Source organism: Tinamus guttatus, unplaced genomic scaffold (assembly GCF_059628265.1).
Source record: "Tinamus guttatus ecotype Peru unplaced genomic scaffold, ASM5962826v1 Tinamus_guttatus_pri_ptg000029l, whole genome shotgun sequence".
NCBI classification, from domain to species: domain Eukaryota; kingdom Metazoa; phylum Chordata; class Aves; order Tinamiformes; family Tinamidae; genus Tinamus; species Tinamus guttatus.
The window spans coordinates 175,324-245,607 of NW_028288563.1; the positions used below are offsets into that span (position 1 = coordinate 175,324).

General features: G+C 50.0%; 2 protein-coding genes and 3 pseudogenes across 2 annotated transcripts; all 5 read left to right on the top strand.

Moving 5' to 3' along the window:
- The first annotated feature begins 1,672 nt into the window (after window positions 1-1,672).
- LOC148596145 (uncharacterized) lies at window positions 1,673-2,744 on the top strand (annotated as a pseudogene).
- Window positions 2,745-9,528: 6,784 nt separating this feature from the next.
- On the top strand, window positions 9,529-13,943 carry LOC148596146 (sperm-associated antigen 4 protein-like). The gene is made up of 9 exons (XM_088529837.1): window positions 9,529-9,594; window positions 10,756-10,782; window positions 11,257-11,297; window positions 11,515-11,674; window positions 12,060-12,144; window positions 12,300-12,415; window positions 13,063-13,230; window positions 13,517-13,606; window positions 13,791-13,943. The coding sequence occupies exons 1-9, from the start codon at window positions 9,529-9,531 to the stop codon at window positions 13,941-13,943; spliced, it is 906 nt and encodes a 301-aa protein (XP_088385963.1).
- A 2,044-nt stretch (window positions 13,944-15,987) lies between these two features.
- Window positions 15,988-17,059, top strand: LOC148596147 (uncharacterized; annotated as a pseudogene).
- Window positions 17,060-23,833: 6,774 nt separating this feature from the next.
- Window positions 23,834-28,255, top strand: LOC148596148 (SUN domain-containing protein 3-like). The gene is made up of 9 exons (XM_088529856.1): window positions 23,834-23,935; window positions 25,061-25,087; window positions 25,562-25,602; window positions 25,820-25,979; window positions 26,365-26,449; window positions 26,605-26,720; window positions 27,369-27,536; window positions 27,829-27,918; window positions 28,103-28,255. Exons 1-9 carry the CDS (start codon window positions 23,834-23,836, stop codon window positions 28,253-28,255), a joined length of 942 nt encoding a protein of 313 aa, XP_088385982.1.
- A 1,999-nt stretch (window positions 28,256-30,254) lies between these two features.
- On the top strand, window positions 30,255-46,399 carry LOC148596149 (uncharacterized; annotated as a pseudogene).
- Window positions 46,400-70,284: the final 23,885 nt, after the last annotated feature.

Genomic DNA, 70,284 nt, shown 5'->3' on the forward strand with positions numbered 1-70,284 from the left:
TGCTAAGAGCCAGTTGTGCTTGCACCACTCCTGATCAAAGGAGCTGTCTGCCGGAGGGGAAGGACGGCTCTTGTCTTTGGTGCAGGCAACAGGGCAGGGCCCCTGGGCTCCAAGGGCAGCCCCAGGTGCTGCAGCTGCAGCTTTCGCAGCACAGGGCACTGCCTCAAAGTTCCCGATTGCATGGCACAAGAGCATGCCAAGGCAGGGAAAGCTTTCCGGCTGTGCCAGGAGAGGGGCTGAAAACAGGTCACTCCACAAGGTTCTGCCTGCTTTCTCCCCTGCTAAATACCAAAGCCTCTGGGAAGCTGCAACGTGGCATTTACTGGAGGACTTGGCGGGCTCTTGCATTGCTCCCCTGGTGCAAGAGCAGTTCAAGAGCAGGCGCCAGGGGCTCAGCAGGAGCAGAGTGCTCTGCACTCCATGTTGGGCTCAGCGGCTGTGTGCCTCCTTCTGCAGCAGAAGACAGCTCTGCAGAACAAGGAGGACTGCACTCCCTGTGTTCCCATCAAGAGAGATGGACCAGGTGCCATCTCTAACAGGGTGGCAGGCAGTTCCCTCGCGGAACTGAAAGATCCAGGTCCTCTTGGCGTGCTCTGAGGACAGCAACCCTATCACGGGCGCTCTCAGCACCCGCAACACACCCTGAACTACCTCCTCATCCTGAGCAGATGCACCACAGCTTGGTGCTCTCAAAGAATGGGAGAAGGAGCACCAAAGGGGTCCTGCGGTCCTGCAAAGCAGCAGCCTCCTACCAACAGGAGGCACTTTCTTCTTGTGCATATTCCGCCCTCTCTGCTGATATATATTACACAATAAAGATCTCAAGACCACAGACACAAACAGCACAGACACAGTTTCTATCCAGTGGCACAACCTCACATAGCTGTGCACTCCCCTAGTGAGTTCCACTGTTTCAATTGCCGAATGCCATCCTCGTCGCCAATTAGGTTGCGAATGGGCTTGGGGTTCGGCAATAATCACACACAAAAAGGTGGCTATGGCGAGTCTTTTTTCAGGTGAAACCACATTAAAGAAGCAAAGTATGAATAATTACTCTTGAGGTAATACTTGCCTGCAGGATCCTGAGACTGAACATTCTCTCGAGTTGGCGGCTTACAGGGTTGCTGACAGGCTCCTAACTCAGCGGGTGTCCCTGCGGAGACAACGTAGACTTCGATGTTAGGATCCTCGCCCCCGCTCTCTCCAGCCCATCTTCTCTCCAGTAGCAACTGAGGCTTTTACAATTTGTAAGGACCGTTGCTGCTCCTTCCATGCCAGTCGCACTGGAGCTTGGCCATCGCTTCATTCTTGTTTCCTATGCCAAAGTATTTCTCTCGTCTCTTTCCAAGGGTACTAGTCAGAGTAGGGCTCCCAGTCCTCCACTGGTGGGGCGGGTGGGCGCCGCAGTCTGAGTTATTCCTGGCTTTCCCGCTTTCAAATTCTGCACTTTCTTGTTGTGCTTATTCAGATGCGGTGGAAGAGAGAAAGCAGAAGTTTTGTCAAGATGATACGGTGATCCACTCCCTGCAAGGGGCAGTAAACACTCTGCAGGAACAGCTAAAGGAGAACAAACAATTGTTGGAGGAGGAAAGAAACCAAAAGATGATATTAAAGAAAGAGTTGAGGAAACAACTCTTTTTTGAGGGAAGTAGATACTTTGTCAGAAATAGAAATGACACGTGCAGAGAAGGGGGCACAGCAAATTTATCCCCAGGGAGATTTACAGAAGGCCAAAGAAGCTGTAAAAAGCCCACCCCATACGTGCCCACTGATTAAAACAAGAGTATGTGTATGAGGACTATGGCGATGAACATCCTCAGGTTACCACCAAAGAAGTCCCATTCACTGCAACTGAATTAGCAAAGCTGAGAAAAGATTTTGCAAAAACTGCGCAGGAATCAGAGACAGAGTATGTGTGGAGAGTGTCTTTGTCAGGAGGGGATGGAATCTTGTTGTCAGAAAAAGAAAGAAAAGGGTATCAGGGTCCGGTTGTGTTTCTGACTGCTGGCGATCGCTGAGCCCCATGGTCATTGACTCAGAGAGCTGCGTATTGGGCTGGAGGGCTGACCCCTTTGGAAAGAGGAGATCCGCTTGCCCTAACGGGGACGGTGGATCAGTTAGTGGAAACTGTGCAAAAGGCGGCCTGTCTCCAGATGATGTGTGATCAGGAGCTGAAGCCTAACCAGCGTTCCCTAATGATGCTGCCTGTGGACCCAGAGAGAATGACTCCCCTGATACGAGGACTTCCTGACTCCCTGAAACCCATTGGGATTCCATTACCCGTGATGGAGAAAGCCGCTCTGGAGGGGATGGTGACCCCTGACTGTCAGTGGCCAGGGAGGAAAGTATGGAAATGGGGAGAGATCGCCCAGGAGTTGATTAATCTGGGGAGAAAATACGGCCCTGTTGCCGAATTGTCCCAAAGAAGTGAAACCAGGGTTATATGGGCTGCAGAACGGGTTAGTGGGCGGTGATCATCCCCCGTGAAGGGCCGAGATTTGGGGTCAATCCAAAATCACAGTTCTGGGAGAGAGAATCTTCCAACCTGAAACGAGCTGTTGCGGCTAGGGCTTCAGAAAGGTATTCCCCGGGATTCGATGGACGGACTCCCAACCAAGGAATTAGAACGACTAGTGCAGGAATGGTCAGGGCAAACGGCCTCTTTCAGATCAACCCCCAGTGCCACGCCCTTAATAGACCTTGAGGAGGAGCTGGCTGAGAAGAAGGCAAGGGCGGGAAACTAATTCCTCCTCTCCCAGAGGGTGAGGGGGGAGGCGGAGGATGGATGTTTGCAAGACAAGTCACCTGCAATACGAAAGGGGATTTATTGATTACTGTTGCTGTAGGACCAAGGAGAAGACCGGTAGCCTTTTTAATTTATACAGGAGCACAAATTACCGCACTAATGTGGACTGAAGCAGAGTGATGTGGAATCTCGATTCCATCCAGGAAGCTAATTGTTTTAAATGCCTTGGGAAAAACACAGTCGGTGCCTGTGAGTCCAGTGACACTATGGTTACCAGAAGAACAAGAGCCTGTCAAGACCACTGTGGCCGTAGGCTCTTTTCAGATGAATCTTCTAGGCATAGATGTTTTGAAGGGTAGGCAGTGGCGTGATACCCAGGGAAATTCGTGGTCTTTTGGTATTTCCCAGATCATAGAATCATAGAATCATAGAATCATAGAATGCTTAGGGTTGGAAGGGACCTCTAGAGATCATCTAGTCCAACCTCCCTGCATACGCAGGGTCACCTAGAGCACGTGGCACAGGACTGCATCCAAGCAGGTTTGGAAGATCTCCAGAGAAGGAGACTCCACAACCTCTCTGGGCAGCCTGTTCCAGTGCTCTGTCACCCTCACTGTTAAGAAATTTTTCCTTAAGTTCCTATGGAATTTTTGGTGCTTCAGTTTCCGGCCATTTCCTCTAGTCCTATCAGTGGCCACCACTGAAAAGAGACCAGCACTGTCCTCTGCGCTCCCTCCCTTGAGGTATTTATATACGCTGATCAGATCCCCTCTCAGCCTTCTCTTCTCCAGGCTGAACAGGCCCAGCTCCCTCTGCCTCTCCTCATAGGGCAGATGTTCCAGGCCCCTGATCATCCTTGTGGCCCTGCGCTGGACTCTCTCCAGCAGCTCCACATCCCTCTTGTACTGTGGAGCCCAGAACTGGACACAATACTCCAGATGAGGCCTCGCTAGGACTGAGTAGAGGGGCAGGATCACCTCCCTCGGCCTGCTGGAGACGCTCTTCTTAATGCACCCCAGGATCTCATTGGCCTTCTTGGCCACGAGGGCACACTGCTGCCTCATGGTCAACTTGTCATGCACCACAACACCCAGGTCTTTCTCCGCAGAGCTGCTCTCCAGAAGGTCAGTCCCCAGCCTGCATTGGTGTCTGGGGTTATTCCTCCCCAGGTGCAGGACCTTGCACTTGGCCTTGTTGAATTGCATGAGGTTTTTCACCGCCCAGTTGTCCAGCCTGTATAGATCAGGCAATTGACCGGAATATCCGCTGCAAGTGGCGCCTACCCTCCCCGCTTCCAAACTGACAGATCTGAAACCCTATCCACTGCCATTAGGAGCCACAGAGGGGATCACACCAGTTCTGGGGGATTTAGAGAAACAAGTGGTTGCAGTTTCCACTCACTCCCCCCTTAACTCCCCAGCGTGGCCTTTCAGAAAGGCAGACGGTAAATGGAGATTGACTATAGATTACCGGAGACTGAATGCCAACACAGGTCCACTAACATTGCTGAATTCAGAGCGACCATTCAGGAACAATCTCATCCTGTTATGGCAATGATCGATGTCAAGGATATATTTTTCATGGTCCCTTTACAACCTGAGGACCAGGATTGTTTTGCCTTCACCTAGGAGGGACACCAGTACACCTTTACACGACTCCCACGAGGATACAAGCACTCCTTGACGCTGGCCCACCATGCTCTAGCGCAAGAGTTACAAAAAATCCTCCTAAGGGCGGAAGTAAAGATCTATCAATATATAGATGATGTGCTGATAGGAGGGAGTCAGGTGGAAGAAGTTAGAGAAACCCAGAAGGACATCATCAACCACTTAGAAAGTACAGGCTTGACAATTCCACCTGAGAAAATACAAGCTCCTTCAAGTAAGGTAACATTTTTAGGGGTTGGGTGGGAGGAATGACATGTATCCCACCGGATACCCTTTCCTCTCTTGACCGGATCAAGATGCCAGAATCCAAGAGAGACTTACAGCATGCACTAGGGTTGCTTGTGTTCTGGAGGAAGCATATTGCTCACTTTTCAATTACTGCCAGACCCCTGTACGACTTACTGCGAAAAAGAGTTCAGTGGGAATGGACTCAGGTTCATGATGAGGCTTTACAGCTGTTGGTGTTTGAAGCGACTGCCTATCAGGCCCTTGGTCCCACTCACCCATCCGATCCAGTTCAAACTGAATGGGGATTTGCCAAGACTGGACTGTGAATCCGTTTGCGGCAAAAGGGTCCAGAGGGACCTAGTGGGCCCATTGGTTTTTATTCTCACAGCTTTAAAGACGCTGAAAAAGGATATACAGCTTGGCAGAAAGGTTTATTTGTAGTTAGTTAAGCTCTAAGGGAAGCTGAACGGACTATCTGGCAACAACCTATAGTGCTCAGAGGCCCATTTAAAGTGATTAAAGCAGTATTGGCAGGAACCCCACCCCCTGATGGGGTGGCTCTGAGAGACTCTGTGCGAAAATGGTACGCACAAATAGAACACTATCGTGATTTTTTTTCTGTATCTGAAGGAACCACAAAGGCGTTCAGTATACAAGATGAGGTGGACTTGGATAGAGAAACACCCGGGTTATGATCTGTAATACAGGTAGCTCTTCTGTTTTCTGAACAATTGCAGAATGTCTGGTTTACGGATGCCTCGTCAAAGCGAGAGGGAAAAACTTGGAAATATCCAGCAGTGGCACTTTGGATAGGTACTGAGGAACAGATCATTACTGAAGGAGAAGGTAGTGTACAAGTAGGAGAACTAACCGCTGTGTGGAGCGTTTTCCCACATGAGGCTCAAGCTGCTTCTCCTGTCTATATCTGTACTGAGTCTTATGCCGTGTTTAAAGGCTGCACTGAGTGGCTTCCATTCTGGGAATAAAACTGATGGGAGGTCAATACAATATCTCTATGGCAAAAGGAAAAATGGCAGGATATTCTTACCATTGCCAAACAAGGGGCATTTGCAGTAGCTTGGATAGCATCTCATCAACGAGATGACACCGCGGTGAACCGATGGAATGCCAAAGTGGATGAACTAGCACGGGCTGGCTCCCCTACAAAACACCCAGATAGCGGAGAATTGGGAACATCTCTTGGAATGGCTACATGTAAAACGGAAACCTTCAGGAGCGAAGGAGCTGTTTTGTGAGGCACAAGCCCGAGGGTGGCCGGTTACAAGGGAGGAGTGTAAAACCTGTGTATCTTCTTGCAAATAATGCTGAGTCCATCTGGACAGACACCCTCTGGGAGCTGCCCCTCTGCACTTGAGAGAGGGAAAAGGCCTGTGGGAGGCCTGGCACATTGATTACATCGGCCCCTTTCGAAGGTCAGAGGGAAAGCACTATGTACTGGCAGGCGCAGACAGAGTATCTGGATTAGTGCAAGCTAAAGCATGTGCTAAGGCAATAGGAGAAAACACCATAAAGGCTCTGAAAGAATGGTTTGGAATCTTCCCCAAACCGCAGTCAATTCAATCAGATAACGGCTCACATTATACAGCTAAAGTGGTCCAGGAGTGGGCAGCCCAGGAGGAAATTTCGTGGGTGTTTCATACTCCATATTACCCTCAAGCGAATGGAATCGTGGAAAGAACGGTCTTATGAAAACAATTCCTCAAACCACATGAGCCAGGATGGGCTGAGCAGGTGTGGGATGTGGTGATCAGTGTTAACAGTCACTGGGGAATAAATGGATGTCCAAAGATCACAACATTTTACCCAAGCGCTCCAAAGATCATACCAACCCCACATGATCCTGATCACCCTAGAGATCCATCTTATTCCCCAGGACAGCCTGTCTTGGTTGAAATCCCCGCCGTGAGGGCGGTACCACTGGTATTGGACACTCCAATAAACAAATACACCTGGAAGGCAAAAAACACCCATGGGAAAATCCATAAGATTGTTGGATTGTTCCCTCTTTCTAACTGGAGAAGTCTTTTGTTTCATTTCAAGAAGAAGCAAGTGACCCAGATTCGCCCACAGAAGATGTGAACCAGATGCTGATTGTAATATAATTTGGTTAAAATGTCTATGTCATTTTTAATTATATTGTTCTGGAGGGTTATCTCTAAGAGTAAGGAGAAGCCAATTCCCCCAAATTCCACCAATCTATATGATCCATTTAAGGATAACGAATTTGTTTCGTTAGCAAGACCTGTAAGCCAAGCTTTTAATCGGAGTATGGTAATCTGGGAGAGAGAGAGGTTGCCTGCGACAAGCGATCTGTCGAGGTTAATATAGGTGGAAAACAAAAGTGGGGGAAGACTGAGTAGCCTCCTGAAAGAATAATCAAGCATTATGGGCCTGCTACCTGGAGTCCTGGTGAACCATAGTCAAGGGCGAGACTGGGTTGGCCTCTGTGTTCGCCACCAAGAAGAAACTTGAGCTCTGCTGTTGGCTGCCACCCATTAGGCGTTGAGCGGTGGGGACATATGCCATGCCAGACCTTGATGTAAGTGATGGTCACCTCTCTCTCTGAGGGCCTGTCGCAGTCGTGGCGACAGTCGTTCTCCACAACTCGTCACTCTTTTTGACGGGCCAGACAGGGTTATTCCAAGCTGTGGTAGTGGGTTTATAACTGCTGCATCCACTAGGTCTTTAATTGTCTGCGAAATGTCTTCATGCCCCCAGAATCTTGTACTGTGTCGTGGCTATTGATTTAGTTGCGGCATGAATCTGCACAGAGGGCATTTTTACTTTTGTGACTAAAATTGTCTGGGTACTAATGTAGTTCTTTGTTCCAAATTGCTACAAGGCGTCAGAAAGTTTAAAAGTCAGTCCCTTTAAAATATCAATTCCAATTACATATTCAGCAACAGGAATTATGATAACTGAATACAATCATTTTGGGAGATTCTCTATTTTCATTTCTATTTATGCTTGTACAACTTCAATTTGGTTTCCTCCCCAAAAATTGCTTGGGATTTCCATATATTAAGGAGGCCTTCGCTCCAGGAGCAACAGAGGCTTTTACAATTTGTAAGGACCGTTGCTGCTCCTTCCATGCCAGTCGCACTGGAGCTTGGCCATCGCTTCATTCTTGTTTCCTATGCCAAAGTATTTCCCTAGTCTCTTTCCAAGGATACAAGTCAGAGTACGGCTCCCAGTCCTACACTGGTGGGGCGGGTGGGCGCCGCAGTCTCAGTTATTCCTGGCTTTCCTGCTTTCAAACTCTGCACTTTCTTGTTGGGCTTATTCAGCCCTCTCTGCTGATATATATTACACAATACAGATCTAAAGACCACAGACACAAACAGCACTAACACAATTTCTATCCAGTGGCAGCCAAAACCACAAAGAACCGCAGTAGATGCAATGCAAACTATGCTTTATTGTTCTCTAAGTACATTATTTATACTGAGATTTTCTCGTCGTGGCTGCTACTTATTGGTGAGGACTACAAATGACAGTAGCTAGTAACAGAGTTATGACTGGACGATTCTTAGCTTGGCCAGCTTCTGCTCCGTGGCCATAACCTCCTTAAATTGATCAGAATTTTCTGCTGTCTCCGTGTGAACTCCGCCTCATAGATTCACGCTAATCTTTTCAAGGCTAACATTCTTTGCTATGGGAGCCATGGATTCCACTGACCAGCTGCAATCCCTGACAAGGGCCATCTAGGAGGCAAGTGTAGGCCAATAGGCCTGCTGTTGACACGAATGACAGTTAGTGTAAGTAACTTGTGCAGTATTCTAATTACTGGTGGCCGCTATACACTCTGCAAGATCAAGAGAAGAGGCCAAAGAATGGAAATTTAAGATGTAACATAACTTTGTAATATGCTGCTTTTTAGGAGGCAGGATAAGGCAGGCACAGAAACACCTCGTCTATGAGGAAAGTCTGACAGAGGTGCTCTTCTTAGGCCTGGAGAAGATTTTAGATGCTATTAATGTGTCTCATGAGGATGAGGCCAGCCTCTTTTCAGTGGTGCCCAGCAACACGACGCCAGGCAGTGGGCACGCACTGGACCACCATCTCCTCATGAGCAATCATTTATTTCCTAGGAGGGTGACTGTGCCGCGCAACAGATGGCGCAGAGAGCTTGTGGCCTCTCCATCCTTCGAGAGAGTCCAAAGTCCCCAGGAGGCGGTCCTGGCCAACATGCTCTAGGTGACCCTTCGGGAGCAGAGGGGCTTGGGCAGCATTGCGAGATGTCCCTTCCCACCTCAGGCATCCTGGAGGGTGGTGCTGCGGGGCAGAGAGAAGATAGCCTGAGAAGCGCTAGAGCCATGGGAGCCCTGCTCTGCCTGGAGAGCCTGCTGCTCGGAGCGGCAAGCAGCGACACTGAGGAGCAAAAGGAAGAGCTAGACAAGGAGGCGTGAGCACCTGGCAGCCTAGAAGCAAAGTGCTCACGACATGGCAAGAGCAGAAGTGGGCAGACGTGCCACAAGCCTCCATGCCTAGAGACTGCATCAAGCGCTGAGCTCCAAGGTTGCTGCTTAATTCCTCCAAGTGCAAAGAGCAGCTGCTCCCAAGTAGAGCTGCTCTGGAGCTCCCCTCACTCTCATCCTACTCAGGAGCTCTCTACACCAGAAGGGTGTGGGAATTGCCAGCACCCCCAGCAAGCGTGCCGAGAACCTAGACCTCCTTGAGCCTTAGCAATGGTCAAAGGAAAGGGCTGTCCTGCGGAGCTGCCCTGGCGCTGGCTGAGTGCAAGCAGGAAAAGCAGAACAGGCTGCGGCATCATTGGCCGGGGCAAAGGGCCCTGGGTGCCCTGGCACAGAGCAAGCAAAACAAGAGCTGGGAATATGCTCCAGCGTCAGCAAAGCCCAAACCTGCATGGGGCTGCATCAGCTCTTCCTGCGCGAGTGGATGGCAGAGTGCGAGGAAGACACTCAGCACCCGGTCGGCTCGCCTGTGTCCATGCTGGATCCTGCCAGTGCAAGGGCGGCCTTGACAGACTGCAGAGGCCGCAGCAGAGGCCACAGACTGCGGCCTCACTCCGTGCTAAGACCCCTCTGCGCAGGTCATCACAGGCGGCCCCTGACCTCACAGCACTCGGCTCTTGTGACCTCACCCTCAGCTGCCCTACATAAAAGGCCAGTGCGCAGAGGGCTGTCGCTCTGCGAGTGAACAGGTTTGCAGAGGCCAGCAAGTGCTTGGGAAGAGGCGTTGGTGTCTTTGCAGATCAGCGACCTTTTCTCTTTTGCTGGAGTCTTACCTGGAGCAGAGCAGAGATGCCAGCCGGTCTGGTCCGGTGGGTGCAATGGGGCCCAAAGAGCAGGGAGGGAGAAGAGCAGAAGCCCTGTGCGCATCCTGGCAGCTTCCTTGGTGGGGCCAGAGCGCTCCTGAGCACTGGGCTGTGGGCAGCACTGCCCTCCAGACTGGGGAGCCAGGCAGCCCAGCAGAGCCTTTCGGGGCGCAAGGCACAGCCCATTCTCCTCGGGAGAGTCCCGGGGCACCACACCGTGTCGGGCCAGAACACGATACCGGGCAGGGACTGTGTGTGCAAGCCAGAGGTCTTCACGGGCCTCAGCGCGCACAGGGAGGGCTGCTCCACCGCAGAGCTTCCTAAAGCCCGTGGGTCTTCACCGTCCTGCCGCACTGGGAAACCTGGCGGAAGTGAAGCCCCCAGGCACAGGAGCGGGACACTAAAGCTCAGCTCTAGGCTGGGAAAACACCTGCATTCCTTCTCCTGCAGGCCATGCGTCTCCTCAGCACGGGGTGGCAGAAGGCTCATCCAGATCCTTTTCTTGCTGGCCCCAGTGTTTGCTGGTGAGCAGTGCTGACCAACCATCTGGTGGGGCTGCCCAGGCATGCTGGAGGGCAGCTTTGAGGGGGAGGGAGAGGCGGCAGATCCCGAGATCTCCAAGATAGGAAGCTGGGAATGCCAGGGCGGGTCACTTAGGTGGAGCACAGCCTGCCTCCTACCTTCCATGGGTTCAGGCAGTGTGAAAGAGTGGAGTGCTTAGGAGCGTTATGGCTAGAAGTGCCTCCCTGCTTCAGAAGCTCTTGATGTTGTGACTTGCAGTTGGCGTTTACTGCTGGGTCTTGCTCCTCCCCAAGACCAAGTGTGAAGAGGAAGCGCTGCAGGTACGTGCCTCTTGTTATGGGAATGAAAAGCGTTGTGAAGGCCGTAGAGCAGAGCTCCTGCTTCCCCTACAAAAGTTCAGAATGTGGTGCAGCTTTGCAGGGCTAGTCCTCACAGAGATCAGGGCGGGAGAGGGACTTGTGTCGGTGCTTGTGCTTGTCCTTGTGTCTGCATAGCTGCTGAATGAGCTCTGAGGCCAAGATCTCCCCACTGGAGTCAGCTCTGTGGCTTTATAGGCAGCAGACGAGAGACATTGGGCAGGAGGTGCCTTTGCTCTTGCTTTAGCTCCTGGAGCCTGCAAGTGCTCCAAGAGGAAATGGGCTGCCCCAAGACACCGGCTGCTGAGAGGCCTCGTTCCTCTGCCTTGCTCCAAGTGCTGGAAAGCAGCAGGCACTCTGCCTCCTAGGGAAGGATCCTGTGGGAAGTGCCCATGCTGCTCGTGGGACTTGCTCTCACGGAGGCCCTTTGTGTTGCAGGATAAGGCCAGCGTGCCTGAAGCTGAGCTCTCAGCTCTCAGGTAAGAGCGCTTCCTTGGCCCGCACCTGCTTGAATGGAAAAATAGGCAGGGCTGCAGGCTGCCGCCTGTGCTCAGAGTGCAAGGGAAGCCTTTGTTAATGCGAGAGAGGGAAGGGGATGGGGGCAAGAAGGTGGCAAGCTGCTTGTGAGTGCATTGGGGAGCTGCCTGCAGGGGCTGCGCAGGTGCTGCACAAGACCTGCTTTCCCTTTGTCCTTAGTAACACGTTGGGGTTGCTGAAGGAGAAAAAGAGAGAGCGGGAGCTTCTAGAAAAGCAGGTGATTCGCCTGCATGAAGAGATCAGGCACGAACATGAGGCCATCCTGCGCTCAGTGGAAGACGTCTTGGAGGAGAGGGAGATGGACGCTGAGAAGAGAGAGGTAAAGAGACTGTCATCTGATGCAAGGCCTTGCTCTCGTTTGGAGGCTCCCCGCTGCTGCTTCCTCTCGGCCCTTCCAGAGTGACTCTGTCCTCTTGCTCCCCGGGGCAAAGGTGTCTCTCAGGGCTCCTTGGGGCAGCGGGGAGCTGAGCAAGGTCTACTCTGTGGCTCAGGAGACTGCTGTTCTCCCACTGTGCCCCCTTGACTCGTCACAAAGCGCTCACCAAAAAGCTGTGGTACCATTCCCCACCGGGAGATGCCCTAGGCCGATGCACCGCGCGGCTGCCCTTGCCTCGCACTTAGTGTTCATGCAGACGTGCCCATTGAGGAGCTGCTCTCATTCTCTGCGTTAATTTCCATCTCCACCTTTGCAATGTTTTCCTCAGGCCCTTCTTGAGTTGACCCGGGCAGCTCTTGAGCAGATAGGGGCCACGTATGTTGAGATGGCTGACTGGGCTCTGCAAAGCACAGGTAAGCCTTTGGGAAGTGTGCGGGCACTGGGCTGCTGTATGGTCCTCCCCAAAAGACTGCGTAGGTGGGCTTGCAGCCTCAGAGATCCGTGCTAGCTCACTGCTTCTCCTAGCTCTTGGAGGGTCCTAGGCAGCTGCTTTGCATGTGTATTTCAGGGGCCACCATCGACAGAGCCCGCACATCGGAGAGTTACAGTGGGCGACACTCTGTATCTTGCTGGCTTTGTCGAGTCTTCTTTACCCAGGCCTATCCTCCGGACACCATTTTGCAGGTAACAGCATGGAGAGCATGCAGGACGTCCGAGACAGTTCCTTGTTTCTAGCGGGGGCACCAAGGCCAAGCACTTCCCTTCACAGCCCCAGGCTCGCTGAGCCCTACTGCGCTGCCCCTCTTCCTGACCACCGCGTGCCTTTGGCCACTGCACTCCCACCAGGGCTGAAGCCAAGAACAGCAGCAAGGTGCCCGCAAGGGTGGTGGCATTTTTCTGGGGACCTTGTCCTTGGCAGCTGCATTTTGCCACCTCCACGCCGAAGGCCCCTGTTTTTGAGAGAGGGCAGTTGAGGAGGGTCTGCTGGGGTCTGTCCCCTTGGAGAAGTGTGGGGGCTCACAAGGGCCTTGCCACTGCCTCAGGCTTTGAAGGCTCTGCCGTGGCCTCCCCCAGGGAGCCCTGAGCTCTCTCGCGATGGCGTGCAAGATGAGAGCGGCTTTTGGGAAGTCACTCGCTCTGAGATGTTTCCTACTGAGGGTTTTGGTCTGCTGAGCACAGGTGCCCAGTGCCCTCCTGCCCCTTTGCGCCCCTTGTGTGCCTCTCCATGCACAACGCCAGCCCCAGGTGTACGCTTCTTGCAAAGCCCCCAGTGTGCCAGTGTGGGCTCCTGGAGTGCCTTGCCGCTGAAGGGGGCTGCTTTCTGCTTGCAGCCAAAGACCTCCCCTGGTCAGTGCTGGGCTTTCCAAGGAGCCGAGGGCCAAGTGGTCATACGGTTGCCGCAGCACATCTGGCCAGTGGCTGTCACCGTGGAGCACATCTCAAAGGCAGTGTCTCCATCCGGGGAAGCCAGCAGTGCCCCCAAAGATTTTGCCGTCTTTGTAAGTCTCTGCTTTGCACCTGCTGGGAGGGAAGGGCCAGGGGAGGCCTCATTGTCTTGGCGCCTCCTCTCCAAGAAGGGAGTTGCTGCAGAGCAGCATATCCTGCATGGGCCTGTGGGGAGCTCTGGAGTGCTTTGGCCTCTCCAGCGTTGTGCTTTCTGGGATTCAACCCACCTGTTGCTAGAGCAGTGGGACATAATGCAGGCTTCCCAATGGTGACTGAGCGGGCTCTTCTCCATTGGCTCTGCCTGAGCATTACCTGCTATCCTTGTCGGTTGCTTTTAAGGGTATGGATGAGGAAGGCCCCGAAGAAGAGCTCCTGGGGCTTTTTGCATATGATGTGGAGCAAGAGGCGGTTCAGACCTTCCACCTCAAGGTACTGTGAGTGCGTGTGGGCACAATGCAAGGAAGGAGCTGGGTTAGCCTGCAAGGGCTTGGGCAACAGAGGGTGACCCAAAGAGTCCTGTGCCTTGTGGCTCTGCCTTATGACCCGTGGCTGCCTCCTTGCTCGGGGATACTTTTTGCTTCCCAGCAGGGCTAACACTGCATTTCCTTTACAGAAGCAGCTTCCCAGAGCCTTCCAGTTCATCAAATTCAAGGTGAAGAGCAACTGGGGGAAGCACGAGTACACCTGCCTTTACCGAGTGCAGGTTCATGGCATAATGGCAGCTCAGAGGTTCCAGCTGAGCCAGGAGAGTAGAGAGGTTCTGTGAATCACAATAAAGGAGTCTGTCTTGTGTCAGTTCACCTTGGTGCTATGTGTGGCTCCTGAAGTTCCATTCCTGAGGCAGGCTGCACAAGCTACGCATGCTGAGCACATGTAGAGAGAGGCAGAAGGGCAGCTGGCTCTCTGCAAAGCAGGACTCTGCTCTTCCAGGCAGTCTGAGGGCACTTGTTCACTTGTTTCGATTAAGTTGTGAGGCATGAGGAAGCAAAGAGCCTCTTGGAAAGGTGTCCCCCACAGCTCGTGTGATCCCTCAGCACAGAGATGTGCCACCTTCACTGTGCAGGTGCAGCGAGCCTGCCTCCTGCCTCAGCGCCGCTAAGAGCCAGTTGTGCTTGCACCACTCCTGATCAAAGGAGCTGTCTGCCGGAGGGGAAGGACGGCTCTTGTCTTTGGTGCAGGCAACAGGGCAGGGCCCCTGGGCTCCAAGGGCAGCCCCAGGTGCTGCAGCTGCAGCTTTCGCAGCACAGGGCACTGCCTCAAAGTTCCCGATTGCATGGCACAAGAGCATGCCAAGGCAGAGAAAGCCTTCTGGTTGTGCCAGGAGAGGGGCTGAAAGCAGATCTCTTCACAGGGTTCTGCCCGCTTTCTTCCCCCCTGAATACCAAAGCCTCTGGGAAGCTGCAGCCATCTTGCCTTCCTGGGACGGTCACAGTGGCAGGGCTTTGCGTGGCATTTGCTGGAGGACTTGGCGGGCTCTTGCCTTGTTCCCCTGGTGCAAGAGCAGTGCAAGAGCAGGCGCCAGGGGCTCAGCCGGAGCAGAGTGCTCTGCACTCCATGCATGTTGGGCTCAGCGGCTGTGTGCCTCCTTCTGCAGCAGAAGACAGCTCTGCAGGACAAGGAGGACCGCACTCCCTGTGTTCCCATCAAGAGAGATGGACCAGCCGCCACCTCTAACAGGGTGGCAGGCAGTTCCTTCACGGAAGTGAAAGATCCAGGTCCTCTTGGCGTGCTCTGAGGACAGCAACCCTATCACGGGTGCTCTCAGCACCCGCAACACACCCTGAACTACCTCCTCATCCTGAGCAGATGCACCACAGCTTGGTGCTCTCAAAGAATGGGAGAAGGAGCACCAAAGGGGTCCTGCGGTCCTGCAAAGCAGCAGCCTCCTACCAACAGGAGGCACTTTCTTCTTGTGCATATTCCGCCCTCTCTGCTGATATATATTACACAATAACGATCTGAAGACCACAGACACAAACAGCACAGACACAGTTTCTATCCAGTGGCACAACCTCACATAGCTGTGCACTCCCCTAGTGAGTTCCACTGTTTCAATTGCCGAATGCCATCCTCGTCGCCAATTAGGTTGCGAATGGGCTTGGGGTTCGGCAATAATCACACACAAAAAGGTGGCTATGGCGAGTCTTTTTTCAGGTGAAACCACATTAAAGAAGCAAAGTATGAATAATTACTCTTGAGGTAATACTTGCCTGCAGGATCCTGAGACTGAACATTCTCTCGAGTTGGCGGCTTACAGGGTTGCTGACAGGCTCCTAACTCAGCGGGTGTCCCTGCGGAGACAACGTAGACCTCGATGTTAGGATCCTCGCCCCCGCTCTCTCCAGCCCATCTTCTCTCCAGTAGCAACTGAGGCTTTTACAATTTGTAAGGACCGTTGCTGCTCCTTCCATGCCAGTCGCACTGGAGCTTGGCCATCGCTTCATTCTTGTTTCCTATGCCAAAGTATTTCTCTCGTCTCTTTCCAAGGGTACTAGTCAGAGTAGGGCTCCCAGTCCTCCACTGGTGGGGCGGGTGGGCGCCGCAGTCTGAGTTATTCCTGGCTTTCCCGCTTTCAAATTCTGCACTTTCTTGTTGTGCTTATTCAGATGCGGTGGAAGAGAGAAAGCAGAAGTTTTGTCAAGATGATACGGTGATCCACTCCCTGCAAGGGGCAGTAAACACTCTGCAGGAACAGCTAAAGGAGAACAAACAATTGTTGGAGGAGGAAAGAAACCAAAAGATGATATTAAAGAAAGAGTTGAGGAAACAACTCTTTTTTGAGGGAAGTAGATACTTTGTCAGAAATAGAAATGACACGTGCAGAGAAGGGGGCACAGCAAACTTATCCCCAGGGAGATTTACAGAAGGCCAAAGAAGCTGTAAAAAGCCCACCCCATACGTGTCCACTGATTAAAACAAGAGTATGTGTATGAGGACTATGGCGATGAACATCCTCAGGTTACCACCAAAGAAGTCCCATTCACTGCAACTGAATTAGCAAAGCTGAGAAAAGATTTTGCAAAAACTGCGCAGGAATCAGAGACAGAGTATGTGTGGAGAGTGTCTTTGTCAGGAGGGGATGGAATCTTGTTGTCAGAAAAAGAAAGAAAAGGGTATCGGGGTCCGGTTGTGTTTCTGACTGCTGGCGATCGCTGAGCCCCATGGTCATTGACTCAGAGAGCTGCGTATTGGGCTGGAGGGCTGACCCCTTTGGAAAGAGGAGATCCGCTTGCCCTAACGGGGACGGTGGATCAGTTAGTGGAAAGTGTGCAAAAGGCGGCCTGTCTCCAGATGATGTGTGATCAGGAGCTGAAGCCTAACCAGCATTCCCTAATGATGCTGCCTGTGGACCCAGAGAGAATGACTCCCCTGATACGAGGACTTCCTGACTCCCTGAAACCCATTGGGATTCCATTACCCGTGATGGAGAAAGCCGCTCTGGAGGGGATGGTGACCCCTGACTGTCAGTGGCCAGGGAGGAAAGTATGGAAATGGGGAGAGATCGCCCAGGAGTTGATTAATTTGGGGAGAAAATACGGCCCTGTTGCCGAATTGGCCCAAAGAAGTGAAACCAGGGTTATATGGGCTGCAGAGCGGGTTAGTGGGCGGTGATCATCCCCCGTGAAGGGCCGAGATTTGGGGTCAATCCAAAATCACAGTTCTGGGAGAGAGAATCTTCCAACCTGAAACGAGCTGTTGCGGCTAGGGCTTCAGAAAGGTATTCCCCGGGATTCGATGGACGGACTCCCAACCAAGGAATTAGAACGACTAGTGCAGGAATGGTCAGGGCAAACGGCCTCTTTCAGATCAACCCCCAGTGCCACGCCCTTAATAGACCTTGAGGAGGAGCTGGCTGAGAAGAAGGCAAGGGCGGGAAACTAATTCCTCCTCTCCCAGAGGGTGAGGGGGGAGGCGGAGGATGGATGTTTGCAAGACAAGTCACCTGCAATACGACAGGGGATTTATTGATTACTGTTGCTGTAGGACCAAGGAGAAGACCGGTAGCCTTTTTAATTTATACAGGAGCACAAATTACCGCACTAATGTGGACTGAAGCAGAGTGATGTGGAATCTCGATTCCATCCAGGAAGCTAATTGTTTTAAATGCCTTGGGAAAAACACAGTCGGTGCCTGTGAGTCCAGTGACACTATGGTTACCAGAAGAACAAGAGCCTGTCAAGACCACTGTGGCCGTAGGCTCTTTTCAGATGAATCTTCTAGGCATAGATGTTTTGAAGGGTAGGCAGTGGCGTGATACCCAGGGAAATTCGTGGTCTTTTGGTATTTCCCAGATCATAGAATCATAGAATCATAGAATGCTTAGGGTTGGAAGGGACCTCTAGAGATCATCTAGTCCAACCTCCCTGCATACGCAGGGTCACCTAGAGCACGTGGCACAGGACTGCATCCAAGCAGGTTTTGAAGATCTCCAGAGAAGGAGACTCCACAACCTCTCTGGGCAGCCTGTTCCAGTGCTCTGTCACCCTCACTGTTAAGAAATTTTTCCTTAAGTTCCTATGGAATTTTTGGTGCTTCAGTTTCCGGCCATTTCCTCTAGTCCTATCAGTGGCCACCACTGAAAAGAGACCAGCACTGTCCTCTGCGCTCCCTCCCTTGAGGTATTTATATACGCTGATTAGGTCCCCTCTCAGCCTTCTCTTCTCCAGGCTGAACAGGCCCAGCTCCCTCTGCCTCTCCTCATAGGGCAGATGTTCCAGGCCCCTGATCATCCTTGTGGCCCTGCGCTGGACTCTCTCCAGCAGCTCCACATCCCTCTTGTACTGTGGGGCCCAGAACTGGACACAATACTCCAGATGAGGCCTCGCTAGGACTGAGTAGAGGGGCAGGATCACCTCCCTCGGCCTGCTGGAGACGCTCTTCTTAATGCACCCCAGGATCTCATTGGCCTTCTTGGCCACGAGGGCACACTGCTGCCTCATGGTCAACTTGTCATGCACCACAACACCCAGGTCTTTCTCCGCAGAGCTGCTCTCCAGAAGGTCAGTCCCCAGCCTGTATTGGTGTCTGGGGTTATTCCTCCCCAGGTGCAGGACCTTGCACTTGGCCTTGTTGAATTGCATGAGGTTTTTCACCGCCCAGTTGTCCAGCCTGTATAGATCAGGCAATTGACCGGAATATCCGCTGCAAGTGGCGCCTACCCTCCCCGCTTCCAAACTGACAGATCTGAAACCCTATCCACTGCCATTAGGAGCCACAGAGGGGATCACACCAGTTCTGGGGGATTTAGAGAAACAAGTGGTTGCAGTTTCCACTCACTCCCCCCTTAACTCCCCAGCGTGGCCTTTCAGAAAGGCAGACGGTAAATGGAGATTGACTATAGATTACCGGAGACTGAATGCCAACACAGGTCCACTAACATTGCTGAATTCAGAGCGACCATTCAGGAACAATGTCATCCTGTTATGGCAATGATAGATGTCAAGGATATATTTTTCATGGTCCCTTTACAACCTGAGGACCAGGATTGTTTTGCCTTCACCTAGGAGGGACACCAGTACACCTTTACACGACTCCCACGAGGATACAAGCACTCTTGACGCTGGCCCACCATGCTCTAGCGCAAGAGTTACAAAAAATCCTCCTAAGGGCGGAAGTAAAGATCTATCAATATATAGATGATGTGCTGATAGGAGGGAGTCAGGTGGAAGAAGTTAGAGAAACCCAGAAGGACATCATCAACCACTTAGAAAGTACAGGCTTGACAATTCCACCTGAGAAAATACAAGCTCCTTCAAGTAAGGTAACATTTTTAGGGGTTGGGTGGGAGGAATGACATGTATCCCACCGGATACCCTTTCCTCTCTTGACCGGATCAAGATGCCAGAATCCAAGAGAGACTTACAGCATGCACTAGGGTTGCTTGTGTTCTGGAGGAAGCATATTGCTCACTTTTCAATTACTGCCAGACCCCTGTACGACTTACTGCGAAAAAGAGTTCAGTGGGAATGGACTCAGGTTCATGAAGAGGCTTTACAGCTGTTGGTGTTTGAAGCGACTGCCTATCAGGCCCTTGGTCCCACTCACCCATCCGATCCAGTTCAAACTGAATGGGGATTTGCCAAGACTGGACTGTGAATCCGTTTGCGGCAAAAGGGTCCAGAGGGACCTAGTGGGCCCATTGGTTTTTATTCTCACAGCTTTAAAGACGCTGAAAAAGGATATACAGCTTGGCAGAAAGGTTTATTTGTAGTTAGTTAAGCTCTAAGGGAAGCTGAACGGACTATCTGGCAACAACCTATAGTGCTCAGAGGCCCATTTAAAGTGATTAAAGCAGTATTGGCAGGAACCCCACCCCCTGATGGGGTGGCTCTGAGAGACTCTGTGCGAAAATGGTACGCACAAATAGAACACTATCGTGATTTTTTTTCTGTATCTGAAGGAACCACAAAGGCGTTCAGTATACAAGATGAGGTGGACTTGGATAGAGAAACACCCGGGTTATGATCTGTAATACAGGTAGCTCTTCTGTTTTCTGAACAATTGCAGAATGTCTGGTTTACGGATGCCTCGTCAAAGCGAGAGGGAAAAACTTGGAAATATCCAGCAGTGGCACTTTGGATAGGTACTGAGGAACAGATCATTACTGAAGGAGAAGGTAGTGTACAAGTAGGAGAACTAACCGCTGTGTGGAGCGTTTTCCCACATGAGGCTCAAGCTGCTTCTCCTGTCTATATCTGTACTGAGTCTTATGCCGTGTTTAAAGGCTGCACTGAGTGGCTTCCATTCTGGGAATAAAACTGATGGGAGGTCAATACAATATCTCTATGGCAAAAGGAAAAATGGCAGGATATTCTTACCATTGCCAAACAAGGGGCATTTGCAGTAGCTTGGATAGCATCTCATCAACGAGATGACACCGCGGTGAACCGATGGAATGCCAAAGTGGATGAACTAGCACGGGCTGGCTCCCCTACAAAACACCCAGATAGCGGAGAATTGGGAACATCTCTTGGAATGGCTACATGTAAAACGGAAACCTTCAGGAGCGAAGGAGCTGTTTTGTGAGGCACAAGCCCGAGGGTGGCCGGTTACAAGGGAGGAGTGTAAAACCTGTGTATCTTCTTGCAAATAATGCTGAGTCCATCTGGACAGACACCCTCTGGGAGCTGCCCCTCTGCACTTGAGAGAGGGAAAAGGCCTGTGGGAGGCCTGGCACATTGATTACATCGGCCCCTTTCGAAGGTCAGATGGAAAGCACTATGTACTGGCAGGCGCATACAGAGTATCTGGATTAGTGCAAGCTAAAGCATGTGCTAAGGCAATAGGAGAAAACGCCATAAAGGCTCTGAAAGAATGGTTTGGAATCTTCCCCAAACCGCAGTCAATTCAATCAGATAACGGCTCACATTATACAGCTAAAGTGGTCCAGGAGTGGGCAGCCCAGGAGGAAATTTCGTGGGTGTTTCATACTCCATATTACCCTCAAGCGAATGGAATCGTGGAAAGAACGGTCTTATGAAAACAATTCCTCAAACCACATGAGCCAGGATGGGCTGAGCAGGTGTGGGATGTGGTGATCAGTGTTAACAGTCACTGGGGAATAAATGGATGTCCAAAGATCACAACATTTTACCCAAACGCTCCAAAGATCATACCAACCCCACATGATCCTGATCACCCTAGAGATCCATCTTATTCCCCAGGACAGCCTGTCTTGGTTGAAATCCCCGCCGTGAGGGCGGTACCACTGGTATTGGACACTCCAATAAACAAATACACCTGGAAGGCAAAAAACACCCATGGGAAAATCCATAAGATTGTTGGATTGTTCCCTCTTTCTAACTCGAGAAGTCTTTTGTTTCATTTCAAGAAGAAGCAAGTGACCCAGATTCGCCCACAGAAGATGTGAACCAGATGCTGATTGTAATATAATTTGGTTAAAATGTCTATGTCATTTTTAATTATATTGTTCTGGAGGGTTATCTCTAAGAGTAAGGAGAAGCCAATTCCCCCAAATTCCACCAATCTATATGATCCATTTAAGGATAACGAATTTGTTTCGTTAGCAAGACCTGTAAGCCAAGCTTTTAATCGGAGTATGGTAATCTGGGAGAGAGAGAGGTTGCCTGCGACAAGCGATCGGTCGAGGTTAATATAGGTGGAAAACAAAAGTGGGGGAAGACTGAGTAGCCTCCTGAAAGAATAATCAAGCATTATGGGCCTGCTACCTGGAGTCCTGGTGAACCATAGTCAAGGGCGAGACTGGGTTGGCCTCTGTGTTCGCCACCAAGAAGAAACTTGAGCTCTGCTGTTGGCTGCCACCCATTAGGCGTTGAGCGGTGGGGACATATGCCATGCCAGACCTTGATGTAAGTGATGGTCACCTCTCTCTCTGAGGGCCTGTAGCAGTCGTGGCGACAGTCGTTCTCCACAACTCGTCACTCTTTTTGACGGGCCAGACAGGGTTATTCCAAGCTGTGGTAGTGGGTTTATAACTGCTGCATCCCTAGGTCTTTAATTGTCTGCGAAATGTCTTCATGCCCCCAGAATCTTGTACTGTGTCGTGGCTATTGATTTAGTTGCGGCATGAATCTGCACAGAGGGCATTTTTACTTTTCTGACTAAAATTGTCTGGGTACTAATGTAGTTCTTTGTTCCAAATTGCTACAAGGCGTCAGAAAGTTTAAAAGTCAGTCCCTTTAAAATATCAATTCCAATTACATATTCAGCAACAGGAATTATGATAACTGAATACAATCATTTTGGGAGATTCTCTATTTTCATTTCTATTTATGCTTGTACAACTTCAATTTGGTTTCCTCCCCAAAAATTGCTTGGGATTTCCATATATTAAGGAGGCCTTCGCTCCAGGAGCAACAGAGGCTTTTACAATTTGTAAGGACCGTTACTGCTCCTTCCATGCCAGTCGCACTGGAGCTTGGCCATCGCTTCATTCTTGTTTCCTATGCCAAAGTATTTCCCTAGTCTCCTTCCAAGGATACAAGTCAGAGTACGGCTCCCAGTCCTCCACTGGTGGGGCGGGTGGGCGCCGCAGTCTCAGTTATTCCTGGCTTTCCTGCTTTCAAACTCTGCACTTTCTTGTTGTGCTTATTCAGCCCTCTCTGCTGATATATATTACACAATACAGATCTAAAGACCACAGACACAAACAGCACTAACACAGTTTCTATCCAGTGGCCGCCAAAACCACAAAGAACCGCAGTAGATGCAATGCAAACTATGCTTTATTGTTCTCTAAGTACATTATTTATACTGAGATTTTCTCGTCGTGGCTGCTACTTATTGGTGAGGACTACAAATGACAGTAGCTAGTAACAGAGTTATGACTGGACGATTCTTAGCTTGGCCAGCTTCTGCTCCGTGGCCATAACCTCCTTAAATTGATCAGAATTTTCTGCTGTCTCCGTGTGAACTCCGCCTCATAGATTCACGCTAATCTTTTCAAGGCTAACATTCTTTGCTATGGGAGCCATGGATTCCACTGACCAGCTGCAATCCCTGACAAGGGCCATCTAGGAGGCAAGTGTAGGCCAATAGGCCTGCTGTTGACACGAATGACAGTTAGTGTAAGTAACTTGTGCAGTATTCTAATTACTGGTGGCCGCTATACACTCTGCAAGATCAAGAGAAGAGGCCAAAGAATGGAAATTTAAGATGTAACATAACTTTGTAATATGCTGCTTTTTAGGAGGCAGGATAAGGCAGGCACAGAAACACCTCGTCTATGAGGAAAGTCTGACAGAGGTGCTCTTCTTAGGCCTGGAGAAGATTTTAGATGCTATTAACGTGTCTCAGGAGGATGAGGCCAGCCTCTTTTCAGTGGTGCCCAGCAACACGACGCCAGGCAGTGGGCACGCACTGGACCACCATCTCCTCATGAGCAATCATTTATTTCCTAGGAGGGTGACTGTGCCGCGCAACAGATGGCGCAGAGAGCTTGTGGCCCCTCCATCCTTCGAGAGAGTCCAAAGTCCCCAGGAGACGGTCCTGGCCAACATGCTCTAGGTGACCCTTCGGGAGCAGAGGGGCTTGGGCAGCATTGCGAGATGTCCCTTCCCACCTCAGGCATCCTGGAGGGTGGTGCTGCGGGGCAGAGAGAAGATAGCCTGAGAAGCGCTAGAGCCATGGGAGCCCTGCTCTGCCTGGAGAGCCTGCTGCTCGGAGCGGCAAGCAGCGACACTGAGGAGCAAAAGGAAGAGCTAGACAAGGAGGCGTGAGCACCTGGCAGCCTAGAAGCAAAGTGCTCACGACATGGCAAGAGCAGAAGTGGGCAGACGTGCCACAAGCCTCCATGCCTAGAGACTGCATCAAGCGCTGAGCTCCAAGGTTGCTGCTTAATTCCTCCAAGTGCAAAGAGCAGCTGCTCCCAAGTAGAGCTGCTCTGGAGCTCCCCTCACTCTCATCCTACTCAGGAGCTCTCTACACCAGAAGGGTGTGGGAATTGCCAGCACCCCCAGCAAGCGTGCCGAGAACCTAGACCTCCTTGAGCCTTAGCAATGGTCAAAGGAAAGGGCTGTCCTGCGGAGCTGCCCTGGCGCTGGCTGAGCGCAAGCAGGAAAAGCAGAACAGGCTGCGGCATCATTGGCCGGGGCAAAGGGCCCTGGGTGCCCTGGCACAGAGCAAGCAAAACAAGAGCTGGGAATATGCTCCAGCGTCAGCAAAGCCCAAACCTGCATGGGGCTGCATCAGCTCTTCCTGCGCGAGTGGATGGCAGAGTGCGAGGAAGACACTCAGCACCCGGTCGGCTCGCCTGTGTCCACGCTGGATCCTGCCAGTGCAAGGGCGGCATTGACAGACTGCAGAGGCCGCAGCAGAGGCCACAGACTGCGGCCTCACTCCGTGCTAAGACCCCTCTGCGCAGGTCATCACAGGCGGCCCCTGACCTCACAGCACTCGGCTCTTGTGACCTCACCCTCAGCTGCCCTACATAAAAGGCCAGTGCGCAGAGGGCTGTCGCTCTGCGAGTGAACAGGTTTGCAGAGGCCAGCAAGTGCTTGGGAAGAGGCGTTGGTGTCTTTGCAGATCAGCGACCTTTTCTCTTTTGCTGGAGTCTTACCTGGAGCAGAGCAGAGATGCCAGCCGGTCTGGTCCGGTGGGTGCAATGGGGCCCAAAGAGCAGGGAGGGAGAAGAGCAGAAGCCCTGTGCGCATCCTGGCAGCTTCCTTGGTGGGGCCAGAGCGCTCCTGAGCACTGGGCTGTGGGCAGCACTGCCCTCCAGACTGGGGAGCCAGGCAGCCCAGCAGAGCCTCTCGGGGCGCAAGGCACAGCCCATTCTCCTCGGGAGAGTCCTGGGGCACCACACCGTGTCGGGCCAGAACACGATACCGGGCAGGGACTGTGTGTGCAAGCCAGAGGTCTTCACGGGCCTCAGCGCGCACAGGGAGGGCTGCTCCACCGCAGAGCTTCCTAAAGCCCGTGGGTCTTCACCGTCCTGCCGCACTGGGAAACCTGGCGGAAGTGAAGCCCCCAGGCACAGGAGCGGGACACTAAAGCTCAGCTCTAGGCTGGGAAAACACCTGCATTCCTTCTCCTGCAGGCCATGCGTCTCCTCAGCACGGGGTGGCAGAAGGCTCATCCAGATCCTTTTCTTGCTGGCCCCAGTGTTTGCTGGTGAGCAGTGCTGACCAACCATCTGGTGGGGCTGCCCAGGCATGCTGGAGGGCAGCTTTGAGGGGGAGGGAGAGGCGGCAGATCCCGAGATCTCCAAGATAGGAAGCTGGGAATGCCAGGGCGGGTCACTTAGGTGGAGCACAGCCTGCCTCCTACCTTCCATGGGTTCAGGCAGTGTGAAAGAATGGAGTGCTTAGGAGCGTTATGGCTAGAAGTGCCTCCCTGCTTCAGAAGCTCTTGATGTTGTGACTTGCAGTTGGCGTTTACTGCTGGGTCTTGCTCCTCCCCAAGACCAAGTGTGAAGAGGAAGCGCTGCAGGTACGTGCCTCTTGTTATGGGAATGAAAAGCGTTGTGAAGGCCGTAGAGCAGAGCTCCTGCTTCCCCTACAAAAGTTCAGAATGTGGTGCAGCTTTGGAGGGCTAGTCCTCACAGAGATCAGGGCGGGAGAGGGACTTGTGTCGATGCTTGTGCTTGTCCTTGTGTCTGCATAGCTGCTGAATGAGCTCTGAGGCCAAGATCTCCCCACTGGAGTCAGCTCTGTGGCTTTATAGGCAGCAGACGAGAGACATTGGGCAGGAGGTGCCTTTGCTCTTGCTTTAGCTCCTGGAGCCTGCAAGTGCTCCAAGAGGAAATGGGCTGCCCCAAGACACCGGCTGCTGAGAGGCCTCGTTCCTCTGCCTTGCTCCAAGTGCTTGAAAGCAGCAGGCACTCTGCCTCCTAGGGAAGAATCCTGTGGGAAGTGCCCATGCTGCTCGTGGGACTTGCTCTCACGGAGGCTCTTTGTGTTGCAGGATAAGGCCAGCGTGCCTGAAGCTGAGCTCTCAGCTCTCAGGTAAGAGCGCTTCCTTGGCCCGCACCTGCTTGAATGGAAAAATAGGCAGGGCTGCAGGCTGCCGCCTGTGCTCAGAGTGCAAGGGAAGCCTTTGTTAATGTGAGAGAGGGAAGGGGATGGGGGCAAGAAGGTGGCAAGCTGCTTGTGAGTGCACTGGGGAGCTGCCTGCAGGGGCTGCGCAGGTGCTGCACAAGACCTGCTTTCCCTTTGTCCTTAGTAACACGTTGGGGTTGCTGAAGGAGAAAAAGAGAGAGCGGGAGCTTCTAGAAAAGCAGGTGATTCGCCTGCATGAAGAGATCAGGCACGAACATGAGGCCATCCTGCGCTCAGTGGAAGACGTCTTGGAGGAGAGGGAGATGGACGCTGAGAAGAGAGAGGTAAAGAGACTGTCATCTGATGCAAGGCCTTGCTCTCGTTTGGAGGCTCCCCGCTGCTGCTTCCTCTCGGCCCTTCCAGAGTGACTCTGTCCTCTTGCTGCCCGGGGCAAAGGTGTCTCTCAGGGCTCCTTGGGGCAGCGGGGAGCTGAGCAAGGTCTACTCTGTGGCTCAGGAGACTGCTGTTCTCCCACTGTGCCCCCTTGACTCGTCACAAAGCGCTCACCAAAAAGCTGTGGTACCATTCCCCACCGGGAGATGCCCTAGGCCGATGCACCGTGCGGCTGCCCTTGCCTCGCACTTAGTGTTCATGCAGACGTGCCCATTGAGGAGCTGCTCTCATTCTCTGCGTTAATTTCCATCTCCACCTTTGCAATGTTTTCCTCAGGCCCTTCTTGAGTTGACCCGGGCAGCTCTTGAGCAGATAGGGGCCAAGTATGTTGAGATGGCTGACTGGGCTCTGCAAAGCACAGGTAAGCCTTTGGGAAGTGTGCGGGCACTGGGCTGCTGTATGGTCCTCCCCAAAAGACTGCGTAGGTGGGCTTGCAGCCTCAGAGATCCGTGCTAGCTCACTGCTTCTCCTAGCTCTTGGAGGGTCCTAGGCAGCTGCTTTGCATGTGTATTTCAGGGGCCACCATCGACAGAGCCCGCACATCGGAGAGTTACAGTGGGCGACACTCTGTATCTTGCTGGCTTTGTCGAGTCTTCTTTACCCAGGCCTATCCTCCGGACACCATTTTGCAGGTAACAGCATGGAGAGCATGCAGGACGTCCGAGACAGTTCCTTGTTTCTAGCGGGGGCACCAAGGCCAAGCACTTCCCTTCACAGCCCCAGGCTCGCTGAGCCCTACTGCGCTGCCCCTCTTCCTGACCACCGCGTGCCTTTGGCCACTGCACTCCCACCAGGGCTGAAGCCAAGAACAGCAGCAAGGTGCCCGCAAGGGTTGGTGGCATTTTTCTGGGGACCTTGTCCTTGGCAGCTGCATTTTGCCACCTCCACGCTGAAGGCCCCTGTTTTTGAGAGAGGGCAGTTGAGGAGGGTCTGCTGGGGTCTGTCCCCTTGGAGAAGTGTGGGGGCTCACAAGGGCCTTGCCACTGCCTCAGGCTTTGAAGGCTCTGCCATGGCCTCCCCCAGGGAGCCCTGAGCTCTCTCGCGATGGCGTGCAAGATGAGAGCGGCTTTTGGGAAGTCACTCGCTCTGAGATGTTTCCTACTGAGGGTTTTGGTCTGCTGAGCACAGGTGCCCAGTGCCCTCCTGCCCCTTTGCGCCCCTTGTGTGCCTCTCCATGCACAACGCCAGCCCCAGGTGTGCGCTTCTTGCAAAGCCCCCAGTGTGCCAGTGTGGGCTCCTGGAGTGCCTTGCCACTGAAGGGGGCTGCTTTCTGCTTGCAGCCAAAGACCTCCCCTGGTCAGTGCTGGGCTTTCCAAGGAGCCGAGGGCCAAGTGGTCATACGGTTGCCGCAGCACATCTGGCCAGTGGCTGTCACCGTGGAGCACATCTCAAAGGCAGTGTCTCCATCCGGGGAAGTCAGCAGTGCCCCCAAAGATTTTGCCGTCTTTGTAAGTCTCTGCTTTGCACCTGCTGGGAGGGAAGGGCCAGGGGAGGCCTCACTGTCTTGGTGCCTCCTCTCCAAGAAGGGCGGCCTTGTTGCTGCAGAGCAGCATATCCTGCATGGGCCTGTGGGGAGCTCTGGAGTGCTTTGGCCTCTCCAGCGTTGTGCTTTCTGGGATTCAACCCACCTGTTGCTAGAGCAGTGGGACATAATGCAGGCTTCCCAATGGTGACTGAGCGGGCTCTTCTCCATTGGCTCTGCCTGAGCATTACCTGCTATCCTTGTCGGTTGCTTTTAAGGGTATGGATGAGGAAGGCCCCGAAGAAGAGCTCCTGGGGCTTTTTGCATATGATGTGGAGCAAGAGGCGGTTCAGACCTTCCACCTCAAGGTACTGTGAGTGCGTATGGGCACAATGCAAGGAAGGAGCTGGGTTAGCCTGCAAGGGCTTGGGCAACAGAGGGTGACCCAAAGAGTCCTGTGCCTTGTGGCTCTGCCTTATGACCCGTGGCTGCCTCCTTGCTCGGGGATACTTTTTGCTTCCCAGCAGGGCTAACACTGCATTTCCTTTACAGAAGCAGCTTCCCAGAGCCTTCCAGTTCATCAAATTCAAGGTGAAGAGCAACTGGGGGAAGCACGAGTACACCTGCCTTTACCGAGTGCAGGTTCATGGCATAATGGCAGCTCAGAGGTTCCAGCTGAGCCAGGAGAGTAGAGAGGTTCTGTGAATCACAATAAAGGAGTCTGTCTTGTGTCAGTTCACCTTGGTGCTATGTGTGGCTCCTGAAGTTCCATTCCTGAGGCAGGCTGCACAAGCTACGCATGCTGAGCACATGTAGAGAGAGGCAGAAGGGCAGCTGGCTCTCTGCAAAGCAGGACTCTGCTCTTCCAGGCAGTCTGAGGGCACTTGTTCACTTGTTTCGATTAAGTTGTGAGGCATGAGGAAGCAAAGAGCCTCTTGGAAAGGTGTCCCCCACAGCTCGTGTGATCCCTCAGCACAGAGATGTGCCACCTTCACTGTGCAGGTGCAGCGAGCCTGCCTCCTGCCTCAGCGCCGCTAAGAGCCAGTTGTGCTTGCACCACTCCTGATCAAAGGAGCTGTCTGCCGGAGGGGAAGGACGGCTCTTGTCTTTGGTGCAGGCAACAGGGCAGGGCCCCTGGGCTCCAAGGGCAGCCCCAGGTGCTGCAGCTGCAGCTTTCGCAGCACAGGGCACTGCCTCAAAGTTCCCGATTGCATGGCACAAGAGCATGCCAAGGCAGGGAAAGCTTTCCGGCTGTGCCAGGAGAGGGGCTGAAAACAGGTCACTCCACAAGGTTCTGCCTGCTTTCTCCCCTGCTAAATACCAAAGCCTCTGGGAAGCTGCAACGTGGCATTTACTGGAGGACGTGGCGAGCTCTTGCATTGCTCCCCTGGTGCAAGAGCAGTTCAAGAGCAGGCGCCAGGGGCTCAGCAGGAGCAGAGTGCTCTGCACTCCATGTTGGGCTCAGCGGCTGTGTGCCTCCTTCTGCAGCAGAAGACAGCTCTGCAGAACAAGGAGGACTGCACTCCCTGTGTTCCCATCAAGAGAGATGGACCAGGTGCCATCTCTAACAGGGTGGCAGGCAGTTCCCTCACGGAACTGAAAGATCCAGGTCCTCTTGGCGTGCTCTGAGGACAGCAACCCTATCACGGGCGCTCTCAGCACCCGCAACACACCCTGAACTACCTCCTCATCCTGAGCAGATGCACCACAGCTTGGTGCTCTCAAAGAATGGGAGAAGGAGCACCAAAGGGGTCCTGCGGTCCTGCAAAGCAGCAGCCTCCTACCAACAGGAGGCACTTTCTTCTTGTGCATATTCCGCCCTCTCTGCTGATATATATTACACAATAACGATCTGAAGACCACAGACACAAACAGCACAGACACAGTTTCTATCCAGTGGCACAACCTCACATAGCTGTGCACTCCCCTAGTGAGTTCCACTGTTTCAATTGCCGAATGCCATCCTCGTCGCCAATTAGGTTGCGAATGGGCTTGGGGTTCGGCAATAATCACACACAAAAAGGTGGCTATGGCGAGTCTTTTTTCAGGTGAAACCACATTAAAGAAGCAAAGTATGAATAATTACTCTTGAGGTAATACTTGCCTGCAGGATCCTGAGACTGAACATTCTCTCGAGTTGGCGGCTTACAGGGTTGCTGACAGGCTCCTAACTCAGCGGGTGTCCCTGCGGAGACAACGTAGACTTCGATGTTAGGATCCTCGCCCCCGCTCTCTCCAACCCATCTTCTCTCCAGTAGCAACTGAGGCTTTTACAATTTGTAAGGACTGTTGCTGCTCCTTCCATGCCAGTCGCACTGGAGCTTGGCCATCGCTTCATTCTTGTTTCCTATGCCAAAGTATTTCTCTCGTCTCTTTCCAAGGGTACTAGTCAGAGTAGGGCTCCCAGTCCTCCACTGGTGGGGCGGGTGGGCGCCGCAGTCTGAGTTATTCCTGGCTTTCCCGCTTTCAAATTCTGCACTTTCTTGTTGTGCTTATTCAGATGCGGTGGAAGAGAGAAAGCAGAAGTTTTGTCAAGATGATACGGTGATCCACTCCCTGCAAGGGGCAGTAAACACTCTGCAGGAACAGCTAAAGGAGAACAAACAATTGTTGGAGGAGGAAAGAAACCAAAAGATGATATTAAAGAAAGAGTTGAGGAAACAACTCTTTTTTGAGGGAAGTAGATACTTTGTCAGAAATAGAAATGACACGTGCAGAGAAGGGGGCACAGCAAATTTATCCCCAGGGAGATTTACAGAAGGCCAAAGAAGCTGTAAAAAGCCCACCCCATACGTGTCCACTGATTAAAACAAGAGTATGTGTATGAGGACTATGGCGATGAACATCCTCAGGTTACCACCAAAGAAGTCCCATTCACTGCAACTGAATTAGCAAAGCTGAGAAAAGATTTTGCAAAAACTGCGCAGGAATCAGAGACAGAGTATGTGTGGAGAGTGTCTTTGTCAGGAGGGGATGGAATCTTGTTGTCAGAAAAAGAAAGAAAAGGGTATCGGGGTCCGGTTGTGTTTCTGACTGCTGGCGATCGCTGAGCCCCATGGTCATTGACTCAGAGAGCTGCGTATTGGGCTGGAGGGCTGACCCCTTTGGAAAGAGGAGATCCGCTTGCCCTAACGGGGACGGTGGATCAGTTAGTGGAAACTGTGCAAAAGGCGGCCTGTCTCCAGATGATGTGTGATCAGGAGCTGAAGCCTAACCAGCGTTCCCTAATGATGCTGCCTGTGGACCCAGAGAGAATGACTCCCCTGATACGAGGACTTCCTGACTCCCTGAAACCCATTGGGATTCCATTACCCGTGATGGAGAAAGCCGCTCTGGAGGGGATGGTGACCCCTGACTGTCAGTGGCCAGGGAGGAAAGTATGGAAATGGGGAGAGATCGCCCAGGAGTTGATTAATCTGGGGAGAAAATACGGCCCTGTTGCCGAATTGTCCCAAAGAAGTGAAACCAGGGTTATATGGGCTGCAGAACGGGTTAGTGGGCGGTGATCATCCCCCGTGAAGGGCCGAGATTTGGGGTCAATCCAAAATCACAGTTCTGGGAGAGAGAATCTTCCAACCTGAAACGAGCTGTTGCGGCTAGGGCTTCAGAAAGGTATTCCCCGGGATTCGATGGACGGACTCCCAACCAAGGAATTAGAACGACTAGTGCAGGAATGGTCAGGGCAAACGGCCTCTTTCAGATCAACCCCCAGTGCCACGCCCTTAATAGACCTTGAGGAGGAGCTGGCTGAGAAGAAGGCAAGGGCGGGAAACTAATTCCTCCTCTCCCAGAGGGTGAGGGGGGAGGCGGAGGATGGATGTTTGCAAGACAAGTCACCTGCAATACGAAAGGGGATTTATTGATTACTGTTGCTGTAGGACCAAGGAGAAGACCGGTAGCCTTTTTAATTTATACAGGAGCACAAATTACCGCACTAATGTGGACTGAAGCAGAGTGATGTGGAATCTCGATTCCATCCAGGAAGCTAATTGTTTTAAATGCCTTGGGAAAAACACAGTCGGTGCCTGTGAGTCCAGTGACACTATGGTTACCAGAAGAACAAGAGCCTGTCAAGACCACTGTGGCCGTAGGCTCTTTTCAGATGAATCTTCTAGGCATAGATGTTTTGAAGGGTAGGCAGTGGCGTGATACCCAGGGAAATTCGTGGTCTTTTGGTATTTCCCAGATCATAGAATCATAGAATCATAGAATGCTTAGGGTTGGAAGGGACCTCTAGAGATCATCTAGTCCAACCTCCCTGCATACGCAGGGTCACCTAGAGCACGTGGCACAGGACTGCATCCAAGCAGGTTTTGAAGATCTCCAGAGAAGGAGACTCCACAACCTCTCTGGGCAGCCTGTTCCAGTGCTCTGTCACCCTCACTGTTAAGAAATTTTTCCTTAAGTTCCTATGGAATTTTTGGTGCTTCAGTTTCCGGCCATTTCCTCTAGTCCTATCAGTGGCCACCACTGAAAAGAGACCAGCACTGTCCTCTGCGCTCCCTCCCTTGAGGTATTTATATACGCTGATCAGATCCCCTCTCAGCCTTCTCTTCTCCAGGCTGAACAGGCCCAGCTCCCTCTGCCTCTCCTCATAGGGCAGATGTTCCAGGCCCCTGATCATCCTTGTGGCCCTGCGCTGGACTCTCTCCAGCAGCTCCACATCCCTCTTGTACTGTGGGGCCCAGAACTGGACACAATACTCCAGATGAGGCCTCGCTAGGACTGAGTAGAGGGGCAGGATCACCTCCCTCGACCTGCTGGAGACGCTCTTCTTAATGCACCCCAGGATCTCATTGGCCTTCTTGGCCACGAGGGCACACTGCTGCCTCATGGTCAACTTGTCATGCACCACAACACCCAGGTCTTTCTCCGCAGAGCTGCTCTCCAGAAGGTCAGTCCCCAGCCTGCATTGGTGTCTGGGGTTATTCCTCCCCAGGTGCAGGACCTTGCACTTGGCCTTGTTGAATTGCATGAGGTTTTTCACCGCCCAGTTGTCCAGCCTGTATAGATCAGGCAATTGACCGGAATATCCGCTGCAAGTGGCGCCTACCCTCCCCGCTTCCAAACTGACAGATCTGAAACCCTATCCACTGCCATTAGGAGCCACAGAGGGGATCACACCAGTTCTGGGGGATTTAGAGAAACAAGTGGTTGCAGTTTCCACTCACTCCCCCCTTAACTCCCCAGTGTGGCCTTTCAGAAAGGCAGACGGTAAATGGAGATTGACTATAGATTACCGGAGACTGAATGCCAACACAGGTCCACTAACATTGCTGAATTCAGAGCGACCATTCAGGAACAATGTCATCCTGTTATGGCAATGATCGATGTCAAGGATATATTTTTCATGGTCCCTTTACAACCTGAGGACCAGGATTGTTTTGCCTTCACCTAGGAGGGACACCAGTACACCTTTACACGACTCCCACGAGGATACAAGCACTCCTTGACGCTGGCCCACCATGCTCTAGCGCAAGAGTTACAAAAAATCCTCCTAAGGGCGGAAGTAAAGATCTATCAATATATAGATGATGTGCTGATAGGAGGGAGTCAGGTGGAAGAAGTTAGAGAAACCCAGAAGGACATCATCAACCACTTAGAAAGTACAGGCTTGACAATTCCACCTGAGAAAATACAAGCTCCTTCAAGTAAGGTAACATTTTTAGGGGTTGGGTGGGAGGAATGACATGTATCCCACCGGATACCCTTTCCTCTCTTGACCGGATCAAGATGCCAGAATCCAAGAGAGACTTACAGCATGCACTAGGGTTGCTTGTGTTCTGGAGGAAGCATATTGCTCACTTTTCAATTACTGCCAGACCCCTGTACGACTTACTGCGAAAAAGAGTTCAGTGGGAATGGACTCAGGTTCATGATGAGGCTTTACAGCTGTTGGTGTTTGAAGCGACTGCCTATCAGGCCCTTGGTCCCACTCACCCATCTGATCCAGTTCAAACTGAATGGGGATTTGCCAAGACTGGACTGTGAATCCGTTTGCGGCAAAAGGGTCCAGAGGGACCTAGTGGGCCCATTGGTTTTTATTCTCACAGCTTTAAAGACGCTGAAAAAGGATATACAGCTTGGGAGAAAGGTTCATTTGTAGTTAGTTAGGCTCTAAGGGAAGCTGAACGGACTATCTGGCAACAACCTATAGTGCTCAGAGGCCCATTTAAAGTGATTAAAGCAGTATTGGCAGGAACCCCACCCCCTGATGGGGTGGCTCTGAGAGACTCTGTGCGAAAATGGTACGCACAAATAGAACACTATCGTGATTTTTTTTCTGTATCTGAAGGAACCACAAAGGCGTTCAATATACAAGATGAGGTGGACTTGGATAGAGAAACACCCGGGTTATGATCTGTAATACAGGTAGCTCTTCTGTTTTCTGAACAATTGCAGAATGTCTGGTTTACGGATGCCTCGTCAAAGCGAGAGGGAAAAACTTGGAAATATCCAGCAGTGGCACTTTGGATAGGTACTGAGGAACAGATCATTACTGAAGGAGAAGGTAGTGTACAAGTAGGAGAACTAACCGCTGTGTGGAGCGTTTTCCCACATGAGGCTCAAGCTGCTTCTCCTGTCTATATCTGTACTGAGTCTTATGCCGTGTTTAAAGGCTGCACTGAGTGGCTTCCATTCTGGGAATAAAACTGATGGGAGGTCAATACAATATCTCTATGGCAAAAGGAAAAATGGCAGGATATTCTTACCATTGCCAAACAAGGGGCATTTGCAGTAGCTTGGATAGCATCTCATCAACGAGATGACACCGCGGTGAACCGATGGAATGCCAAAGTGGATGAACTAGCACGGGCTGGCTCCCCTACAAAACACCCAGATAGCGGAGAATTGGGAACATCTCTTGGAATGGCTACATGTAAAACGGAAACCTTCAGGAGCGAAGGAGCTGTTTTGTGAGGCACAAGCCCGAGGGTGGCCGGTTACAAGGGAGGAGTGTAAAACCTGTGTATCTTCTTGCAAATAATGCTGAGTCCATCTGGACAGACACCCTCTGGGAGCTGCCCCTCTGCACTTGAGAGAGGGAAAAGGCCTGTGGGAGGCCTGGCACATTGATTACATCGGCCCCTTTCGAAGGTCAGAGGGAAAGCACTATGTACTGGCAGGCGCAGACAAGAGAATCTGGATTAGTGCAAGCTAAAGCATGTGCTAAGGCAATAGGAGAAAACACCATAAAGGCTCTGAAAGAATGGTTTGGAATCTTCCCCAAACCGCAGTCCATTCAATCAGATAACGGCTCACATTATACAGCTAAAGTGGCCCAGGAGTGGGCAGCCCAGGAGGAAATTTCGTGGGTGTTTCATACTCCATATTACCCTCAAGCGAATGGAATCGTGGAAAGAACGGTCTTATGAAAACAATTCCTCAAACCACATGAGCCAGGATGGGCTGAGCAGGTGTGGGATGTGGTGATCAGTGTTAACAGTCACTGGGGAATAAATGGATGTCCAAAGATCACAACATTTTACCCAAACGCTCCAAAGATCATACCAACCCCACATGATCCTGATCACCCTAGAGATCCATCTTATTCCCCAGGACAGCCTGTCTTGGTTGAAATCCCCACCGTGAGGGCGGTACCACTGGTATTGGACACTCCAATAAACAAATACACCTGGAAGGCAAAAAACACCCATGGGAAAATCCATAAGATTGTTGGATTGTTCCCTCTTTCTAACTCGAGAAGTCTTTTGTTTCATTTCAAGAAGAAGCAAGTGACCCAGATTCGCCCACAGAAGATGTGAACCAGATGCTGATTGTAATATAATTTGGTTAAAATGTCTATGTCATTTTTAATTATATTGTTCTGGAGGGTTATCTCTAAGAGTAAGGAGAAGCCAATTCCCCCAAATTCCACCAATCTATATGATCCATTTAAGGATAACGAATTTGTTTCGTTAGCAAGACCTGTAAGCCAAGCTTTTAATCGGAGTATGGTAATCTGGGAGAGAGAGAGGTTGCCTGCGACAAGCGATCGGTCGAGGTTAATATAGGTGGAAAACAAAAGTGGGGGAAGACTGAGTAGCCTCCTGAAAGAATAATCAAGCATTATGGGCCTGCTACCTGGAGTCCTGGTGAACCATAGTCAAGGGCGAGACTGGGTTGGCCTCTGTGTTCGCCACCAAGAAGAAACTTGAGCTCTGCTGTTGGCTGCCACCCATTAGGCGTTGAGCGGTGGGGACATATGCCATAGCAGACCTTGATGTAAGTGATGGTCACCTCTCTCTCTGAGGGCCTGTAGCAGTCGTGGCGACAGTCGTTCTCCACAACTCGTCACTCTTTTTGACGGGCCAGACAGGGTTATTCCAAGCTGTGGTAGTGGGTTTATAACTGCTGCATCCACTAGGTCTTTAATTGTCTGCGAAATGTCTTCATGCCCCCAGAATCTTGTACTGTGTCGTGGCTATTGATTTAGTTGCGGCATGAATCTGCACAGAGGGCATTTTTACTTTTCTGACTAAAATTGTCTGGGTACTAATGTAGTTCTTTGTTCCAAATTGCTACAAGGCGTCAGAAAATTTAAAAGTCAGTCCCTTTAAAATATCAATTCCAATTACATATTCAGCAACAGGAATTATGATAACTGAATACAATCATTTTGGGAGATTCTCTATTTTCATTTCTATTTATGCTTGTACAACTTCAATTTGGTTTCCTCCCCAAAAATTGCTTGGGATTTCCATATATTAAGGAGGCCTTCGCTCCAGGAACAACAGAGGCTTTTACAATTTGTAAGGACCGTTGCTGCTCCTTCCATGCCAGTCGCACTGGAGCTTGGCCATCGCTTCATTCTTGTTTCCTATGCCAAAGTATTTCCCTAGTCTCCTTCCAAGGATACAAGTCAGAGTACGGCTCCCAGTCCTCCACTGGTGGGGCGGGTGGGCGCCGCAGTCTCAGTTATTCCTGGCTTTCCTGCTTTCAAACTCTGCACTTTCTTGTTGTGCTTATTCAGCCCTCTCTGCTGATATATATTACACAATACAGATCTAAAGACCACAGACACAAACAGCACTAACACAATTTCTATCCAGTGGCGGCCAAAACCACAAAGAACCGCAGTAGATGCAATGCAAACTATGCTTTATTGTTCTCTAAGTACATTATTTATACTGAGATTTTCTCGTCGTGGCTGCTACTTATTGGTGAGGACTACAAATGACAGTAGCTAGTAACAGAGTTATGACTGGACGATTCTTAGCTTGGCCAGCTTCTGCTCCGTGGCCATAACCTCCTTAAATTGATCAGAATTTTCTGCTGTCTCCGTGTGAACTCCGCCTCATAGATTCACGCTAATCTTTTCAAGGCTAACATTCTTTGCTATGGGAGCCATGGATTCCACTGACCAGCTGCAATCCCTGACAAGGGCCATCTAGGAGGCAAGTGTAGGCCAATAGGCCTGCTGTTGACACGAATGACAGTTAGTGTAAGTAACTTGTGCAGTATTCTAATTACTGGTGGCCGCTATACACTCTGCAAGATCAAGAGAAGAGGCCAAAGAATGGAAATTTAAGATGTAACATAACTTTGTAATATGCTGCTTTTTAGGAGGCAGGATAAGGCAGGCACAGAAACACCTCGTCTATGAGGAAAGTCTGACAGAGGTGCTCTTCTTAGGCCTGGAGAAGATTTTAGATGCTATTAACGTGTCTCAGGAGGATGAGGCCAGCCTCTTTTCAGTGGTGCCCAGCAACACGACGCCAGGCAGTGGGCACGCACTGGACCACCATCTCCTCATGAGCAATCATTTATTTCCTAGGAGGGTGACTGTGCCGCGCAACAGATGGCACAGAGAGCTTGTGGCCTCTCCATCCTTCGAGAGAGTCCAAAGTCCCCAGGAGACGGTCCTGGCCAATATGTTCTAGGTGCCCCTCCGGGAGCAGAGGGGCTTGGGCAGCATTGCCAGAGGTCCCTTCCCACCTCAGGCATTCTGGAGGGTGGTGCTGCGGGGCAGAGCGAAGATAGCCTGAGAAGCGCTAGAGCCATGGGAGCCCTGCTCTGCCTAGAGAGCCTGCTGCTCGGAGCGAAAAGCAGCGACACTGAGGAGCAAAAGGAACAGCTAGACAAGGAGGCGTGAGCACCTGACAGCCTAGAAGCAAAGTGCTCACGACATGGCAAGAGCAGAAGTGGGCAGACGTGACACAAGCCTCCATGCCTAGAGACTACATCAAGCACTGAGCACCAAGGTTGCTGCTTAATTCCTCCAAGTGCAAAGGGCAGCTGCACCCAAGTAGAGCTGCTCTGGAGCTCCCCTCACTCTCATCCTACTCAGGAGCTCTCTACACCAGAAGGGTGTGGGCATTGACAGCAGCCCCAGCATGAGTGCCAAGAACCTAGACCTCCTTGAGCCTTAGCAATGGTCAAAGGAAAGGGCTGTCCTGCTGAGCTGCCCTGGCACTGGCTGAGCGCAAGCAGAAAAAGCAGAACAGGCTGCGGTATCATGGGCCAGGGCAAAGGGCCCTGGGTGCCCTGGCACAGAGCAAGCGAAACAGGAGCTGGGAATACGCTCCAGCGTCAGTAAAGGCCAAACCTGCATGGGGATGCATCAGCTCTTCCAGCGCGAGTGGATGGCAGAGTGCAAGGAAGACACTCAGCACCCCGTCAACTCGCCTGTGTCCACGCTGGATCCTACCAGTGCAAGGGTGGCAATGAAAGACTGCAGAGGCCGCAGCAGAGGCCACAGACTGCGGCCTCACTCCGTGCTAAGACCCCTCTGCGCAGGTCATCACAGGCGGCCCCTGCCCTCACAGCACTCGGCTCTTGTGACCTCACCCTCAGCTGCCCTACATAAAAGGCCAGCGTGCAGAGGGCTGTAGCTCTGCGAGTGAACACGTTTGGAGAGGCCAGCAAGTGCTTGGGAAGAGGCATTGGTGTCTTTGCAGATCAGCGACCTTTTCTGTTTTGCTGGAGTCTTACCTGGAGCAGAGCAGAGATGCCAGCCGGTCTGGTTCGGTGGGTGCAATGGGGCCCAAAGAGCAGGGAGGGAGAAGAGCAGAAGCCCTGTGCGCATCCTGGCAGCTTCCTTGGTGGGGCCAGAGCACTCCTGAGCACTGGGCTGTGGGCAGCACTGCCCTCCAGACTGGGGAGCCAGGCAGCCCTGTAGAGCCTTTTGGGGCGCAAGGCACAGCCCATTCTCCTCGGGAGAGCCCAGGGACACCACACCGTGTCAGGTCAGAACACGACAGCGGGCAGGGACTGTGTGTGTGCAAGCCAGAGGTCTTCACGGGCCTCAGCGCGCACAGGGAGGGCTGCTCCACCGCAGAGCTTCCTAAAGGCCGCAGGGCTTCTCCGTCCTGCCGCACTGGGAAACCTGGCGGAAGTGAAGCCCCCAGGCACAGGAGCGGGACACTAAAGCTCAGCTCTAGGCTGGGAAAACATCTGCATTCCTTCTCCTGCAGGCCATGCGTCTCCTCAGCACGGGGTGGCAGAAGGTTCATCCAGATCCTTTTCCTGCTGGCCCCAGTGTTTGCTGGTGAGCAGTGCAGTGTTTGCTGGTGAGCAATCTCACTATGGGAAGCCACTCAGGAGGGCAGCAAAACTGCCAAAGAGTTGGGTCATACCTGGCGTGAAGTGACGAATCAACTAAAGGCCATGCAAGCTGAAAAGAAAATGGTAGCCGCAGTTACGCAGATGCTGCAAGGGGAAAATCCAGCAGCTACCCGTAATCCTGCGCCACGAGGTGCTCCCGGGCGGGGAGCGGTGGGTTCCCCGTGCAAGTCTCCTCGTGAACTGGTGGAAAGCGTGGAGAAGGACCGCCAGCAGTCACCCGGTCGGCCTGCGGACCCACCGTCGCCACCGCCCATAGAACCCCAATCGGAGGCGAATCCTTCTGAATCAGCTTCAGCACCTGAGCCACCAGTGCCGCCCACAGCTCCGTCACTCTCTGTGTGGGAGACCGGAGAACGGCCATTGATGACCCTCTGCAAGCTTTCGATCTGGTGCAGAGAGAATGGGTTCAAAGCCGAGCCCCACCTAGTATTCGAATCTGATGTGAAAGCCAAAAGCAAAGTGGCCGTCGGAGCCATGGCAGCCTGCGTGACCAGGAGGGAAGGTGATGTGACTGAAGGTGGAGTTTGTCCACCCCATGGTCTGCCTGCTGGCACGTACCGGCCCTACGTGGCAGGATGCACCGGGCATAAACAGACAATGCAGAGAGAAAGGGGCGGGGGAGAGAACCTCCTAACACTGACGCCCACGTTGTCTCAGTGGGGACGCCCGCCAAGTTAGGAGCCTGTCAGCAACCCTCTAATCTGCCAACTGGAGAGAATGTTCAGCCTCAGGATCCTGCCGACGAGTATTACCTCAAGAGTAATTATTCAAACTTTGCTTCTTTAATGTGCTTTTAAATTTTTTGAGATTACCCCAGGACAGCCTAGTCCCTCTGATGGTCAAACACAGGGCTGGGCTACAGGGAGCCCTGACAGAAGTAAAGTCATGTCCGTGTAAGGTGATGCTGAGAGACTGGAACACGGGAAAATGGACAGGACCTTTGGACTTGACAACCTGGGGAAAAGGGTATGCTTGTGTCGTTACAGACACTGGAATCAGATGGGTGCCAGAAAAAACGGGTGAGACCTTGACTGGAAGCAAACTTGCATACATCAGATGTAGCAGGCAAGCAGCCGGTACCCTAGCTGTGGGAAGTGCGAGCCTGCAGAACAACAACATGGGAGGAAGAAGTGTTACTGTTATTATTAGCTGTATATTTTGGCTTTTAGGAGGTAATGTTGCTTTTAATGCTGTTACAGAAGCTGATGCTACTTTTAACACTGATGGATATGTTACAAAGATTACTGTAAGTAGTGATTGCATTGATGATGTTGATTTATGGAGTGATTGGGAAGTGATAGTGGTGTCGTTCTTCGGTCCTGGGGTGTCAGCCGCCCGAGCTCATAGGAATATTGAACGTCTTGCATGCTGGGGAGTCAAGCAGGCAAATGCAACCAGTGTTGTGCTTAGTGAGTTGTCAGATGATTTAACCCAGGTACAACACGCTGTACTGCAAAACCGTGCCGCTGTTGATTTCCTGCTTCTTGCTCACGGACATGGGTGTCAGGACTTCGACGGAATATGCTGCATGGACTTGCAAGATCACTCGGCAGCTATACATCAACAACTCCACAACTTGATCAAACATACGGAGAAAGTAACAAAAGATGTTGGGTTTTTTGGACTTGATGGGTTAACTGACTTGTTTGGAATCGGGGGATGGATAAAATCGCTGGTGAAATCACTATTAATGTTGTTACTATGGGGACTGTTGCTTGTAGTTGGTTTAATGATCGCTTGGAACTGTTTGCGCGCTTTAATATCACGTTTGTTAACTGCCTTTTCACGTAATCTAAATCTGACACCTCAAGGTTGGCTTGCTTCTCGGAGACATTTAATCTAAACAAAAAGTGGGAAATGTGGAGGACAGGGACATGGGGGTGTCCTTGACCAGTCCTTGACTGGGCTAAGTTGGTGGGAAATTAGGAAGTTACTCGTTGTGAAAGACAACTTTGAGGAAGTACAGCTGCCTTGAGATGTCAGTGTGGCCATTGCGGTTAGGCACTTGGATATGGCTTAGCACCCTGTGATATGTAAGCAGGTTAATGCTTGTAACCAATTACTGATGCTCTACTGAGATGTTGCTATGCGAATTGCTATATATTGTGATATGCAACGCGAAATAAACGAAGTCAGTTCCAGTTTCTATGAAGTTGCTGTCTGGCATTCCTGACCCGCTCCAAGCTGCAACAGCGTGCAAGATGAGAGCGGCTTTTGGGAAAGCACTCACTCTAAGATGTTTCCTACTGAGGGTTTTGGTCTGCTGAGCACAGGTGCCCAGTGCCCTCCTGCCCCTTTGCGTCCCTTGTGTGCCTCTCCATGCATAACGCCAGCCCCAGGTGCACGTTTCTTGCAAAGCCCCCAGTGTGCCAGTGTGGGGTCCTGGAGTGCCTTGCCGCTGAAGGGGGCTGCTTTCTGCTTGCAGCCAAAGACCTCCCCTGGTCAGTGCTGGGCTTTCCAAGGAGCCGAGGGCCAAGTGGTCATACGGTTGCCGCAGCACATCTGGCCAGTGGCTGTCACCGTGGAGCACATCTCAAAGGCAGTGTCTCCATCCAGGGAAATCAGCAGCGCCCCCGAAGATTTTGCCATCTTTGTAAGTCTCTGCTTTGCACCTGCTGGGAGGGAAGGGCCAAGGGAGGCCTCATTGTCTTGGTGCCTCCTCTCCGAGAAGGGCGGCCTTGTTGCTGCAGAGCAGCATGTCCTGCATGGGCCTGTGGGGAGCTCTGGAGCGCTTTGGCCTCTCCAGCGTTGTGCTTTCTGGGTGATGGGGTCTTGGAGCCCTGGCTAAAAAAGAGTGAGGTCTAAAAAAGAGCCTGACGCACAGCCACAATTCCCACCTGTTGCTAGAGCAGTGGGATATAATGCAGGCTTCCCAATGGTGACTGAGCGGGCTCTTCTCCATTGGCTCTGCCTGAGCATGACCTGCTGCCCTTGTCGGTTGCTTTTAAGGGTATGGATGAGGAAGGCCCAGGAGAAGAGTTCCTGGGGCTTTTTGCATATGATGTGGAGCAAGAGGCGGTTCAGACCTTCCACCTCAAAGTACTGTGAGTACGTGCGGGCACAACGCAAGGAGGGAGCTGAGTTTGCCTGCAAGGGCTTGGGCAACAGAGGGTGACCCAAAGAGTCCTGTGCCTTGTGGCTCTGCCTTGGGAACCGTGGCTGCCTCCTTGCTCGGGGATACTTTTTGCTTCCCAGCAGGGCTAACACTGGCAAAGCACAGCACGATGCTGCGCTCTTTTTCTTTACACCTGAGTAATGATGTCTCCCCACGTTTCCTTTACAGAAGCAGCCTCCCAGAGCCTTCCAGTTCACCAAATTCAAGGTGAAGAGCAACTGGGGGAAGCGTGAGTATACCTGCCTTTACCGAGTGCAGGTTCATGGGATAATGGCAGCTCAGAGGTTCCAGGAGAGCAGAGAGGTCCTGTGAACCAAAATAAAAGATTCGTTTGTGTGTCAGTTCACGTTAGTGTTATGCGTGGCTCCTGGAGTTTGATTCCTGAGTCAGGCTGCACTCCCGCCTCAGCACCGCTAAGAGCCAGTTGCTCTTGTATCACTCCTGATCAAAGGAGCTGTCTGCTGGAGGGGAAGGACAGCTCTTGTCTTTGGTGCAGGCAACAGGGCAGGGCCCTTGGGCTCCAAGGACAGACCCAGGTGCTGCAGCTGCAGCTTTCACAGCACAGGGCACTGCCTCAAAGTTCCCAATTCCATGGCACAAGAGCATGCCAAGGCAGAGAAAGCCTTCTGGTTGTGCCAGGAGAGGGGCTGAAAGCAGATCTCTCCACAGGGTTCTGCCCGCTTTCTTCCTCCCTGAATACCAAAGCCTTTGGGAAGCTGCAGCCATCTTGCCTTCCTGGGACGGTCACAGGGGCAGGGCTTTGCGTGGCATTTGCTGGAGGACTTGGCGGGCTCTTGCATTGCTCCCCTGGTGCAAGAGCAGTGCAAGAGCAGGCGCCAGGGGCTCAGCAGGAGCAGAGTGCTCTGCACTCCATGCATGTTGGGCTCAGCGGCTGTTTGCATCCTTCTGCAGCAGCAGACAGCTCTGCAGGACAAGCAGGACCGCACTCCCTGTGTTTCCATCAAGAGAGATGGACCAGTCGCCACCTCTAACAGGGTGGCAGGCAGTTCCCTCACAGAATTGAAAGATCCAGGTCCTCTTGGTGTGCTCTGAGGACAGCAACCCTATCACGGGCGCTCTCAGCGCCCGCAACACACCCTGAACTACCTCCTCATCCTGAGCAGATGCACCACAGCTTGGTGCTCTCAAAGAATGGGAGAAGGAGCACCAAAGGGGTCCTGCGGCCCTGCAAAGCAGCAGCCTCCTACCAACAGGAGGCACTTTCTTGTTGTGCTTATTCAACCCTCTCTGCTGATATATATTACACAATAAAGACCTGAAGACCACAGACACAAACAGCACTATCACACTTTCTATCCAGTGGCGCAGCCTCACATAGCTGTGCACTCCACTAGTGAGTTCCACTGTTTCAATTGCCGAATGCCATCCTCGTCACCAATTAGGTTGTGAATGGGCTTGGGTTTCGGCAATACTCACAAAAAACAAGGTGGCTACGGCGAGCCTTTTTTCAGGTGAAACCACATTAAAGAAGCAAAGTATGAGTAGTTACTCTTGAGGTAATACTTGCCTGCAGGATCCTGAGACTGAACATTCTCTCGAGTTGGCGGCTTAGAAGGTTGCTGACGGGCTCCTAACTCAGTGGGTGTCCCTGCGGAGACAACGTAGACCTCGGTGTTAGGATCCTCGCCCCCCCTCTCTCCACCCTGTCTTTTTATGCCCAGTGCATCCTGCCACGTAGGGCCAGTATGTGCCAGCAGGCAGACGAGGGGGCGGACAAACTCCACCTTCAGTCACATAACCTTCCCTCCTGGATGCACAGGTGCACATACCAGTAAGGGGTCCTAGCCGTCAGTCTGAGGGTCCTGCCTTTCTCATCTTCATCCCTCGCGGGTGTTTGACCTTCAAACTAGTTGGGAGGATTTTTGCAGTTAAGTTGGCTATAAGCCCAGTCGAGCAGCTGCCTTCAACTGCTTTTGGAGAGGTCGGCTGTGAACCTGGTTGAGCAGTCGCCCCCGTGCTCCTTATCGCTCAGCCCAGGGGGGCAAACATCGTCTTTCTCAAAATCTGGATTCTATTTTGCACAATAGTTTTATGACTCTACAGATCATACAAATTTCCACCTCCAATATTTGCCAGCCTTTCATCTGTAGAGGTCAATCTCTAGTAGCGAAGGACCCAAACAGACCATAGAATCATAGAATGCTTAAGGTTGGAAGGGACCTTTAGAGGTCATCTAGTCCAACGCCCCTGCACACGCAGTGTCACCTAGAGCACGTGGCACAGGACTGCATCCAAGCGGGTTTTGAAGATGTCCAGAGAAGGAGTCTCCACAACCTCTCTTGGCAACCTGTTGCAGTGCTCTGTCACCCTCACTGTTAAGATATTTTTCCTTAAGTTCCTGTGGCACTTTTGATGCTTCAGATTCCGACCGGTTCCTCTAGTTCTGTCGGTGGCCACCACTGAAAAGAGGCCCGCACCAACCTCTTCACTGCCTCCCTGGAGGTACTTATAGACACTGATTAGATCCCCTCTCAGCCTTCTCTTCTCCAGGCTGAACAGGCCCACCTCTCTCAGTCTTTCCTCATAGGGCAGATGTTCCAGGCCCCTGATCATCCTTGTGGCCCTGCGCTGGACTCTCTCCAGCAGCTCCACATCCCTCTTGTACTGTGGGGCCCAGAACTGGACACAATACTCCAGATGCGGCCTCACCAGGGCTGAGTAGAGGGGCAGGATCACCTCCCTCGACCTGCTGGAGACGCTCTTCTTAACGCACCCCAGGATCCCACTGGCCTTCTTGGCCACGAGGGCACACTGCTGCCTCATGGTCAACTTGTCATGCACCACAACACCCAGGTCTTTCTCTGCAGAGCTGCTCTCTAGAAGGTTGGTCCCTGTGGGAGTCATTGAAAGCAGCAGGGGCTTAAGGTTTAGGACCAGAAGCCATTTTTTTGGGCATCAGACCAAACTTACATATTCTCCAAGTATGTGAGCATACACTGTCCACGCACTGTCCACGCGCTCCCTCCCCCTGCCTCTAGCCAATTCCTTGACTCTGTTGCTATCTGGGTCCAATCCTGCTAACGGACAATAGCTAACTAACCAGAGATTGGTGCGTCCAGCCTGTGTTTCAGGTTTCTCTATCTGCTAATCTGGTATTCCTAACTTTCACAGTTTCTCACTCCTAACTTTCACCGTTCCCGCAGCTTCCCACAGTTTCTCAGGGTTTCTCAGTTTCCCACATCTCCCCCTTTCTTGTTTTCTAGCACCAGGCATAGTTAAGGACCCAAAGTGCAGTAGCCAAGGAGTTGGCTTTGGCAACGCTGTAAAACCTCCCAACAGTTCAGCAAGTTCTTCTCCTTTTCTTCAACGGTGTTGACTAAATTCGCATTCTTCTTTATAACAGTTATTCTTTCCACTAAGGCACGTATCAATTTTATGAGACATGGCAAAAACATACAAGGGATTATGATTACAGTTAGCACTATACATCCCATTACAACTATTCGTTTGAGTCCGGTTCCCCAGGTGCACCAAGGTTACCCACACATTCTCTCGAGGTTGAAGTGGTGGTGCTGGCATTGCAGTGATCGCTTTGCTTGCAGCAAGTCCATAGAGGACTAGTCCTCCGATGATTGTTGGAACTCTTCCTTGGGATCTTCTCCTCTCTCCACAGCCATCGGTGTTGATAATGCCGGCTTTATCTAACGCGCTGGTACCCAACGGTTTTGTCCTGCAACATGAATAGAAGCATACCCTCGCCCCCAGCTTATTAGAGGTCTTCATTAATTTTACGTACATCTTGTAGTAATTGCCATTTACCGCTTTTCTTTCTAATGACAAACACAGGCGTGTCCCACGGGCTGGTGGATGGCCGAAGGCGGCCTTGATGTAGTTGGTCTGGGACAAGCTCGCGAAGGTGGTGCAGCTTCTCCGCAGGGAGGGGCCACTCATCCACCCACGTTGGCTTGTCCCTGAGCCACGTGAGGGCGGGAGTTAGCTGCGCATCAGTGGCTCCTGGGTAAAATGCAGTGTCCTCACGCAAGCACCCCCCCATGCTGCGCTTCCGTTTCCCCCCTTAGGCAAAATTCGCCCATCTCGATGAGTTAAAGAACGGCATTGATATGCATAATGCCTTCCCTTTTCACAGCGGGGGCAGGGTCCCGGTGCCGCAGGCGGTTTACGTTGCCGCGGACAGTCTCACTTAAAGTGACCCATCTGCCCGCACGCATAGCAAGCCCCGGAACCCGCCAGCCGAGTCGCAGCAAGAGACGCATAAACACCGGCAAGCATCTGCAATGGATCGCCTGAGTTGTATTCCATTTCCTGCCCTGCTGCCTCTCCTATATTGAAATCACCCTCCTGCAACGCCTCACGCGTAACCATTGCCCACGGATTCTCAATTCTTTCCCTTTTACGATCCCCACCTGGTTCCATGGGTGGTGGCACCACAACCTCCTGCAATCCCCGGTCTGGGGGTACGGGAGGCTGTGTGTGAAGACCCGAGGCTGGCGCGGCTGGATAAGTATACCTTGGTGGATAGCGGTCCTCCGCAAAGGTGGCAAAGATAGCAAAGATAACAAAGATGGCAAAAGTGGAGGTCTTGAATCGCGTGGAGGGGGTGGGGGAGGTGGGGGCCGCGCTCGTGTCTATCCCTGTTTCTGATGTAACTGCATATTCCTAATCCCCATTGCAATTGCCTAATCCCCATTTTAAAAGACAAATCAAATCCCCAGTTTGGATATCCTGACCTCTCCCGGAATATCTAAAACATGCTGCATAGTCTGCAGCAACTTTTCCTGCTCCTTTGTCATGGATCCCCGCATCGTCCTCGACAGCTTGGCTCCCATGTCCCATGCCAGAGCTTCCGAGGCTCACACTCTCACCGTACCAGACCTTCCAAGGCCCGCAGTTCCCAGTGCTGGAGCTTCCAAGGCTCTCACCCCTGAGTGCCGGAGCTTCTGAGGCTGACACTACCCCTGCTCTAGATATTCCAAGGCCCGCTATTCCCAGTGCTGGAGCTTCCGAGGCTCGCACTCCCAAGTGTTGGAGCTTCTGAGGCTTGCACTTCCCCACGTCAGAGCTTCCAAGGCCCACAATTCCCGAATACCGGAGCTTCCAAGTTTGCTCTGATGCTCAAAAAAAATGGCTTCTGGTCCTAAACCTTAAGCCCCAGCTCCTTTCAATGACTCCCACAAATGGCACCTGAACAGGGCCTGAGATAGGCAAATGGGGAAGATCATGCAGTGGAGAAAACTTGACAGGACGGATGAAGGGCAACATGTACACGGCCGCAAGTGATAAACGGTAATGAAGCTCTGAACCACGGGGGAGTGCCGAATATGTGAGCATACACTGTCCACGCGCTGTCCACGTGCTCCCTCCAGCCAATTCCTTGACTCTATTGCTATCTGGGTCCAATCCTGCTAACGGACAACAGCTATCTAACCAGAAATTGGTGCGTCCAGGCTGTGTTTTGTAGGGTGCATTAGCAGGGAAGGTAGGGGTTAAATAGCTAATGTAGAATAAGCTGAGTCTTAGAGCACAAGGACCCATGATAACTGGCAGAGTCCGGATGCCTTGCTCATGGCAGGGGCAGAACCCTTGATAGATGACAGGGTCAGGATGCCCTGCTCATAGCATGGTCTTGACCCTTGATAGGTGGCGGGGTTAGGGTGCCCTGCCCTCAATCAGGATGATAGAGGGGCTGCTTATCCAGATGTTTTAATTCAGCAAAATAGATAATATTAACAAGAATGCAAAACAGGAAAACGGGAGGGGGAACACTCTTGGGTAAGAACGGTATAAAAGAGGGGCGCCCGAAGTGGTCGGGGTCCATGGTGTGACCCCTGCGTGGGAAAGCCCGGACCCCAGCTAGCTGGTAATACTTATTATCTTTCTTCTGCTAATAAAAGACAATATATTTCTATGCTGGTTGTCTCTCTCCCTGTCAATTCGGATACCGGACCTAACATTTGGGGGCTCGTCCGGGATCCGAAAGCAGGGGAGGAGAAAGAGATAGAGAAAGATAATAAGTCAAGGGAGGCCTCAGGGGGTGAGAGTGAGCCGACAGAAATCCAGGTGGACACACCGAAGGATAGTTGGCTGGAGTCTGAGGGAGACGTCCCTCAGATTCCCAGGAAAAGGAAGGGTGGTTGGTTAGGTTGTTTGGGTACGCCGTATCTCCTTAACGAAAGGAGACCGGTGTGGGAAGGGAGAATTCTGTTAATAATCGCCCTTACTGGTTTACTGGCAGTTGTATTAACTTTGGTTTTAAGTGACGAGCTTGATACAATGGGACAAGGGAAATCCGCCCCTTTGTCATTTATGTTAAATCATTTTGGATATGTTAAACGTCGGGCACATAATTTGTCTGTAGAAGTGTATAAAAACCGATGGAAGGCATTTTGTAAAAGTGAGTGGCCAAGTTTTGACGTAGGCTGGCCGAGAGAGGGAAGTTTAGATTTAGAATTAATAAGGAGAGTAAAAGAGGTAATAATGAGACCTGGGTCAGAAGGACACCCAGATCAATTTCCATATATAATCACATGGGAGGATTTGGTTCTGTATCCACCCCCATGGCTGAAACCTCTTTTGGGGGAGGATAGAAAAGACGGAAAAGTTGATATTTACGTAGTGAAAAAGGAAGGGAAAAAAGCAGTACTACCAGATTCGACCTTATATCCAGAAGTATTAGAAGAAGAAAGTAGGCATAACTCCCCCCCTTATGTACCTCTGCCTGAGGCACAAAGGGAGGCGAGTAGTAGTGATCAAAGAAGGGGGAGAAGGGAGAGAAGGGAAGATAGGGGTCCCGCATATAGGACACGATCTCATCAAAGAGAAGATGAAGAGGGAATATCAAGTACCACCCATGCCTTCCCAGTTAGAACGATTGGAACAACTGGGCCACAGGGACAGCGTACGTATCAATACTGGTCATTCTCTTCTAGCGATTTGTATAATTGGAAAAGTCAAAACTCCTCCTTTTCTGAGAAACCGGGGGCGTTAATCGATTTATTAGAATCCATCTTGTTTACGCACAACCCTACCTGGGATGACTGTCAGCAGCTTTTAAAAGTGCTGTTTATGACCGAAGAGCGTGAAAGGATCCTGACCGAGGTGCGAAAGTTGGTGCCGGGAGAGGACGGGAGACCCACCGGGCAGCAGAACCTTATCGATGAAGGATTCCCATTGGTAAGACCACCGTGGGATTTTGAACAACCTGAAGGTAGGGAGCGTCTCCGAACATACCGGCAAACGCTGATGGCTGGGTTGCGGGCGGCGGCACGTAAACCTACTAACTTAGCAAAAGTAAATGCTGTTAGGCAGGAAGCCGAGGAAAGCCCTGCCGCTTTCTTAGAGAGAATATTAGAGGCGTTTAGACAATTCACTCCTTTAGATCCTATGAAGGAGGAGAATCGGGCAGCTGTCATCTTGGCATTTGTAAATCAAGCTGCACCAGATATGAGAAGGAAATTACAAAAGATTGAGAGGTTGGGGGAGCAAACATTACAGGATCTTTTAAAGGTAGCAGAGAAAGTGTACAACAACAGGGAGACTCCAGAAGAAAAACAGGAAAGAATAAGAAGGGAGGATCGGAAACACCAGAGGGAAATGGCTAGGAGATTTTTTTGAAGCAGGAGAAAAATCAGAGAGGCAAAGAAGGGGACCACCACCCCCCAGAGGAGCAGGGGTACGGTTAGGAAAGGATCAATGTGCAATTTGCAAAAAGAAAGGACACTGGAAAAATGAGTGTCCAGAAAAAGGAGAAAGGAGGCCACCTAGAGTACTGGTGGCAAAAGAAGATAGCGACTGAAGGGGCCGGGACTCGGAACCCTTCCCCAAGTCTTGGGTAGAATTAGAAATGGAAGGGAAACATGTAAAATTTCTGGTAGACACAGGGGCTGAATACTCAGTAATAAATAAAGCAGCAGGGAAACTATCGACAAGGAAAGCTTGAGTACGAGGGGTAAATGGGAGTAAGGTATATCGGTAGACATCAGAAAGGAAGGTAGATGTAGCTAATAGACAAATCACGCATTCATTCTTGTATATACCGGAGAGTCCGGTACCCTTAATGGGACGGGATCTCCTAACTAAATTGGGTGTAAGGATATATTTCGAGGACGATGGGGTAAAAATCAATGACCGGGAAGGACAACCGATACAGGTCCTGACTGTTAGATTAGAGGACGAATATAGACTGTATGAAGAGAGGAAGGAAGAAATTGGACCAGAAACTCAAAAATGGATGAGGGAACTCCCAGAAGTATGGGCAGAGAATTCAGGGGTAGGAGAGGTTAAAGGGAAAACTCCTCTGGTCGTGGAATTAAAACCAGGAGCTCCGATTAGGGTTAAACAGTACCCAATGACCCCTGAAGCTCGACAAGGGATAGCGAAGCACATTAAAAGGTTACTGGAAGCTGGCATTCTACGTAAATGCAAATCTCCGTGGAATACTCCTCTACTGCCAGTAAAGAAGCCCGGAGGAGATTTCAGGCCAGTTCAAGATCTGAGAGAAGTTAATAAAAGAGTGGAGGATGTGCATCCTACAGTCCCGAATCCATACACTCTGTTAAGTACGATGCCACCAGATATGGGATGGTATACAGTTTTAGACTTAAAGGATGCTTTCTTTACCATCTCCCTGACAAAACAGAGCCAGGAAATGTTTGCTTTTGAATGGGAAGATCCCGAGAGCGGATATAAGGGTCAGTTAACTTGGACCCGATTACCACAAGGGTTCAAAAATTCACCAACTTTGTTTAATGAAATACTGCAGGAAGATTTGAGTGAATTCAGGAGACAGAATCCTAGTGTGAAATTGCTCCAGTATGTGGATGATCTGCTGCTAGCAGCAAGAACGAAAGAGGAGTGCGAGGAAGGTACGAGGAAGTTGTTGCAAGAATTGAATAAACTAGGATACCGAGTAAGTGCTAAGAAAGCTCAGCTATGTAGTCCTGAAGTAACATATCTGGGATATAAGATACGAGATGGTAGGAGATGGCTAACTGATGCCATGAAAGAGACTGTTCTTCGGATTCAGGAGCCCAGATCTCCAAGGGAGGTTCGAGAATTCTTGGGGACAGTAGGATACTGCCGTTTGTGGATACCTGGATTTGCAGAAAAAGCGAAACCTCTGTATGAGGCGAGTCGAGAGAAACCCGACTGGCAGTGGACAGAAGCTATGGGAAAATCTCTTGAGGAACTGAGATTAGCCCTGCTAGAGGCCCCTGCACTTGCACTCCCGGACCCAGCCAAGGATTTCGATTTATATGTGAACGAAAGAGCGGGAATTGCTAAGGGAGTGCTAACTCAGAAGCAAGGACCTTGGAAAAGGATAGTGGCGTACTTATCAAAGAAATTAGACCCAGTCGCCGCAGGGTGGCCCTCGTGCCTTAAAATCATTGCAGCCGTGGCAATGATGGTTAAGGACGCAGACAAACTCACGTTTGGGCAAAAACTGTATGTAACAGCTCCCCATTACGTAGAGGCATTACTCAAACAACCGCCTGAAAGATGGATAACAAATGCTAGGCTGACTCATTACCAAGCCTTACTTTTAAACCCAGAAAGGATTATGTATACGTCCCCAACGACTTTAAATCCAGCCACTCTCCTACCTAACCCAGAATATGAAACACCTGTGCATAATTGTCAGGAGGTGTTAGCTGAAACTGCGACAGTGCGGGAAGATTTAAAGGATGAGCCGCTGCAAGGGGGAAAAGTGTGGTTTACAGATGGAAGTAGCTTGGTCGAGCAAGGAAAAAGAAGGGCAGGAGCTGCAGTGGTAAATCAGAAGGGAGAGATAGTTTGGAGCCAGCGTTTACCAGACGGCACTTCGGCTCAGAGAGCGGAACTGATAGCCTTGGCTAAGGCACTAGAAATGGCAGAAGGAGAGCGAGTGACGATTTATACAGATAGTCGCTACGCATATGGGACAGTGCATATACATGGAGCAACATACAGAGAAAGGGGATTTCTTACCTTCGCAGGAAAAGAAATCCGAAACAAAGAAGAGGTTTTGCACTTGCTGTCAGCTTTGCAGAAACCAAAAGCAGTGGCAATTGTGCATACCTTAGGACATCAGAAGAAAACCGATATGATAAGTAGAGGGAACGCAGCTGCAGATATTGCAGCCCGGCGAGCTGCGTTAGAAGGACAAACACAAAGGGTACTAGCCCTGACTCACAACACTTTAAGAGAAGAAGAGGAAATTGGAGAGGATGAATACACCCCGGAGGAGAGGGAGTGGATTCAAAAGGTTGCAGAGAAGCAAAGTGCAGGAGAAGGACTTTACGATACAGAAGGAAGAATGTTAATTCCTAAGCGGTTGGGACAGAAGATGGCACAACAGTTACACAGTACCACACACTTGGGGGAAAGAAAAATGGGACTGTTAATAGAAAAGTTCGGGTTGAGATTCCAAGATCAGAGGAAAATATTAAGAGGGATAATAGAAGGGTGTCAAGCATGTCAGGAAATGAAACCATCGAGGGTCAGAAAGGTACATGAAGGTATAAGGGAAAGGGGTGGTGAACCTGGAAAGCATTGGGAAGTAGATTTTACGGAAATAAAACCAGGTAAATACGGATATAGATATCTGTTGGTATTAGTAGACACCTTTTCAGGGTGGGTGGAGGCCTTTCCCACTAAGCAAGAAACAGCCCAGGTGGTAGAGAAAATACTTTTGGAAGAAATAATCCCCAGATATGGGATACCGGTGAGCATCGGGTCTGATAATGGACCAGCTTTTGTTGCAAGGGTTACACAGGAATTAGCCCGAGCACTGGGAACCAACTGGAAATTGCATTGTGCATATAATCCTCAGAGTTCGAGTCAGGTGGAAAGGATGAACAGAACCTTAAAGGAAACCCTTGCTAAGCTAGTGAAAGAGACTGCAGAGAACTGGGTAACAATGCTACCTTTTGCCCTATACCGGGTTCGGATAACTCCATATGTATTAGATTTCACACCATTTGAAATAATGTTTGGGACCCTACCCCCAGTATATCCCTTAGAGATAAGGAAGGGAATAACTAAAAACTCAGGAATGAGGCAAGAGATGCAGATCTTAAAAGAAATACAAGATGAGTTATTCCCATTACTACAAAATTGGTATAAAAGAAATCAGAAGGGGTCAGAAATGGATATCGAACCTGGAGATTGGGTGTGGGTAAAAAGGCATAACCCAAAAACATTAGAAAGCAGATGGAAGGGACCTTACGTAGTAATTTTAGTAACACCCACTGCCGTTAAGGTCGATGGAATAGGACATTGGATTCACCATTCCCACATCCGGAAGCTAAACAAAGAAGAGCGGAAGAAAGCAGAGGAGTGGGAGGTCCGAAGGAATAGCAACAATCCTCTGAAATTGAAATTAATTAGGAAAAATGTACAGTAACACAATTTGGGTAATTATGGTCCTGCTAGTTACGATTCTGAAGTTTCTAATGGGATATACAACATAGAAGAGAGAAGTAATATGTGGGTGACTTGGGCAAATAACACGGGGAATCAAGAATTCTGCCTGTCCCTCACCACCGCTAGTAATCCATTCAGAACCTGCTTGTTTGGGAAGCCAGGATTTGATGAGAACAGTTTTAAAAAGGTATCTACGGGAAACTGTTCAGGGGTAGTAAATGCCTCGGAATGTGCCGTAAGGCTAATTAAGGGATTAAATACCTCATTACCTTGGGACCCCCAAGAGCTCAATTTGATGGGGGCACAAGCGATTGGAAATAGTTCCAATAATTGGACCCAAACGTGTTTTATGTTTGGGGACAAGTTTTTTGGAGAAAAGGGAGGAGTGAGACTCCTGGCACAATGGAACATTATAATTAAAGGAGGCCCTAGGCCCCAATGGTGGAATGCTTCGGGTTGGACTGATGTATTTCCCGACCCAATATTCGACTGGCATAAGACCATAGGAGGAGATGGAACCTTCGGTCCCATATATGCAAACGGGACATTCTGTGGGATAAATGGGACAGTCGACGGGTTACAAGAACGGTTCCCTGTGGGATTACCCTTAGGAGCATATGGGGGGGGGATCCATCAGGACAGGTACATAATAGGACAGATTTACTATGGAATAATGATACCGCTAAGGCCTTGCCAGATGGAGTGTTTTTAATTTGTGGGGATAGAGCGTGGCAGGGAATACCTAAGAATGCCTATGGGGGACCGTGTTATTTAGGGCAACTGGCAATGATAGCCCCGTCTAGAGCTAAGTTGTTAACTATGAAGCAGGAACAAAGAAGGCAAAAGCGTTCCCTTGGTTTAACACTGGAATGTAAAGATAATGTACAATTAATATCTGTAACTGCACGGGTCGCCTTAGCTATCTTTGTGCCAGGAGCTGCAGCAGGAAATGCATTAAGGGAGCTTTCGAAGTTAGCCTGTTGGAGTGAGAAGCAAGCAAATGTGACAACCGAGGTATTGGAACAACTCCTGCTCGATCAGAACAGCCTGCGACATGCATTACTACAGGACAGAGCGGCTGTAGACTTCTTGCTCCTCGCACATGGACAAGGATGTGAAGAGTTTGAAGGACTTTGTTGTTTTAACCTGTCGGACCATAGCCAATCGATTCAACAACAATTGCGCTGGCTCAAGGAACACACTCAGAAGACAACACGGGAAGAAGGACTGATGGACGAATGGCAAGAGTCATTGTTTGGAGGGTTACCTGGGTGGATATCAAGACTGATAAAAGAAGGATTACGCGTATTTGTAATTCTGTTATTATTGTTACTGTGTATCTGTATAATGTGGAAATGTGTAATGGGGGTAATGGAAAAAGCTACAAATCGAGTTAATTCTATGCACATAATGTTCATGCGACAAACTCAGAAAGATCGAGAAAGGATTCTCTGATATTAGCAAAAGAAAAAGGGGGGAATGTAGGGTGCAATAGCCGGGAAGGTAGGGGTTAAATAGCTAATGTAGAATAAGCTGAGTCTTAGAGCACAAGGACCCATGATAACTAGCAGAGTCTGGATGCCCTGCTCATGGCAAGGTCTGGACCCTTGATAGGTGGCGGGGTTAGGGTGCCCTGCCCTCAATCAGGATGATAGAGGGGCTGCTTATCCAGATGTTTTAATTCAGCAAAATAGATAACATTAACAAGAATGCAAAACAGGAAAACGGGACGGGGAACACTCTTGGGTAAGAACGGTATAAAAGAGGGACGCCCGAAGTGGTCGGGGTCCGTGGTGTGACCCCTGCGTGGGAAAGCCCGGACCCCAGCTAGCTGGTAATACTTATTATCTTTCTTCTATTAATAAAAGACAATATATATCTATGCTGGTTGTCTCTCTCCCTGTCAATTCGGATACCAGACCTAACAAAGGTCACTTATTAGTTACTGCATGGAGGTTCAAGATACACACAGAATTACCAAGGACACCCTCCTGTTGGGTCACGAGGTTCAGACTGGACCCCCTTGCTTTCCAGACTCCTTCTGAGAGGAGTCTGGGTGCAGCTGGATCCAGTCCTAGTCCCAGACCTGATCAACAGTTTATGTCTAAGGGGTGCTCTAGGTGACCCTGCGTGTGCAGGGGGTTGGGCTAGATGACCTCTAGAGGTCCCTTCCAACCTTAACGATTCTGTGATTCTGTGATTCTGTGATTCTGTGATTTGTGCACAGTTACAAAGTAAGGTTTACAAATTCAGAAAGAGAAAGGTGCACTATAGTCACTTACCACTAATCTGTAGTGGGAAGGATCTCTTAACCTCAAGGAGTATCCTTGACAGGCGTCCCTGCTCAAGGGGAGATACTGGCATGCAACCCGCTGCCATGCAAGGAGAGCTCAATGGGCTCTTGGGCTGTCTCCGTATTTATAGGATAAGATGATTGACTGCTGATAGTCATTCTTTCAATTCAGAAATGACTGTTGGCTGGTTTACTCACAGTTAGCCTTATCTCCCCATCAGAATAGGGCCATCAGGACTGTTATTAATGGTTAATGTCTGGGTGGGGGAAGAAATCAGGGAGGCAACTACCAGGATCAGATAATGGGGTAGTTAACATCTGAACAGGGCTACGTGTGAGAAGTCAGGATGAGCTGGGGAAGGAGCATATCGGTCACACAGCACTCACAGAGATGCTTTGATGTTATGATCTCCCTCAGTCTTCTGTGTGCTCAGTTGTACTCTCCTGAAACCCCCTGGCTCTGGGCACTGGGCAGAGACATTTCTGTGCATGCAGGTCCTGAGGAAAAGGTCAGATAAAACCTAATCCTCTCAGCCAGAACTTCTCCCTGCTGCTCCATGAGAAAATCCCCAGACTGGCTGAGCACTGACCCTTGCAAGTGGCAGAGTCCCTGCCCTGGGCACACAGCACCCTGTGGCACAGGACACTGCTCTGAATTACAACCCTGAAATGACTTGAGAAGACTCCTCCAGGCATCCCATTGCTCTGCTGCCAGAGACTTACTGCATCAAGATCTGTGTAGATTTCTCCAACAATGAGCCCTTCTCTGTCCTCCCAATCCACCCTCTCACTTCTCTCTCCCTTTCTGTCTTCTCTCATCTCATGTCACCAAGAATAGGCAGTGCCTGGAGCTCTGCGCTCTTCACAGAGGAACTGCTCTGGACAGAGAAACTGCTCTGGACAGAGCTCTGTCTTGGTTTTGCTGCCAGGCTGCAATGAGCTCAACCTATCCCAAGAGCCTTGCCCAATTAGAAACAGTGGCCCAGCTCAGCAGATGACTTGATTTCTCCTTTGTACTCTCTTCTCCTGCGTGATGCTCACTGAGCAGACTAAAATAATCACGTAGATCTCTGCATCAAAAAAAGCTAATACAACTCTGTGCAGACACTTGATTCCGTGACAGAAAAATAGCCCAGCAGTATCGTGTCACATCCTTGACATTCCAGCATGTTTTAGCAGATGCAGTATGGGACCCACAGGAGAACCCCGCCTTTTTGGAGTGGTTGCTGGGCAATTGCCTGTGAGAGTCTCTGAGCAGATTCTTCCTGATATTCCATACATACAGAGAGTGCAAGGTTTCATAGAACAAGTTTATTTGGAAGATAGTTGATGTTACAAGGGATTTTGATTTAGAAGCCTGATTCCACAATGTACAGAAATCACAAGTGCACTTACACTGTTCAGCCGCAATACCAATGTGATTGCTGTTATCAGTATCTACAGTATGTTCACGTTCATGATGCTGGGCATCCCTAGTGGCCAGAAAGGAATATAGGGAATGAAGTCAGCACAAGCCCATTGCTCTCTTCAAAATTCCTTTGTTAGTTGTTCAGGTTTATACCCTAGGCTGGGGCTGAGCCACACATACACTTTCCTTGTGCTGTTCTTGCTATTCTCAGGGAGATATTCACATTCATTTCATCACCTCAAGACTAAACATTCACACCCGTTAATGCACTTGAGAGTTGTAGGTGCTTCTCTAACATGAAAGTCATCCTCTGGTGCCCCGTGTGTTGAGATGAAGTCAGTTCTCCGTACAACAGCAGTGTTTAGTAAGTTACATGTGACATGATTAATGAACTTCCTGAGCACCTCACCCTTTGATCATTTGCTCTGCATCTTATATCATCAGGGTTTACTGGTTGGTCACAAAGAGTCAAGAATCAAAATCTTTCCTTTTCACAATAATGCATTAAAGTAACTTAAGAATGAAATGAACAACACATAGATTAGATATCAGATACCTTGGGAATGGAGATTAGAGGCACATGGGATAGTTACTGGTGCTGACAATATACCCATTGGGTCAGTCTCCTTCCGGCATTTTTGAGCTCCTTGTTCCTCAAGCTGTAGATGAGGGGGTTCACTGTTGGAGGCACCACTGAGTACAAAACAGCCAGCACCAGATCCAGATTTGGTTGGGAAATGGAGAGGGGCTTCAGCTGGGCAAATGCAAGTGTGCTGACGAAGAGGGAGACCACAGCCAGGTGAGGAGGCATGTGGAAAAGGCTTTGTGCCGTCCCTGCTCAGAGGGGATCCTCAGCACAGCTCTGAAGATCTGCACATAGGACACCACAATGAAAATGAAGCACCCAAAGCCTAATCTGGCACTAAGCACAACAGCTCCGGATTTCCTGAGGTAGGAGCCTGTGCAGGAGAGCTTGAGGATCTGGGGAATTTGACAGAAAAAAATGGTGCAGAGCATGGCTTTGACAGAGTGGTATTGAAAATGTATTAGCAGTGTGCAGGACAGCACAGAGAAAGCCACTGCCCCAGGCGGCTGCTGCCATTTTGACACAAGCTCTGCTGCCCAGGAGGGTCCCATAGTGCAGGGGTCTGCAGATGGCAACAAAGCGGTCATAGGCCATGACAGTGAGAAGAAAGTAAAATGAAAAAGGCAAGCAGAAAGAGTTGGGTAGCACATCCTGAGTAGGAAATGGCCCTGGTGTCCCACAGGGAATTGGACATAGATTTGGGGATGGAGGGGGAGATAACACCAAGATCGAGAAAGGAGAGGTTGAGAAGGAAGAAGTACATGGGTGTGTGGAGGTGGTGGTCACAGACTACTGCTGTCACGATGAGGCCATTCCCTAGGAGGGCAGCCATGTAGATGCCTAGGAACAGTGAGAAGTGCAAGAGCTGTAGGTCCCACCTTTCTGAGAATGCCAGGAGGAGGAACTCATTGAAGGAGCTTCTGTTGGACATTTGCTTCCTTTGGCCATGGGGACTGTCCAAGGAGAGAAAGACATTGACAAGTTAGGACAGACTTCTCTGAGCAGTGCTTTCTTATTCTTACAACTCTGCCCTCCCTACAAAAGCAGATATTACCCCTCCCCATCTTTGCTTTCTGTGCAGTGTAAAATGTCAAAGACCCTTCAGAGACAAATGGGCAATTTTCCTGCAGATGTCCTGAAAAGAGATGGCTCATTCCCAGAGAGTCCCTCTCACCCCACAGTTCATTGCCCAGGACCCCACACATCAGAGGAGGACTTGGGAACCTCATTGTCAAGGACAGGTCTGCATGGCAGCTGCCACAAGTGTCGTGTCTGAACTGCATCTGAATCCGCCTCACCAGAGAGTCCAAGGGAAAGGCAAGAGCAGCACAGACAGGTGGGGAGACATGGTGCAATGGCATTTTACTGCCAAGGGAGGCAGGGACACAGAGAGACATGAAGGCACTCCAGTGTTTCTCCTCCTCTGGGTATGCGACCACCAGAGAAACAACTCATGACTCAGACTCCGCAGGCCTGAGGGCTGTGCTGGATGAGAGAGGAGAAGAGAGGCTGAAGTTTGTAATTTTCACCCACACTTGGACTCTACTGCCTGGAGCTCTCCCGGGTGGGAACCAGTGTCTTTGTTCCCACATCTCTCCCTTCTCAGTGCTCACAAACCACATCCCACCCACTGGGCCCTCAGAACTGCTCTGAGTCACAGACAGACCTGTGTGAATCCACTAGATTCATCCCCCTGCAGTGTCCCTGGCAGAAGGTGGCAGGATATCCTGTCCTCCTGACCATGTGGCAGCAAATTCCAAATGGAAACATCTCCTCCTCCTGCATACTACAGAAGTTGGGAGAGTTATTCTTAAAAAACAGTCATGAAATGGGATGAGTTTAGAAGACTCCGACAATGTCCTCTCTAGCATTAATCCACAACCAGACATTTCCCATGCAGAAGGCTGGGAAGATTTCTTCCACAAGGAGCTCTCCTAAGTCCTCCTACTCCATACTGCATTTAACATCTTTCTGCCTCTCTCACCTTATGGCAGCAAGAACAGGCAGTGCCTGGAGCCCTGTTACTCTTAGCTGGGGAGCTGCTCCTGGGCAAAGAGTTGAGAATGGTGTGGAATGATGCGGGTCTCCCACATGAGAGCAGAAATAATATATTTTATTGAGGTAAGACATAGTGGTTTAACATACTTCCATGGTAAATAAGACAGCGATCAAAAAATGAACAATGGCAAGGTTTACTCACTTATGTCCTGCATGGAGAACAGCGCCAGATGAAAGTATCAAGGAGACCCTTCTGATAAATCATGAGTCTCAGAATGGACAGCTTTGCTTTCCAAAGTGCTTGTCAGAGGAGCCTGAGGGTGTCTGGTTCCAATCCTAGCCTCAAACATGGTCAACAGTTTACGTCTAAAGGATTATGTGTACCATCAGAGATACAACTAAGGAAAGTTTCAAAGGTTTGCAAAGCTTCAACATGCTATTAGTTACTGAGGATCTGTCATGGGTAAGGAATCTTTCAACATCAAGGAGTATCCTTGAGAGGTGTCCCTGCTCCAGAGGAGGTTCTGCAGTACAGCCCTCAGTGTGCTCTGGGCTGCCCGTGCTATTAATCGGGGGAGAGGATAGACGATTGACTCGTAGTCATATTTGCATTGATGGATTTTCGTTGGTGCATGCTCAATTAGCCCCTGCCTATGTCTTGTTTATGGGTTATGTTGAGGGTGGAGGTAGAAGAGTACATGAGGAGGAGATGGAGGAGCACAGAGCCATACAGAACTGCCTCTTGGCAGTGCTGCCAGGTTTCCATGTGCTCCCTCCATCCCAGGTGCCTGGTAGAGACCCTGCTGAAGGCATAAATATCTCTCTACTTGCTGAGAAGCGTTCACTGATGACACCCCATGGTTTCTCTGTGAACAGTGCAGAGACACTGATTTCACCATTGCAGTTTGTCAGATTGGGGGAAGGTTAAATCTACAAGAAGTGGAAATGCTCCACTCTGGAATCACCTCTTTCCATCTCTTAGCTACACTGGACCCCTAAACAGCAACAAGAAGGAAGCTCATTTTCCCAGGATTCAGGTGTTTCTTGAGATAGTCAATCTGGACATATCATGCCAGTTTATAAACTCTTCAGATGGAGTGGCATTCAGGTTACTCCCACGAACACACAAGAGTTGGAATTCCCCTTGCCCAAGCTTGTGAAGGGTACACAACAGAGATGTGTGCATGCAAACTCCTTGTCCATGCTCCTATTATAAATCAGTGGAAATGGAGGTTGGAATCCAGTTGCATGCACACAAATGCCAGGTGACCTTTGAAAAGACAAGATGCTGCCAGATTTGTGACAGTGTTTCTTTGCTTTGAAGGAAAAAGTGTGAGACCTTCATCTTTCTAGAGCATCACATGGGGGTGAGGTGTAGAATTTCCTTGGCCTAATTGAGGCCTAGTGCTACTACTACAGCTCCATGCACTACAAAACCGAGACACAGGCAGACCCCTACAGCGCAAATAGCCTATGTAATTCCGTGCAGACACTTGATTCACTGACATAAAAATGGGTCCTCAGGGCCATGTCAAATGTTTGCATTGTCCAGCACAACTACACATGTCTAGCAGATATAGCATGGGAATATGGGAGAGCCATTCCTTTCTTGAGTGGTTGCTGGGCCAGTGTCCTTGGGCATCCTACGTTACCAACCTGTGCCCAAACAACTAAATTCTACCATTGTTCTTAGGCAAGGTCATTCTCATCTACAGCCAAGCATGCTGTATACATGAGAGGCACATCACAGCAAGGCCTGCACTGTAGTTTCTACAATCTCAAACTCTTCTAGTTCTGCACCTCCTGAACCTCTTCTCACCCACTAATGGTATGACCAGGGACTGTGCAGAGTGACTGGATTACAGGCTGTCATGTAGTGTGACTGGATTACAGCCCCAGGAACTTCTTCAGTTGCACCTTATCCTTCCTGGAGACTCGTTCACCTCTGTCACAGGGCCCAAAATAATATGAAGTCAGTTCAGGCAGCAACCTCTCTCCTGCATTTTCTGAACAGCCCAATTCTCTTTCTTTCGGGCCTCAGGTACTGCAGCATTTGCTCTGTTACTGAGAGTCACATTCCACTATTCCACTGTCACCTGCTATCTATGCCAGGATGTCACTGCTCTGAAGTGGGGGCATTGCAGACACAGTGTTCTTGGCCCTTGGTAACAGCTTTCACCATGATTCCTTTGTGCTCTGTGCCACAGCAGAGGCTCTACAGCTCATACATTCGTAAGTGAATGCAGCTTGGATCACAAACATGAGCAGATGGAGATGCACAAGCTCTCACAGGGCTGACACCTTCTTAGAATAACTGGCATGTGGTGGGATCACTCAGACAACTGGAGGGCTATGATAGCACCATACAAGCTCCTCAGGAGAGCTTGATAGGGAAGACAAGGAGGAGGGGGGATGCCCTTTTGTGTGAAGCAGAAGCTCAGATGTGTGGAATTGCATGCTGGGAGAGACAAGGGTCTGGGTGGAAGCTTGTGGGGGAGTGTCAGAGGGTGAGCATCAGAGGATAAGGGTGACACTGTGATGGAAATTATGGACTACCTGATTGGGATGAGGTTGACCTCCTGGGGAGGCCAGAGAGAAATGGAGCAACAGTGATCACTCCAGGAAACTCACCCTTTTACAGTCTCTGTTAGTTGCACAAGGGAGGCAACACTTGCAATGATTGTAGATGACCTGAAACTGCAAGGGAGAGACCAGGCATATCCTTGAGGGCTGCCCTTCAGAGGGACCTAAACAGGCAGGAGAAAGAAGCTGCAGAAACCTCACAAAACTCACGAAGGAAAATGCCAGGTTGTGTACCAGGGACAGAACAACACACCACAGTTGCTCTGTCACAAGCTGGGGCCTTCTAACAAGCTGGGGCCTGAGTGCCTGAGTAGCAGATGTGCAGAAAACGGGTGGACAGAAGGCAAAATGTTGACCAGCAGCTTTTCCTGGCAGCAAAGAAGGCCAAAAGCACCCAGGCTTGGATGAGCAGGAAGAGAGCCCGGAGTTTGAGAGAAATGCTGATCCTGCTCTCATCAGTATACCCTAGACCACATCTAGAATATTGGGCCCAGTGTGGGTCCCCGGTAGAAGTAAGAAGTTGGTAACTGGGAGAAGATATGTCAGAGGGCCCTCGAGATAACTGGGGAGCTGGAGCACTTTGTCTGCGAAGATATGCGACTTGTTCAACATGGAGAAGAGGTGGCTTTGGAGAGACCTCATTTGGAGGGCCTTCCATTGCTGCAAAGAGGTCATGAACAAGATGGATGCAGGATCTTCATCCTGATGCATGGTAAGAGGATAAGTGATAATGGGCATAAGTTGAAAAGACTTATTCATGGAGGAGATAAGGAAAAGTTTTTCCCTTGGGAGGATGGCCAAGCAACTGGGAATTGGTTGCCCGGAGAGCTTTTGCACTCTCCCCACTTGAACATTTACAAGATCAGACTGGATCAAGCCCAGAGCAACTTGGCTGAGCCCAGAGATGACCCTGCTGGGAGCAAGGGGATTTGCCTAGAGAGCTCCTGAGCTTCATACCACCCCAAAGGAGTCCATGATTCTTCCCTCTCTCTATCTGGCTCTGCATACAGATTCTCCGTGTCCATGGAAGGAGCTCAGCTTTCTTGATCTCCTCCATTCAAAATGGTTCAGATGCAGAACTTCTAGGAAGGAATCCCCAAATACTTCCGATCAATCTTTTGCTTAGCTTTCAATTCCCCCCTTTTTTCCGCTTCTTTCCCCCTAAGTTTGTGTCTTCAACTATCCTTATATCCTCTGATACAGTCAGCCAAAATCTGTCTACCCTTTCTCCATTGGTGTTGTCTTGTGTTGTTTTGTTTGTTGGTTGCTTGACAGAGTGAAACTTCAGTCCTGAAGGCCCTTGTGAAACTCGGGCGATTTGGAGAACGCATGGAGATTTGCAAGAGAAGTGTCAAGTCATAAGTATAATGAGGGATGACTGTGTCCATGTAGAGAGGTTGAGGGAACTTGAAGAGCAGGCCTGTGGTGCTCCAGGTCTCTCTGAGGGATCTCTGTGATCATCCCCTGGCTTGTTGTTTCAAGGAAAAACAAGTGAAGACAGAGAGGCATGAGTAGAGGTAGGGAGGTCCATGGGTTTGGTTACCTGGTGTTTTCAAGGAAACAGGCACAGGCATGGGACACCATATGACAGTTTGTGGTGGAGATAGCTATGGGCACTGACAAAGCTACAAGGACCCAACAGAACTGTCTTTGTCCTCTTGGCTATGGCTGCTGTCTCTGCCACTGAGGCCCGAAAGATGATGCTGTTTTCTTAAATCACTGTGGCCTTACGGCCTGCTCAGATTCAGGGAGCCCAGGAGGTGCCATATTCCTGTCCTGCACTTGTCCTTGCATGTCCCTACTCTCATAGTGCCCCCAGAAAGAGCCCTGAGCAACATATGGAGGAAGGGATCACTCTACACACAGGCTGTGTGTCAGAGCCTATACCTGATAAAGTGTGAGCCTATATCAAGCCTATACTTGATAAAGTGTGTCAAGGTTGACTTGGCATCAGAGCCACCTATACGTTGCCTTTGTCTACCTACAATCAGCACCTCCAGCGTTCTGCTTTATCAGCCCTTGGGGAGCCTTCTTTGGTAACAACCCTCAGTGGGACCCATTAACGCTCCAAGAAGCTTTTGGGTTTTCTTCTGAACTTCAGCTTCTTGAGAGCTTTGTTCAATCTCCTCTCATGATGTGAGGTTCATGGAGTCACCATCAAATACACCCAGGGGGCTATTAAAATGCAACAAACCTCTAAGGGCCCATGACTCGCAAAATTTTCTTCAATTTTTCAGTTCTTGATGGCTACCTGGAGAGTTTTCAGCAGTGTATAGACCAGAGGAAGATATCAGTGAGATATCACCTGAAAAGAAGGATGCCTGCTTTTTAAGCTCTCTTTTTTTTTTTCAGCTTATAGAATAAGTTATATTGACATTCTCCAATTGATATGGGTCATGCAGGAAAAGCAGTATTTTCAATATGAGGATTTGAGGATGGACAGACTTTCTCCTCACATCCCAACATTCCATTTCTCTAATCAGCCACTGGGAGCTTGCATGTCTCCAGGTAAAATATAACTTTTTCCATTCAAGTGTTTTTCAGACCGTTACAACTCCTGTACACCAATTCCCACCTGCATTCCTTAGACAACTAGTTGCAGATACAGGAGTTTTTTTTTTTCCTTAAATACAAAAATAATAAAAAAAACCTATGCTACAAGCTGATAAAACTATGCTACAAGCTGATAAAAAATAAAATACCTATGCTACAAGCTGATAAAAAATAAAATACCTTCCTCAAATGTATGTGAATTCCAGGCTGCCTCCAGTGTGGGATAATCTTCCTCTACAAGGAATTCCCCTCCTTGAAATATTTGTGACAGACAGGCAAGGAGAGATAGAAACACTACTATGGAGTTTGCTAAAGAAGCAAGGAGACTCTGGAGCATGTTTTAGACTCCTTGAAGCTCAGAGCAGCAAGTAAAGGCTTGAGAGGAATCTCGGTGAATAAAGGGAAAGGAAGGGAACTGGAAAGCATTGGAAAGTGCATATGCCTAGATAGTCTGATGCAGTGGTAACTTTAGCAATGATCAGCATAGTCAGGACATGGGTGATATGTGATTATAGAGATTACGTCCACAATTTAAAAGATGCAGCACTGGTAATACAAGTTGAAGTGTGGATCAATATGCCTCTCTCCTGAGATCCATAGGCTACCTGAAAATTTCCACTATGTTATCATGGGAAACCGATGACATTAGGACTACTCAAACCTTTTAGCTGACAAAAGGGTGTTTGTTCAACATCTTTTAAATGTTGACAACTGCTCTTCAACTTTCCAGGGAGGGCTCAGGTATCTAACCACAAGCCTCCGGTGGCACCTGAAGAGGCACTCTTGCTTCTAAGACATTTGCTTGGGGCTGCCAACTCTTGCAGAGGGCAAGTGGGAGACTAGAGCCCCTCTATGAGCAGGTGGAGATTGGGCAAAGGAGTCCTGGGCACCTAGAATGATAGCACGTATCCATGATCTTGTGACTGCATCTTAAACCAATTCTGACAGTCATTTTTCTTTTCAAAAGAAGAAAAAAAAAGTCATACAAATCACAATAGTTTCCACACCCCCAAAGCCAGTATAGTAAAACAAAACAAAACCAAGAGAGGAAAATGAACAGAAAATATTGTAAAAACTACAAGGTGTCTCAAAACATTTTCTTTGTATTAGACCATGTTCTCAATTTCTTTCTTCTTCTATTTTTATTGATATTTTCTATATATTTCTGTTATAATCAAGATTGCATAATTCCAAGCTTATTCTGTGTCTCCTGTGAAGTTCAATGTCCCTACAAACACTCCCTACCCAGGGCTGTCTATCCACTCCTAACTGCACAGAGTGATTTGAATACTGAGGTGTAGAGCTCTCTGGACTGACAGAGGGAAGTATGGTGATGAGCTTCACTGAAAAGCTGCATCTCTAGATGATGGAATTGGCACAAATCGTAAAATAACTGTGAGAGAGTTATGTCTTAAAGGAGTCCCTGATTGTCTAGTCACACTAATTTTTAATCCCAGCTTGGCAAATGAAGTGCAACTCCATGTGAGGGGACAAGAGGGATGAGACTGATCTCATCCCCTGCTAGATATCATGAGTGCAGATGTCTGTGTCTAATCCATCTGTCTGGATTTCCCTTTCTGAAGAAGGAAGAGAAAGAAAGTGTCTCATTGGCAAGCCTAAAAAGACTCCTGGTGCCCAGCTCGTGCTCCAGAAAGGTTCACATAGGTCTAGGGTCACATTTCCCAGTACCATGTGGAAACACAGCTACCTCATAGCATCTTGGGCAGCAGTAGAACCTAGTAGCCTTTGTAAGTGCAAACAAGTGAAGGCCTAAGTGCAAACCTCTAGTTATTAACGTGAAAACTATTTTAAGAGTAACTTTGGGGAAGAAGTAAAAAGAGTTCAAACTTTCACAATTTTGACATTTTTTAAGCATTTTTTTTTTATTGGCAACACTATGTGATACACTACAGCAGTTTCTCTCCTTATGTAACTATAATATGAATAGATCTATATTCACAGCATGTCATCAGAATACATTTCCCACCAACACTCTGAATGGAGAAGGTCTGAAGAATTAGTCCACCTATATTGCCATATTTCCCACATCTTCTGTCGCTTTATCCTTTCTTCTCTTGATGCTTATGCTGTCTTTATAGAGCTTTCCAGTATGCGAACTACTGCACATAGGGTTTTTAACCTCCATTTCAAACATGACATGAAGTGAGGGCTTCTGTCCTAAAAATCAGTGCCATGCAGTTGTCACTGCAAATGTGGTGCTATGCTGTCCACACCTTTCAAGGGGTACCTGGAAATAATGGAAGGTAGGAGGGAAAACCTGAACTGGAAGAATCAAGAAGGGATTCATAGAGGTACAGGGCAAAGACAGTAGGTCCATGAATGTTCAAAGAAAGCCTTTACATGTATGCAGCCGTAATTTCTTTCAATGTAATTTGGAAAACAAACAAACTAACAAAAAACATAGAATATGTGGGTAGAAAAGTATTGGAGAGAAATGATAAAGATGAAAACTTGAGAAGGTGCATCTGCCTTCCTAGAAATTATTCTCATTGGAACAGTGCTATACATTCATTTTCAGATTGGTCTTTTTTTGGCTTGTTTTCCTAACAGGAATTAAACATTGTGCTCCTCCAATGGTACTCAGTGTTCCACGCCTGAGGCAGTTATTGTATTGTTTCCTGCATTTTCCATATAGTCTTCTATATAGTCTTCACTCAATAAGAGCCAGAAGCAACTGAAGCACATTAAGATTATGATGAGGTCAAAATACATTGCCAGTGGAATGCTGTGTTTTTCTGAACTCAATTTTTGTTCAATTTTAGCTTAAAATTTATCTTTGCTTTTTTATGTATGCCAATAGACACAATCTGTCTGCAATAGGCTCACTCTGGCTAGGAAGTAAAGGAGCTAACTCCTCTACTCTTACTGGGAAATGGAATGCGAGTTTTATAGACTCATAGAATAATCAGAATCATAGAATCATTATACTGGAAAAGACCTTCAAGATCATTGAGTCCAATCATAAACCCCTCAACCCATGCCTCTTAAACCATGTCTCTAAGTAAGTGCCTCATCTACACATTTTTTGAACTCTGTCAGGGACGGTGACTCCACCACTTCCCTGGAGAGCCTGTTCTAGTGCTTCACCACTCTTTCCATGCAGAAATTTTTCCTACTATCTAACCTGTAGCTCTCCTGGTACCACTTGAGTCCATTTCCTTTGGTCCTATCTGCAGTTATTCTGGAGAAGAGATAAATCCCTGTCTCACTACGCAAGGTAGTTGTAGAGAGTCTCTTACTGCTTATCTTTAGTCCTCTTCTCCAGACTTCACCTGTCAGCTGTCAAAATCAGCACAACTAACTCCTGCCTCTCCAAAGTGCCTGTACACTAATGCATGTACCAGGGAGGGCAAACATGAGGCGTGAGAGGTCTATCTGCTTTTGAAGAGTTATGATCCCACTGAGATCACTGAGGCTTGGTGGGATCACTCATAAAAATGACAGACACAGACTCCTTAGGAAGGACATGCAGGCAAGGTAAGGAGAAGATTTCCCCTTCATGTGAAAGATCACTTCAAACGAAGGGCACTCTGCTAGTGCTGGAGAGTAAGAAAGTCCAGAGCTTCTGGGTCAGGATGAGCAAGCAAAGAAACATGTGCTGGGTGTCATCCTCAAACATGTGATCAGGAAAGAGTACCTTTCTTCAGGCAACAAGAGGAAGACTCGCATTTACAAGTCCTTGTCCTCACAGGGACTTGACCCAACTCTCTACCCGCTGGAGATGCAGCACAGCAGGGTACAAGCCCTCCAGGAGATAGACAGTAGAAGTGGTTCAGGTCAGTCTCTTCTCTTCAGTAACACTATGGCAATGAGCACACTGCAGAGTGTGCCCAGGGGAGAGCTCTGAGGAAAAGGAGACATTTTGGGCACCCACTGCCCCACCAGCAGAATGGACACAAAATGCACTCCTTCCTGTTCCTCAAGTGACAGGCCCAAGGAGCCACCCCAGCTGCAAATGACCTGAGAGCAGGACTGCAGGGGCCAGATGTCACGAAATTCAGTAGAAATGACCAACTCCAGCTTTGAGCATGACAAAAAAGAGCAGGTTTCCCTGTTCTATTAGGAAACTGCTTTGAACCAGTCCCTCAGGTCATCACCCCTGATAGAGCAAAGGAAGGCATGTTGATGCCTGTTGGGCCCAAAGGTGGTTGTGCCTGGTTGCCCAGATATGATGCGACGATCTCTGACGTCACCATTGCTGGTGACCCAGGAGAAGATGGTCAGGCCCAGGCAGGATTAGGCTCAGGTGTTTGGCTTCCACCACCTTTCAAGTCAGACTTTCACTTTTGGGGATTCCGACCTGGAATGTGTATTTGGAGGAAAAAAAAAAAAAAAAAAAAAAAAAAAAAGACTTGAGACTGAAGGAGAATCTGTGAATCAGTCCCTGGAATGGAAAGAAAACTGAAGAAACCAAATCCCTCTTATCTGAACATGTCCACTCCTGTGAAAGTATCTTCAAGTAAAAGATGTTTGGAAAGCGGAAGTGTCTGTGTCGGAGATAGATACAGGTCTGTGAGCATGGAGAGCATTTTCATATTTGTAACATGCTCGGAGGCATACTTGCATTCTGCTTGCAGTCCTGGGACACATTCCCTGGATTTGCAGTTTGGAAGTTTCCTGTGCAGTTTCCTGTTGGAAACATCACAAATTTTGTGAAAGAGAAATCTTGCATAGAAACCGAGAGTGGCTTCACCTCTCACCCAGCATTGTGTTTAAGCTGGAGGAGAGGATGGCCTTGGATGGTGTTTATAAATCATGGCCTTACTGAGATATTCATCAGGTGCAGACAATACCCGCACCTCAGAATCCACATCTTTTGGAGCCTAACCATCTCTGTCAGTCTTTTCCACCTGTTACCTCTCCCTGAATGGTTCCCATCAAATATCTCAACCCGGCACAGGTGCACACAGTCATGGAAGAAGAAGAATGCTGCCAGTCAGCTCTTGCGTGTGTGGACAGGAGTGTGTGAGCACACACCAGACTGCTTGCCAGAAAAATGCAGGTGTTCTGGAAAAGGGACCAGGACATGGAGGGTGTGGAAGAGAAGAGTCCAGGTTGTTTCCTGTGTTGCAGGCACACATTGAGGAAGCTGTGCCAGGTCCATCCTCCCAGAGCAGCCCCTCACCCCAGCAGTGCTGTGGGAAATGGCCATCCCTGTTGTCCTGTACGTCTCTCCATGCCTACCATGCTCCCAAAGACAGCATGAGAGCCCTGGCCCTGCAGTCAG

Bases quoted from the DNA above. Each gene is read 5' to 3' on its own strand.
- LOC148596146 (XM_088529837.1), top strand. From the start codon at position 9,529: ATGGGGCTGCATCAGCTCTTCCTGCGCGAGTGGATGGCAGAGTGCGAG. The intron at 13,231-13,516 runs GTAAGTCTCTGC...GTTGCTTTTAAG, and splicing joins CCAAAGATTTTGCCGTCTTT to GGTATGGATGAGGAAGGCCC. The intron at 13,607-13,790 runs GTACTGTGAGTG...TTTCCTTTACAG, and splicing joins TTCAGACCTTCCACCTCAAG to AAGCAGCTTCCCAGAGCCTT.
- LOC148596148 (XM_088529856.1), top strand. From the start codon at position 23,834: ATGGGGCTGCATCAGCTCTTCCTGCGCGAGTGGATGGCAGAGTGCGAG. The intron at 25,980-26,364 runs GTAAAGAGACTG...TGTTTTCCTCAG, and splicing joins TGGACGCTGAGAAGAGAGAG to GCCCTTCTTGAGTTGACCCG. The intron at 27,919-28,102 runs GTACTGTGAGTG...TTTCCTTTACAG, and splicing joins TTCAGACCTTCCACCTCAAG to AAGCAGCTTCCCAGAGCCTT.